General features: G+C 37.0%; 4 protein-coding genes across 4 annotated transcripts; 2 read left to right on the forward strand and 2 right to left on the reverse strand.

Annotated features, from left to right (window-relative positions):
- The first annotated feature begins 11,665 nt into the window (after positions 1-11,665).
- On the forward strand, positions 11,666-16,744 carry LOC117299133 (lactadherin-like). Its single transcript, XM_033782594.1, has 5 exons — positions 11,666-11,678; positions 12,566-12,721; positions 13,793-13,915; positions 15,847-16,031; positions 16,601-16,744. The coding sequence occupies exons 1-5, from the start codon at positions 11,666-11,668 to the stop codon at positions 16,742-16,744; spliced, it is 621 nt and encodes a 206-aa protein (XP_033638485.1).
- A 6,357-nt stretch (positions 16,745-23,101) lies between these two features.
- On the forward strand, positions 23,102-23,881 carry LOC117299134 (fibrinogen-like protein A). Its single transcript, XM_033782595.1, has 2 exons — positions 23,102-23,401; positions 23,531-23,881. Exons 1-2 carry the CDS (start codon positions 23,102-23,104, stop codon positions 23,879-23,881), a joined length of 651 nt encoding a protein of 216 aa, XP_033638486.1.
- A 5,004-nt stretch (positions 23,882-28,885) lies between these two features.
- On the reverse strand, positions 28,886-29,749 carry LOC117299135 (angiopoietin-2-like). Its single transcript, XM_033782598.1, has one exon. It carries the CDS (start codon positions 29,747-29,749, stop codon positions 28,886-28,888), a length of 864 nt encoding a protein of 287 aa, XP_033638489.1.
- A 3,229-nt stretch (positions 29,750-32,978) lies between these two features.
- LOC117299616 lies at positions 32,979-50,855 on the reverse strand. Its single transcript, XM_033783165.1, has 4 exons — positions 50,675-50,855; positions 40,449-40,814; positions 39,462-39,818; positions 32,979-34,922 (listed from the first exon to the last, which is right to left on the reverse strand). Exons 1-4 carry the CDS (start codon positions 50,742-50,744, stop codon positions 34,906-34,908), a joined length of 810 nt encoding a protein of 269 aa, XP_033639056.1. The 5' UTR covers positions 50,745-50,855; the 3' UTR covers positions 32,979-34,905.
- Positions 50,856-72,089: the final 21,234 nt, after the last annotated feature.

Below are 72,089 nucleotides of genomic sequence, written 5' to 3' on the forward strand. Positions count from 1 at the left end.
GTCCCAGTTTTGTTAAAGTTAAAAACTCAAATATGTTTTATTGGAAACGGGATACCAGAGATCGAAATGTCTCCTTCATGAAACGTGAAATGGACACAATCCAATGGGATGAAATTGTTAATACTGAAGATGTAAATGAATGTTACTCCCGGTTTGTTACAAAACTAAATGAAGTGTTTGATAGATATGTTCCATATAAACGATTCAAATGTAAGAAATCAGTGTGCAATCCCTGGATGACCAAGGGTCTGTTGAAATCAATCAGAAGAAAACACAAGTTGTATAAATGCTATCTCCGAAACCCAAATGAATCTAACAAAAGAAAGTATGATAAATACAGAAACAAGTTAACAACTGTAATTAGAGAAGCGAACAAGATTTATTTCACTGCTTCCTTTGATAAGGAAAAAGGTAATATTAAACAAACATGGAAAATGATCAATAATGTTTTGAACAAAAGAAGTAAAAAGCCGCCCGGTTCTGATTCATTCCTTGTCAATGGTACGACCGTAGACGACCCAAGACACATTGCTGGGCATTTTAACGACTTCTTTACTAATATTGGTCCTAACCTGGCATCAAAGATTCCGGATTCAAGACTAAACCCCACTGATTTTATCGAAGGTGATTATCCTAATTCTCTTTTTATTACCCCTATAACTAAAAGTGAACTTCTGAAGTGTATTGATGGTTTATCGTCTAACAAAAGTCCTGGCCATGATAAATTAGACATCTATCTTATTAAAAAGACTGGCACCATTATTGCTGGGCCGTTTCTGAAAATATTTAACCTATCGCTGGAGTCAGGAATTGTGCCACATGATTTTAAGAAGGCTAAAGTTATTCCTTTGTATAAAAATGGTGACCCTAAATTAATATGCAACTACCGCCCTATTTCTATATTACCATGTCTCTCCAAATTGCTTGAGCACATGGTTGCTAATCGTCTTAATACCTTTATAACTAAGTATACTATTCTGCATAACTCCCAGTATGGTTTCCGTGCTAACTTCTCAACCCAAACGGCACTTATAGACCTTGTTGACAAAATCAGTTCGTCTATTGATAAATGTAACCACACTATAGGATTGTTCTTGGACCTTTCAAAGGCATTCGACACTATTGATCATGTTATCTTACTTTCAAAGCTTGAGAGGTATGGAATTAGGGGAAAGGCCTTGGACTGGTTCAAAAGCTATCTCTCTGATAGGAAACAATTCGTTCATTGGAAAGATTATGACTCTACATCTAAAACTATTAAATGTGGCGTACCTCAAGGCTCAATTCTAGATCCAATACTCTTTCTCTTACATATAAATGATATCTGTAATTCTTCGAAATTGTTATCCTTTATTCTTTTTGCCGATGACACCAATGTTTTCTTTAGTCATAGTAACTTAAAGGAGGCAATTTCAGTAATAGACTCAGAACTGCATAAGGTTTCATTGTGGTTTAAATGTAACAAATTATCAATTAATGAAAAGAAAACTTGCTTTATGTTATTTTCAAATATATGTAAAGATGACAACATCAATATTTATATAAACAACTCTAAAATAAGCCAAGTTAATTCTTTTAGATTTCTAGGTGTTATAATTGACAGCAACCTTACATGGAAGTCTCACTGCCAAAAGATTCACACATCAGTTTCTCAAATTCTGGGTGTTCTACGTAAACTTAAACTTATTCTGCCAAGCAATGTGCTTTTCTCTATTTATAATACGCTGGCATTGCCCCACTTTCAATACGGGATTCTAGCCTGGGGAAATACTTATGCTTCTTTCCTGAACAAGCTATTAATCGTACAGAAGAAATCCTTGAGAGTTATAGCCAGTTCTAGCTTTAGAGAGCACACTGCACCCCTTTTCAAGCAATTTAAAACACTCGATATTTTAAACTGTATAAATATCATCTTGGGGTCCTTATGTTTAAGTTTGAATTTAACTTGTTACCAGGTAACATAAGACTCCTCTTTACACGAAATATTGACATCCATTCACATAACACTAGATCAGCTACTAAAATTCATATTGGAAAGGCTCGGACCACTTTATTTATGAAAACAGTCAGACATCAAGGCCCCCTACTCTGGAATCAGCTCACCCCAATACCTTCATTTAGAACTGTGCACAGCTTCAAAAAATACATGAAAAACCGACTTATAACCAGTATCGTCTAAAATGACACCACCTGTAACTACACGCGTACCATGATTATCCATTCCAATTTATCTAGTTTTGTAATTTCCTAAATAATGTTCTGGTAATTTTCCTTTTTGTTATCAACTCTCAATATGTATTTATGGCTGCATAGCAAACAATTTTTTTTCAAAACAGTTCAATTACAAACAATCTTTGTTTTGTGTCATTTTTGCTGTGTGCGCTATACCTTTCACCGTACCTTAATTTCAATAAATCAATATTGTTATTTTTATAAACTAAAACCTATTAATTTACATTATAAAGGGTCCAGGCTCTGTAAAAGCCCAGGCTTTTTCCCGGTGCCCTCCTCTTATCACTCGTTGTTCTTATTTCTTGTATGTTTAGTGATTATTTGTTGTGATATTTGGAAATAAAAAACAAACAAACAAACAAACAAACTTGTTTATCTGCAATCAGACACATTAAAACAGAAAAACAAGAAAATATGAATAATCGACAAACAACATTTTAAAATGTATGCAAAACCTATCACGAGTGAAAAACGATATCATTGTTTTACGTGTTCCTGTGTGCTTTCATATAATAGTCAGTAAACAGTGTAAAACACAAACTGGCTTTTAATTTATGTTCACATAGTTAAGTCGGGGGGGGGGGTTGTTTTCAAAATAAGACCATTCAGCTGTTGTAAACCCACAAACTGAAGTCAACAGTTATGTACATGTAATAGACATGCAGCCAATGTCATGGTTACAAACCAGTATAAGTTATTGTTTTGCCCTCGTGCTCTTATGAAGTACTCATCTTCGGCTTGTCTCCGCTAAATTCCATGAAGTCCTTATATCTGCTGGGCCCAAAACTCACGACTAATTAAGATCCAAGACCAAGACCAAGGTCTGCGGAAATTAAACCTGAATAACAAAACAAATTCACAAAAATAAAAATAATTAAGAGTTTTCTGTGTAAGTTTGTCATTTCACTTGAATTAAATATAAAGGTACACCCTTGTACAACCTACAGTTACGTATGTCCACAATTATTAAAGACTGGACACTAGTCCATTTTGGAATACAGGAGAAAACAAAAACATTTGTAAATTTAATGTGAAAAAAATCTTGACAGCATTAAATGGAATGAATAACTGACACTGCAATAAAAGTCATATTCATAACGAAGGTAAAGTAACGTCTTAAAACATTATTAACATACCTTTTGGGGGATGTAAAGTGAAGCCATTCCGTGTGTAGTATTACATATGTGCACTTTGCAGAACCTATACAAAAATAATTACAAAAAAAATTAAACTGTTATGCCCTACTAAATTAAATAAAAAAATGGAATTGAATCATCAAAGGTTTCCACAATGTATCAATGCAAATGAGTGATATTAATGACAAACCTAAGTACTACCAATTTTGTTTTTCTACTACTGTACACTTTACTACTGTAGGACGGTCCACACTAGAAACTAGTTATTGAAAGGGGGGTTAACCAATGTCATAATCATGGAGGTTCGAATCCCCCAACCAAGCCAACATTAAATTAATTAAACAGGGCAACATAGAGCTGTCAGTTTCATCAGACGTCATTTATCATACAAAATTATTGCCATGATTGGTGAGTCGGTGATTTTTTTTATATTAATTAACTATAATAAATATTACTCTATCTACTCTATTTAATAATGTATGGACACCATACTGTTACTACCACTACACTAGTGCATAAATATAGAGGAACATCGTGGAGGGAGGAAGTATGGAAACACATACAACAACACTGTCCTGCTGTAATAAACTAGTAACACAAACATTTTATTGTATGTTTGCTGCCTGCATACCGTATGCAGTAAGTTACATGTACATGAGTTATGTTACATGAGTTATGCGTACGAGTCTACGAGTTTTACGACTCACGAACGAAGGCATATTTCTAATTGCTGGTATTTCTATATTAGGCTGTTTTAATCTTACCACTGAATGAAGTACAATGGTCTATAAATTATAAAGGGTACTTTTACGTTTGTTTCAAGACTTATTTTCACTCGTTAATTTACAAAAAGTAAAAAAAAACATCGTTCAGTACTGACTAAAATCACCATACACAACACGTTACAGCCTGCAAGCCTTCCATATGATTTGTGTGTTGCCAAGCGGACAATGCACATGCGCGCAGCTCTTGTCCCCACGAAGACGAACAAAATGCGCATTTTGCAGCGTGAGGGTTCGATCAGATTTGGGGATGAGTTTAGTTTGTGTCACTTCGTGAAACCGCCGGGTGGGCGCGCGCCGTTTTAACGAAGTGACAGTTATCTTGGTGTCAGTTCGTGAAAACGCAAACAGCGGTTTTCGACATGTATGTTACAAAACGTTAAACCGTTAAATACCATGGCAACACTTTTTTTGACTTTTAAACTCAATGAGAATGAGGATTGAAAAAAATCCGAAAAGGGTTAATTTTTGACATTCGTGTCACTTAGTGGGACCGGTGACGAAATTTGAGTTTTCGAACATAACGAAAAGTTCAATGCACACAGCGCGCACTTAATTTTCCCGAACGCAGATTCGTTTTAGACCGTACCATTATATTCATGGGTAAGAACAGCGCGTACTTGCAATTTGTGCGTGGGTCGAGTCGAGTTGAGTTCCCCTGCATTTATGTACGATGAAACGTACATGAAAGTCTGCAAATCGCGTGAATAAGGGTGGATATATAAAGCTGAATATTCTTATAATTCTTATTTAATTAATCTGTTGACTTGTATGCTATTCATTTATATAATAAATTTCCATTACGTCTTTCAAAACAGTAGAAGGTAGTCATAAGTACATTTGGCAAAACGACAAATAAAATTAGTTCAAAAGTTCATTTCAAATTTATTCAACACATAACAGTCAATTCCAAAAGTTCAAAAATCTCATGTCCAAATTGTCAACACTTAACATTGTAAATAAACATCTTGAAAATGTGAAGTTTATTAAAAGTAACCCCGTCCTAAAAAAAATGGAAACTGCAGATTAATTTTGCTTAATAATCCAATATTACAATTATGGTAGTTTAGGGATTGGTATGCAGACCTAAACATTCCTTGTATTATTAAGTGTGCATCCAAGTTAATGTTTTTTAGGACACATATTATTAAAAACCTTTAAGCCCGCTTTTCAATTTGTTCGTACATAACTTCATATAACTTCACAAAAGTTGTGTTACAAATTTAAAACATCAACAACAATACCAAAACTTACATACATGAAAGTAGAAATCCACTGAGAAAACTCTGCATTGTATGTCACAAGCTTAGATTATCAGTAAATAATATACTGCTTTGTGTTTCTTATTTTTGGCACAATGTGTTTTCATGACTCACTTTGCATACAGGTTCGTTTGTTTGACCCATTTGTTTGCAGTTTGAACATCTTACAGTCAGTGGTTTTCTATTGCAGTCTGCATATAGCATCTTCATTCGATGTTGTTTAAACATGATCTGTTTGAGGGCATCTAAACCTCGGTGGTTTGTGGATCTGAAAAACCAACATGTGGTGTAGTCATTTAATTTTTCCAGAGCCTGTTGTGAAAACTGGCTGATACATCCATGCTTATGCAATGACTCTGGGAGATGGTTCATGATGAGACGCATATATGGGGTGACATCCTTACACTTCAGTATACAACTTTACCCAGTTCCGACAAAATGTCTCAAATTTGTTGATCTCATCTACACTTAGAGTCTTTTTTAGTTGGTCTATCATGTATACAAAATCCTTCCACAGTGTTTTGATGAGACTCAGTTTGGGATGTCCAGGAACGATTTCATCAAGGTCCATTTTGGAAAATATTTTTACGTGCTCTGGTCCTGTGAAATCCCTGCTTGTTATTTTCTGTTGCTCCTTATCTACATAAAAAATCCACTAAATTTTCAGACTGTGAACAAACTGTTCAAATTTTGCCATATGTTTACACTTTTCTGCTGAATATTGGGTACTCTTTCTTTCTATTTGGTCGAGTTGCTGGAGGTATGAAATGAGTTGTATCATTAATTGATCAGCCAGTCTCAGGAAAAGATGAAGTGTGTCAGGCACAACATGTGTAACTTCAATATTTTCAAACAAAGGAGGATGGCTACAATTATATGCATGTTTCTTAGGTCCAGATGCCATCTGTGTGATTTCTCCCTTGGTTCTCGCTCCTTCTTCAGAATTTGTCATAGACCACTTTTTTGAAGTGTCCCATCTCAGTTCAGATGGACATTTGCACCAAAGACAGGAATACTTACTCCCAAATGAATCAATTCCCATCACCTGGTTCAATAATTTTAGATCACCCCCTAAAAATAATTCAGGTGTGTATTCCGTATCTGCCACTACAACAGATTTTGTCTCACAGATCTCAGAAATCAGTTCTGAAAGTGCACTCTTCATACTTTCATACTTTCATGGTACCTTTAGAATGGCCAACAGATACTGCCCATCTGCCCCACTACAGCTTTCACCAATGATACAGAAAGTGATATTCACTATGTGTATCCGTTTGCCAAATTTGGTGCCATCACCACTTAGTTTGATCTGGATAGTGTTCTTAGACAGTGTATCTTGATTTGATTGGTCAGAATTACTCAACCTATTAACAAGACATTCCTTGAATGATTGCCTTGAACTCCTTGTCTATTACCAATTTCATTGATTGTACAACCACTGTACAGTTCACTCTTTCTCTTTTGAAGCACATGTCCTTTTGGTAGAGCTGCACGATGATGTGTCAACTCACGGTATGCTCTGGTACTGACATTGAATTTGTCTGTAACATAGATGATGTTGTCAACTTTCATTTCAGTAGTAATTTCCACATTATCACATTCATTGTTTGCTGAAGGACTACTGAATGAAATTTCAATCAATTTACCATTTGGGTCCTTCACCATAGCACTTACATGAACAAATGAATTCAGTGAAATTGCTTCTTTCAGATCAGATATGTTTTGGCTGAACTGTCGCCTGACATGTTACTTGCTGTAACTCAATTTGTTCTTATTTCTTCCTCTTTTTTGTTTATTTCTCACTAACCGGTCAATTATTCGCTGCAACTCCCTTGATTCTTTTTCAGCCTGAAACAGTTTCTTTTGAGTTTCATGTATTTCTTTTCGAGCCCTTTTACTGACTTGTTGTTCACTTTGGAGTTGTTCCTCAAGTTTTCTTTTAGTAGGGCTTCCAGTTTTGTGTTTGACTTTTAGTTCAAAGTTTGTCATTTTCCATTTGTCATAAGTCTTTTGGTATGCACGACCTCCCCTGCATGCTTTCAATTTGGCGAACATACCTCTGACTTTTATTTGCATCGACTTGATGAGTGGACTTATGTGAATCTTTTTCAATTTGATTGCATTTTCATTCATGATGTGCTCTATCATTCTTGCAATATTTTGTTCTTCACACGGTTTTGGAGACTGACTGGCCAGATCAAATAATACAAAATTATTCAGTGGAAGGTTCAGAACAAATGGGAAATCGTCAGAGGGCATGGCAAACACAGGGTTGACCAGTGGAAAAATTGCGATAACAATAAAAAACATGATAATAATGTTTGCCATGTTGTTCTTCAGAAGAAAAAAATACAAACTGAACAGTGTTTACAAAATGTACATGTTAGCTTGAGAAGCAATACCATAATACGTACCTTAATTCTGTGACAAAAATAAAGCTAGGTCAGTTTTGTTACCATTCCCGTGAACAAAACGTAATATAAATATGCAACCACGTTCAATGTTTTGCTGAAAACTATTTTCTGTAAATTCAACAAGAGGCCGCCTATCATGTATCAAAAATTCAACAGTCTTTCTGATTACATAACAGAAATCTCCATATGCATTGATAATTCGAAAATACCAGTTTTGTCCAAGGATCGGGTTTAAGTCTTTGTGGGATTTGATGGTCATATGTGTCCCTCTCTTCACTGTTCCAAGTTTGCTGATTGCAGTGTAGTCCTCCCTCTGGATTGGTATAGAAAGTTGTACCAACTTTTCAGTCCTGCGATTTGAATTGAGTTGTTCTTTGATTGCAACTTTCAACTGGTGTTGGAAATGATTGTCAAGTGTTTTCTGAACAATATCAGCAGCCTGTCGCCATTCGTCATATACAGTTGGCCAACCAATATAGTGTACCTTGTAATACAAAGAAAAATCCACTTGTTTTTGGTCAATGATTTTGAGATCATAGAGTTTTGTAGTTGACCAGCGATGACTTGGACATCGGGACACTCTAGGGAGCCTGGTACCATAACTTAGTGCTTTGTAGTCTACTCTTCTGTTGCGTAGAACTCTGTCCATTACTAAAGAAATAATATAGAAGAAAAAAAAATAAATAAACATAAAGCCTAAAGGACTAAAATTAAAAACGGCAACAAACAAGGAGCTTCAATGCCATGGAATAGTTTACCTTCATCACAATGCCAAAATGTCACAGGCCATAATTAACTATAGTTAACTTTATATAATATAGGGCATATTTCTGTAATTAGGCATAGGGCCTAACTGTATTAATTGATGTATTTTAATTTTATTGCCCCTGTCAAAACTTTGACACGTTACATGGCGTGTAGACGTACCTATATAGGCTTACATACATGTACATGATGACATGCATACACGCCCGCATATGTAACTTTTATTTTGCCCTCGCACTCTTCAACCCCCCCATGATCAACAATGGTACGTTCATGTGACAGAGGTCAACATAAACTTTTTCATCGAATGCCAAATCAAAAGATTTAAGCCTTCCAAACGACACTTTTCTTTATATTATGTTAAGCATAAACTCAGCACTATAGTCTACACATACCAAACTTTCATATTTTTGAAATATTTTCATGTATGTTACCCGAAAATATAAATTACTTACCAAAATGGTTTCGGGTGAAGTTTTACGACGACGTGACTTGTGATGAGAGGTCACCGTGCGTAATGCTATGGAACACAGCTCGGGCGGGGGAAAAAGTTGGTCGCCTTTCAACAAAAAAGGCGCTATGAAGCACTCAACCAATCATAATGAGTTCTACATGAGTCGAAAGGTGAAACTTTAAGCTATATTTAGATACTAGCTACAAAGACGAGCGACCTCTGGGCATTTTAAGCCCTTACAAATAACACATATCAGAAAGAGAAAGGTGGTGATTTGTTTTACATCGCCACTCTGCATTTAGTTCGCCCGCCAATTGTCAGTATTTTCTTCTTTCTAAAATGTTGCGCGGAAACCCTTACAAATAATACATATCAGAAAGAAAAAGGTGGTGATTTGTTTTTCATCGCCACTCTGCATTTAGTTCGCCCGCCAATTGTCAGTATTTTCTTCTTTCTAAAATGCTGCGCGCGCAGTTTGTTTACGTGCTTAGACTATGCAACCGCGTGTGAAATAGGTTTACGCTTAAGCAAATTGTTCTGCTGCTGCAGTAAACACCAAAAACCAAACTGCTTACCATTAAGCAGCTCCATGAAACTGGGCCCTGATCCCTATAGAACCAAGCCCAACCCGGCCTAAACCCTTCCCGTTCAGGAAACAAGCGCTCCCTCGTCATACGTATTAGAGTCACCTTGGCAATTAAAGGCAGTGGACACTATTGGTTATTACTCAAAACAATTATTATCATAAAACCTTACTTGGTGATGAATAATGGGGAGAAGTTGATAAACGGCTCCCTCTGAAACGGCTCCCTCTGAAGTGACAATTTTTTTTCCACGAATTTGATTTCGATACCTCAGATTTAGAATTTGAGATCTCGAAATCAACCATCTAAAAACACTAACGTTTTTTCTTTCATTATTATCTCGCAACTTCGACGACCAATTGAGCTCAAATTTTCACAGGTTTGTCATTTTATGCATATGTTGAGATACACCAAGTGAGAAGACTAGTCTTTGACAAATACCAATAGTGTCTACTGCCTTTAAGGAAATTTAATTTGCTACCAGGTCTATGTAAAACAAAGAGGTTTAAGAATAACAAATGGACTTTTAGATGTAACAGTTATTTGAAGTCACCTTGGCATATAATAATAATAATAATAATAATAATAATAATAATAATAATGCAACAGGTCTCCGTTGTAAACTGTGTTTTAGAGTAACGTTCGAGATCTTGCCTTGGTAGTCAATTAAAACCTAGAGGCGTGATACAGCATGTATATTCTACTTGTAGGCCTACTCCAACCAGCCCATAACAATTAATTATTTCCAGTTCCTTACACTCCGAGATATACTGACTACCAATGAAGCACGCTGCGTACACTAAGTAGAACTGTTTTTAAATTAATTATCAAGTATTTTTGACCCAAAAATCTCACAGGTTTCACCTTGACATTTACGTAACTTAATAATACAACGGGTCTCTGTTGTAAACTGTTTTGAGATTCACGTTACAGGTATTGCTGATTGTAGTCAATTAAAACCCAGAGGCGTGACACAACTTGTTTCTTCACGTTTAGTTAGGCCTACTCCAACAGCTCATAATTAACGTTCGCCGTCAGTGACCAGATACAATTAACAATTCACTGTTTCCATTGCCTTACCCTCCAAGATGTATTAAATACCAATACGTGGTGTACTCCATTTTAAAGTTCAAGTAAATTAATATCGGAAAAGGTCTTTCTTGTTAACTGTTTTGGTTGGAACTTCGAGATCTGGCCCCGGTAGTCAAATAAGTCACATAGGCGTGACACAGCGTGTTTCTTCTACGCGTATAACTCCTCCACCAGCCAATAATTAACGTTTGTCGTCAGTCATCGGTTGGAAATATCAACTCATTGTTTCCATTCAAGGTGTTTTTACTTCCACTGACGAAAACTCCCTACAAGAAGTTTACTCCGTTTTCAAATTCAGGTCAATTTAATATTATGAGAAGTGTAACGTCGTTAATGATTCACTCGATATGAATAAGTTTATATTCAGCAATAATTGTATTTGTCTGCATCACTGAGACAAAATTATGTTGGACCCAACTCTGCATTTCATGATCGCAGACAAAAACATTTTGCAGTGGGCGGGCCATGAAAAAAACATGGCACATTAATACACATTTACTTTATGTCATACTAATACACCCAACACACAGGGAATGTATTGCTGAATTATTGGGGCATGGATTGAGGTGGGGGTGGGGTGGAAAGAGGATGGCAAGAAAAACAATCGTGTTACTCATGGCATCCCATTGCTCTACTAAATACATTTATGCTTGACTGATAATAAAAAAGGATAAACACATCTCTTCAGACGCTCCATTCAAAAAGACAACCAAAATCATCGCCCCCCGATGCACAGAGTACCCTGCACCCGTAAGCGCCATGAAATTGCGGCATGAAATTGCGGCATGAAATTGCGCCCTGTTTACAGACAAGCTTGCCTGGTATTTTCTTTAAATTACCCAGCAATACATGTGTGCATATAATTTTCTTTCAACGCAAGTCTATGGGGAAATCCACGGGAAAACCCCGGGAAATCCCCGAACTTTGAACCAGTGCCACTTGATATGGATGTAGCAGGTAAACCTGAAATGCTAGGCCACTCAAATTATTCATTATGTTTCTCAAACGTATTGTGGAGGAGCTCAAGAAAGGAAGGCTTTTATGCTTTATTCATAAGAGGAGTATTTAAAGGGAAGGTAATTACGTTGGGTATTTACTCAAAACAAAAATTAACATAATAGCTGACTTGGTAACGAGCATTTGAGGGCTGTTGATAGTATTAAACATTGTGAGAAACGGCCCACACTGAAGTAGCACTATTTTGTGAAAGAGGTAATTTATCACTTGAATAATAAGTATTTTATTCCTATCTGAAAGCAAACAAATTTGTCCAATAAGCGTGTTTTTATCTCATCTTTTTCTCGCAACTTCGATGACCAACTTAGCCAACATTTTCACAGGCTTGTAATTGTATGCTTATGTTGGGACACACCAAGTGAGAACACTGGTCTTGACAATTACCGAACGTGTGCCTTCCCTTTAACAGAAACATCTACTTGTGCCGTGAAAACCATGGCTGGCTCTCTTAATGCAGGGTTTCAAAGTGTAGCCACCTTTGCATTTACGTAACGTACTACTGCAGATCTGTTGTAATTATAAACTGTATTTTAGAGTCACGTTCGAGATATTGCCGATGGTAGTCAATTAACTCCAAGAGGCTTGATACAAGGTGTAACTTTTACACGTAGGCCAACACCATCAATCGATAATTAACGTTTCGTCAGGGACCGTCAAAATTATTAACAGTTAATTGTTTTCACTCTTTTAACTATAGGCTTTCTCACAAACAATGATATGACGCACTCCCCGTAAAAGATTTTGTTTCTGTCATACTGGAATACTCAATTTATTTTAAGGTAACGTCGTGTCACTCAGCTGTTTCCGTTATGATTATTGATTTTCAGCGAGCAATTCCTTCGTTGGGAGCCGTAAGATGTCGTCTTATTACGGTCCAGTACCCGAGCCGGATCCCGGTCAGCCTTATAACAAATACCACTGGGTGAAATCAGCCATGCAGAAACTTCAAAGCGGATGCCTGAAAGGAACCCCTTCGAATGAAGGTTCTGTAAATAACAACATTTGTCTTACTCCTGTCCGACAACTAATACCCGGAACGCTTTTGTGTTTGTCTTCCACGGAAACTTGTTTGTTTCCCAGTAAATGATTTATACGTTCTCTCGTAGTATTAATTAAACTATTAAAGGCAGTGGACACTATTGGTAATTGTCAAAGACTAGCCTCAACAGTTGGTGTACCTCAACATATGCATAAATTAACAAACCTGTGAACATTTGAGCCCAATCGTTCATCGAACTTCAAACGAAGTTGTTCGCGTTGAGATGGTTGATTTCGAGACCTCAAGTTCTAAATCTGAGGTATCGAAATCAAATTCATAGACAATTACGTCACTTTATAGAGGGAGCCGTTTCTCACAATATGTTATACTATCAACCCCTCTCCCCATTAATCGTACCAAGGAAGGTTTTATGCTTACAGTTATTTTTGAGTAATTACCAATAGTGTCCAAGGCAGTGGACACTATTGGTAATTACTCAAAATAGTTATTAGCATAAAACCTTTCTTGGTGACGAGTAATGGGGAGAGATTGATGATATAAAACATTGTGAGAAGCGGCTCCCTCTGAAGTGCCACGGTTTTCGAGAAAGAAGTAATTTTCCACGAATGTGATTTCGAGACCTCAGGTTTAGAACTTGAGGTCTCGAAATCAACCATCTAAACGCACACAACTTCGTGTGACAAGGGTGTTTTTTCTTTCATTATTATCTCGCAAGTTCGATGACCGAATGAGCTCAAATTTTCACAGGTTTGTTAATTGTTGCATATGTTGAGATACACCAACTGTGACGGCTTGTCTTTGACAATTGCCAATAGTGTATATACTGCCTGTAAGAGGGAATGGTCAACTATTCTGTACCAATGATATGTATTTTTTTTTATTTTTTTTTTTAACATAATTTATTTCGTGGGAGCAAATTATTCAGCCAACTATTATGCATGCATTGATTTTGTCAAGAGAATTACCATAATAATATTATATGGTAAATCTCTTGACATAATACTATTATGTTTGTATTGTTTTAATTTATATTCGTGTTTTCTTAATCTTATAGTTTGTTCCTTGGACCTCGGTCAGCCTCTCGGTATGGAGAATGGAGACATTCTCGATGCCGATCTCTCTGCGTCGACGGCCATCGATGGTTATCCAGCTAGCATGGGAAGGCTCAACAGTTATGGTACCGTTAACAACAACAACACAATAAGAGGATTGGCGGGGGGGGGGGGCAGACGAAACATTAGTCAACACGACTTGTTTTGGGTATCAACATTGTCATAGGGCCTTGTTTTTTAGTAAAATTACTGATATTACAAACTCCGTACAATCATGTGAAGTGAAAACCAGGTCAAGTGGTATACTTTACAATGAGCACTAAGACGTAATCATTTCTATGAACACGAAACACTTCAATAAACTGTTTACCGAGACCAGGTCGAGGTAAGTTTTCAAGAACCAGGCTTCGGCGGGTTAAAAGAACTATTTCAAAACCGATTCAACACACTCTGATTACCATTCATAAACAGCTTTACCTTCGTAATGTCAAATACAAAACTGTAAATTTACGAACTAAATGTTGCCCCCCCCCCCTCCCACGTAGCTCGTCACTCGTACGCGAGTTATGCGTTATTTTCTATCCATGTCAATTGGTCAATGGAATAAACACTGCCGGTCATTTCAAAACCGATTCAACACACTTTGATTACCATTCATAAACAGCTTTTGTTGTGCAAGTCGCCTGACACACAAGGCCTGAAGACCACTCAAGGTGTGGGCTACAATATTTTTTTTCCAGAGGCCGTTGCCACCTACTCCTTGGGGCTGAAACAGGGTTACCCCTTTCACAGTCCATACGAGTGTAGGCTTTAGTATCATCAATTCGAAGTATGGCCGGTAGAGTAGAAAGCACTACCTTCCCCAATCTTATGTAGCAAGTGTCACGACCCTACTGATCAAACACCAGTGTTTGAATCCGGTGCTGTTAACCACTCGGCCATGACACTGCCACACTGCTTTACCTTCATAATGTTAAAACAAAACTGTAAATTTAACAACTAAATTCTGCCACCCCCCCCCCCCCACGTAGCTCGTCACTCGTACGCGATTTATGCGTTATTTTCTATCCATGTCAAATGGTCAATGGAATGAAATATCGTGTCATTCGTGTATACTAACGTATTGTTTCTGCCTCTCGTAACATTTATCGCGCGCGACTATGCGCGCGACGACATTTACTTCAGTGCATCAACTAAACTTGTTGGGCTATTTCACTTTGAGTATTATTATTGTTTTGTTATTTTCGAGAACATATTTTACTATAAAAACATGTTTTAAATGTATCAAATATAATCACAACACACAACATCATGTTTACCAATCTTCGGAACTCTGAAAACTGACGGGGGCAAGTCAGCTTGATAAGTTAAAGTATAAAGTGATGAACAAGTTCATAACGTCAGAAATCCAAGTTGTATACTCCCCATGTGATGTCCTCCCAATCAATCAAAATAGGGAAACTGTGTCTGGGTATTTGTAAAACATGTCATTTAATTTAATGACGGAGCTCAGTTTTTATTTAAACTCTGAAGTACAGATTAAATGCCAAAAGGCTCAGGTTATTTTCATTGTCTTAGGTCCACTACTGTATTAAGTTCTAGCACGCGTTTTTACGGTTTCCCAGAAATCAGTTCTTATCCGCGTTTAAGGCTGGTTCGAGGGGGCGGTCGGGGTACGGTAAGCTACGCTAAGCTGCGATCTGCAATTGTGAACTTGCCGCCAATCATCGTGTGTTGCCCTCAATTGTCGCTGACGAATCAGCACAGGGCCTTCTCCTGTCATTTGATGAAGAAGACCACCGTCAAATCAATTAATAAGATTATTATGGCCGAAAGATTATTCCACAGACTTCTCGAACTCTAAAATTACCAATGCGCGCTAACGACATTAAACATTCCATCCCAAAAGCTACAACATTTGAAGAAGAACAAGCTACCAAAATGTATCGGTTGTGTTTATCTTTAAACAAAAAATTGTTTAGATAAATGCACAGGCAAAACACAATAACTAATAATGGTACCTTTTCGTATCGTTTTATTCACCTCTTTATTTTAGGTGCGTGGTGCGCATATGATGGCCTGCCATGGATACAAGTCAACTTCAAAGTTAGAGTGTACATTACTGGTCTGATTACACAGATTATCAGCGAAAGCTACTACGTTTCTACATTCAGCGTTAAACACGGTGATTCTTCATCCGTATTGACATACGTCACAACCTCCACTGGAAGTGTCCAAATCGTAAGTAAATAGACGAGGCAATACTTATATTCAATTATTCTTGAGGCCTTTTATTTGTTGTTTTGTCTACATGTCTTATCAATATCAGCCGTGCACACAATGGTGTGTTTTAAACGAGGTTCACCTGACACAGAGCATTGTATTGACTGAGTTGCGACGTTGAGGCACCATTTTAGCTGGTCATGTAGCTTCTGAACGTCATAATTTAGCTCAACCGAATGTGTTGTCAAGAATGGCATAGTGTGTATAGAATTAAGCGTGTGTTGACCCTAAAATCAACTACAATCAAACGATAATTTCACCCTCCGTAAGAGGGCTTTCCTGACAACCATTCATGCGCCGTCACTTGACGACGAGTACAATATCGCAATAACATCATGGTAACAGTACACATTTGTTTTATTATGTTATAATTCAACACGATTGTCCACACGATTGTCGGTATCCCATAATACTCGACAATTGCTCACAAAAGCGAGTTGTGTCAGCTCCGAATACATCGCTCTGCAGTTGACAAAATGTCATGTCCATTTATGTTTATTGATGGCTTGATATCGTTTTGTTAACAGTTCACTGGTAAACGTGATGGAGCTTATCAAGTGACCAACCGGTTCTCGCCAGTGTTGCACGCCCAGTATTTGCGCATCGTTCCGGTTTCATGGAAACCGGAAGGAAACTGTTGTATGCGCTTTGAGGTGTTAGGATGCCGGTGAGGTAGAAAAAATTAAAACACTGTAAATGTTGGACAATTATTTATCACAACCTGAGTGAGGGCGCTGTTTCATCAAAGGTACTTGATGAATTTAGGCTAAAAACAGTTCCAATTAAATTTGGAGCTGGTTGCTAAGTTTATGAAAACCGGTAGAAATTTTGTTAGGGAAAACCAATCAAGATGGGGGGTTTAGGGGTGCACAACAATCTAAATATAACGGGAGTTTAGATGTCTAGAATTGTTTGATTGGTTTTCTAGAGGCTTCAGGAAGTTCTGCTAAATATTAATTTATTATCTAAAAGCGATGGCTTGGTGGTAAATTAGTAGGGTGCGGCTCCTAAATCGGTTACTTTGTTTTCACAACCCTGAAGACAGACAATGGAACGCAACATGAAACACAAAAGTTATATAGTCTACGGGATGTTCTGCCAGAACGAACAAAATATGTCTCCACAGGGATGTCAGAAAGAAAATGGAATATGTTTTTGTAGTGAGAAAGTTGCGACTTCTCAGTACCAGTTTTCTTTAACCACGCTGTTTTCGGTAGCGCGCCGCCAGCGTCGTAAGAATAGTTTTAGGCAATTCAAGCAATCGTGCCTGACTGGGTTATACTTGATTTTTAGGGTTGAACAAAGAATTGACTAAAGTGGGATTCGAACCAACGACCTCCGGATTAACGTGCCTGCGCTACCAACTGAGCTATCTAACTCTATTTTGGCGGTGTCCCTATATTTTGTCAATATCTTTGTTCGTGGGTGCCGGTCAGAAGCCATACAACCGTTAACTGCCGTGTAGGAACATACAAAAAAAGTTCACAGATTTACAAATAATTTACAGGGTTTACAGAAGGTAATGGTAAAAGACTTCTCCTGAAATTTTATTAAAAAACATTAAAACAATATCAATTCTCGACAACGAGAATTGCGGATTTATAGTAAACATATGTCATGACACGGCGAAACGTGCGGAAATAAGGGAGGGTTTTCCCGTTATTTTCTCCCGACTCCGATGACCGATTGAGCCTAAATTGTCGCAGGTTTGTTATTTTATATATAAGTTGTGATACATGAAGTGTGGGTCTTGGACAACACTGTTTACCGAAAGTGTTCACTGGCTTTAAGGGGATGCGACATGTTGAATCAGATATCAATATAAACCATGAGGGAAACTGACTTGGATTATTACTTACACAACATAATGTTTATGCGATGTAAGTGATAAACAGTCAATATGAATTGATAATTTGTTTAACCACTTACGTATGATCGTTTCTGTTCAATACTTTTTAATGCAACATAATGGCTCATCAAGTCAGTAGATGAATTGAATTGATTTTGATCCACTAGTTAAGTGCACTTGTATAGTTGAAGTTGTTAAAAGTAATGTTTGTTTAAGTCACTTCAATTCTATATAATTGCATAAAGTCGTTACAGTAGCACAATACAGAACATTAACTGGAAAAGACAAAAACAATTATAAAAGCAAGAAATAGGGAAAAATAAATACACAATTATATAAATAAATAAATAAGAAAAAAAAATAATAAATAAATAAATGAGTAAATAAATAATTAGATAAATAAATAAATAAATAAATAAATAAATAAATAAATAATTAGATAATTAGATGAATAAACGGAGTCTTAGAGCTCCACTCAAAAGAAACAAAATAAGTAAAATAAAATAAAACAAAGTAGATTGTTTATTTCTTATCGTAGCCAATGTAGCTAAAATTATGCAGTATTTGCTTTAACTATTACAAATATTCGTGTTGTATGACGTCTCATTTGAAGAGGATATCAATATAACTATCAATCAATAAGTGACATGTCAATTGGGTATTGGGACTTTTTGACTGCCGACGTACCAGGTAAAATCCATTGTTCTTGGTAATGTGCGCATGCTCAGAACTACGTAAACAATGACAATTTACCTGACAAGTCTGCTGCCACCTTGTGTTCGAAAGTCTCACATTGAAAATGATTTAAATCAAACTATCAATCACTTGTGACCAGTGTAGTGTTATTTGCGTTAAATTCAGAGGGTAAAAATCCGTTGCAATATCACCTCAAAACTAGGAAATTTTACAACTGTGTAGGCCTACTGCTAAAAAAAAATACGATAACAACTACCTTTTGAGCTTATATCATCGGTCCTAATTGGTTGATAAAGCTAATCCTGTTTTCTCAAGATTCAACAAAGTTAAACAATTTGAAATTATCTTGGATTTTTGAACTTCGGTTGATTTTGAAGCAATTGCAACAATAAACTTGTAAGTCATTTCATCAAATTTGACGAAGCATACACAAATGAATACTAATTTAAAGAAATGGACGTGTTAACAGATAGCTTTAACAGATAGCATATTTTCTCACATTTGAAAATCGAATTTGAACTGTCTTTAAGCGATTTTTTTTGGGGGGGGGAAACCATTTGGCTAATAAAACACTTGCATGCCCTGGTTGATAGAATATGGGTGTCATTTTGTTTTTTAACTTTTTGAATGTCCTTGTAGCTCATATCTGTATATTAACCATTCCTAAATTATCCGTGTGTAGTTTTGTTCTTAATTGAATATGGATAGGCAAATACGAATTCAAATGAACAAAAACTGCAAAATGTGTCTAACCTATTATGATGTGTTGAAAAGAGGAACTTGTTGGTACAACTGGTTTACTGGTTATCATTAATAAAAAGAGGACACGAAAATGATGGATCAACGGTGCTTGGGATTGAATAAATTGACAGCTTAAACTTTAAGTCGCCACAACAAAGGTATTACATTTTCGTAGATTTTTCCTCAAAAGTTTCTTCCTGGATGCCAGTAGAACACAATGAGAGAAACCTGTGGCAACTTATGAATTGAATCAAAATAAACCTATTATTATTGTTTTAAGGAACTTGCCTAAACAGGTATTAGTTTTTTAGTTACATCATGAAAGAATACATCATTGGCCCAACTTCGTGGCTCTGCCAAACGTATAGTATATTGAATCTGCGCAATATGTAAACAGTGCAATCCGTGTGCTATGACAAGCATGATTCACTGGTAAGCACGTTGGCAGGCATTACTTGCTTACACGACTAGCCCATATATTCCGAAGAATGGTGATCGTAGGCTCATAATTCGACAGCGAGCAAAACCATAAAACCGGTGTCAGGTGTGTTGACTTATGAACAAAGGCATGTCTTCGTTTACATCGAAGACCGCAACAGGGTAAGGACTCTCGTTATTTTAATCAAAGACGAACAACTCGTGTTCTTACACAATCAAGACCGAAGCAGGGTAAAGACTCTCGTTAATTTTAGAAGAAAAAGGTCGACAACTCGTATTTTTTTTCCAACTGTACATTTATCACAAAAAAAAGCTGCGTTTAAAAGGCAGTGAACACTATTGGTAACTACTCAAAATAATTAATAGCCTAAAACCTTTCATGGTGATGAGTAATCGGGAGAGGTTGATAGTATGAAACGTTGTGAGAAACGGCTCCCTCTGAAGTGCCATAGTTTGCGAGAAAGAAGTAATTTTCCACGAATTTGATTTCGAGACCTCAAGTTTAGAAATTGAGGTCTCGAAATCATCTATCTAAACGCACACAACATTGTGTGACAATGGTGTTTTTCCGTTCTTTATTATATCGCAAGTTCGATGACCGATTGAGCTCAAACTTGCACAGGTTTGTTATTTTATGATGATCTTGAGGTACATCAACTGTGAAGGCTAGTCTTTGACAATTACCAATAGTGTCCACTGCCTTTAAGGAACATACGAGAGACCAGTACAATCCAAAAGTTACAAATCTCAGAATAAAGACTTTTGGTATTCATAAGTATGTCTTGGTAGTTCACTAACTCGATGTAGCATAAGTATAATATTATTAGTAAATTATATTGTATTTAAATATATTTTGAGCAAACACTTTAATTGTAAAAGCACAACACGCACCAACAAGTAAATATTTATTGATAAATATAAAAATATATGTAAAAGTACAAGTACTTTATTCGTTAGTGCACATCTTGCACCACACTTTCGTGAAAATAAATAAAAACCACATGCACCCCCAAAAAGTCGCCTAAATTTGTGTTTTTTGTTTGTCTCTCGACATAATGTATAACCGATCTTTGTTTATTTTGTTAGATAATGTTGGGAAATGCAACAATATTGTAGAATGGAAAGAGATTATCTAATAAACAATAATAAACACTAGATCCTCATACAAGGAACAAAGGAGGAGCATATCCCGAAAGTGAGATCACACATGTTTGTGCCGCGTTCACACTTGAGTGTGATCTCGCATCGATCTCGCAAAGTCAAACGGTAGTTCAGTGCAGCTGACGGCAAAGGTCATTGAATGTGGCCGGCCACGGACGATGGTAGGCAACAAATTGTTTACATATTCTTGTTTCGCGGGTTTTTGTTTTAATCATAATAATAATAATAATGAACCATTTTCGTAAAGCGCATATCTAAATCACTAAGAAGAGTAATATGGTGCTCCACTTAACATAACACGTTGCCTTGAATCGGGCGAGTTGGTCTTTAAAAGCGTTTGAAAACGTTTGTTATGAACAAAAGGTTAGATAGATAATTTAAAAGTAAGAATACTTTCAATATTATTTGTTATTTATAGTATTTCTTATTTATTTCCCCACACGTTTTTCTGTGTTTGTGTCCTTTAAGGCATCCCTCTCCATGCTATGATTGTCTGGGCTGTGCCGTATAATCACTTCATCTTTAAGTTTGTGTTTATAATATGCTCATTACGTATGCATATTGTTTTTGTTAGTTTACTTAACTAATTTTCTATTTTCTGCATGCACTTTTGCATTTTTGTCTTTGTGTGATGATGATCCACACACACACATGCCTCGAAATTGCAACATTTTCCTTTTATTTCGCGGACAAACACGATCAAAATGTTCACTCAATACGGTGATAAAAACTCCAACCAATCCAAATTTGAAGGTATGGTCATTATGATTGCTATAACTCTGCCTAAATAGGAATAATGAGTACCGACCCCTAATTACCGAGAGCCCTAATTACAAGATCGCTACTGCCAATGTGTTTAAAGGATTTGGGTACCTTTTCAAAATGTCCATAGATTTAACTTAAATATTACTTACTGAGGTGCTGTAGTTTTTGAGAAATTAGTAAAACAATGTCATGAAATTACGTTTGTAAATGATTAAAATAATTTTCGTCTCATGAGACGACAATTATTCCATGACATTGTTTTACTCATTTCCCAAAAACTACAGCACCTCAGCACGTAATATTTTCAGGGAAGCTTTCTACTATCATTATCTTCAAACTGTGTAAGTTAGAGTAAATCTGTGGACATTGTGTTTTTGTCCTACAAAAGTTACATAGACCCTTTAATAAGAGAGGGTAATTTTGGTGCTCCAGTTTACTGATCAAAAGTATAAAACTACACTATGATGGCGAATACTCTGCCTTTATAGGGATTTTTGGTACCAATTAAAATACCTTAAATACAGAATCCTTACTGCCAAGGTGTTTTATAGGCGAGAGTAATTATAGTGTTCCAGTTAACTGATCAAACGTATTTAACTCAAAGCCTTTCCAACTTGAAGGTCTGACCATTTTCATGGCAATACAAAGTATAAATAATAAGTATCGATCAAGAGCAATAATTACAGACTCGCAACTGCCAAGGTGTTTAATAGGCGAGAGTAATTTTGGTGATCCATTTAAACTGATCAAACGTATATAAAAAGCTAAGCTACCCCAACTTGAAGGTCTTACAATTATGATTGCGATATTAACTCACTAAGTAGGGATAAAGAGTTCCGACCAAGAGCCGTAATTACAAAATCGCTACTGCCTAGGTGTTTAATGGGGAGAGTATTATTAGTCTAACTAAACGAACTTGACCGGGAAGGGAACAACCAATCAGGACCCGACGCAGTGGTTTTGTGCGTTTTTATCGGAGCTGATAATACGGTTTGGTCGTTCGTTTTTATATCAGTGCTGAGAACAGGTTAAAGGGTGAAGTCCATGAGTGGAGCTTACTGCATTAAACTTCCCAGATAGTATCACAGAGTAATTTCCTTTTATTGGTTACATTAAATCAGAAAGTAACAAACTGTGACTTTAACTACTGCAAGTCAAACGTTTTTATAATTAGTATAGGTCTAGAAAGACGTTCGTTTGCTACTCTTCAACTACATGTACTCTGGACAAGGTGATGTCAAGGTGGAGCGTACTGCAATGAACTTGTATGCACCAACATATTTTGTCCATTTGAATGCTTACTTTGAATTAATATAGGACTAACTGGGTCAATTCTAATACAAGTTATCACAGTTTAAAATATCTACAAATGATCATCATGGAAGCCATTATCTCAGCTTTGGTTCTCATTTTAATGATGCAAATCTGCCGGAGTGCAAACCAACAGCGGTTCATCGAAACATTCTACTTGGCTGAAAACCGTGCCTTACTGAATCACGTTTTTTACAAGAAGACATCTTCTCCTGTGATATGTGGGCGAGACTGCTCTATGGATCCACAGTGTGCATCGTTCAACTATCAAATATTCAACAAAGTGTGTGAATTCAACAATATCACCCGATCAAACAGCCGTGATGACTTCATCGAATCGCAAGGAAGTGTATACTACGATGAAAAGGTGAAAACATTGTCCTTTGTCGTTCCGAATATAAAGAAGTATAGCAGTTGTATGGAGTTCTAGCAAGCTGGTTACCTCGACAATGGCATTTACACAATATACCCTACAACTCTGCATGATGGGTTAAAGGTTTACTGTGATATGGAGACAGATGGCGGAGGCTGGATCGTGGTCCAGAGGAGACTCGATGGTACTGTTGATTTTTACCGTAACTGGACTGAATATCAATCTGGGTTCGGTGATCTTTATAGTGAGTTCTGGTTGGGGAATGATATCATTCGTGACCTTACTGGATCGGGTAAATGGCAACTCAGAGTAAATATGGAAGATTGGCAGTTCAACACAGCTTGGTCTTCTTACGGTGAGTTTGCTGTTAAATATGACAACTATACTCTCCGTGTTGGTTCTTATGATGGTAAGAGTACAGCAGGTGATTCAATGTCATATCATAATGGTTACTCATTCACAACGAAGGATTAGGACAATGGTATACTTGGTGCCAATTGTGCCGACAATTGGGAAGGAGCCTGGTGGTTTAAAAACTGCTTTCATGCTCATCTTAACGGTAAATACTATAAACAGGGAGATGAGCCAGTTTGGAACGGAATACAATGGTACAGATGGAAGGGACATTACTCCCTGAAGAAGTGCAGCATGGAAATACGGCAAGTTCTGTAAATATCAACTCATCAGACAAACACGCTTTACTTGATAAAGATAGTTTAGCAAGAACAATAATGTCCTTCTGAACATTAAAAACGTATTTTTGTCAAATAGTTTGAAGGTATGTTTGCTTTCTGATCGGATAATTTATATAAAAAAAAGGGACAAAGAGCGCGTTCAAAGAAGATGAGATGAAACAACATAAATAATCATAAATCAATAAATGAAACAATTCTTCGATGATAACAGTTTCTACAATTTGTACGTGGGACTGCTCTTTTTAGGCGCGGTCCATTTAAGGCTGGTTCGGCAACCACCACACGATTGCCACAAACGATTAATTTACAAATGGTCAACGGGACAGTTTCGGAAAAGAAAAAAATAATATGTGGTTTAAGGATGATGTGGGAACTACTGATTCATTTAAGAAAGCACATTTTGAAGAAAGTTGATATATTTCACTTGTCTTTATCTTATTTTGAAATGTTTGAGACTATAAACATGAAATATTCAAAATAAACAAAAATATTGACCGGAATATACGTTGCCCAGAACATACCAACAGCAACATTCCCTTTGTGGAAATTTGATGTGTGGTTTAAATTTGCGGAAGCCGACATCATACTTACTGTGAACTGCTGATTCCAAGAGTTGTTATTGTCGGAGCGTTTAAGAAAGTACATTTTGAAGAAGGCTGTTCTCCTTTAATATACTCCAATCTCTTCATCTAATTTTGGTTGTATGTGTGGACTTCAGAATATAAACAAAAATCAACACAAATTATTGCAAAGTTCAGTACAGCATAACAAATGTGGTATCGGTAGATGTTTCGTGAACTGCTAATTTAAACATTTGTTGTTGTCAAAGCGTTTAAGAAAGTACATTTTGAATGGCGTTCTTTTGTAATCTTATTTATATGTGTGTGAATATTGGATTAGAACAAATACATTCTTGAACATTTCAAAAATGGTAAATAAATGATGGCGCTGTCCAATTCAGTGACATTTGGAGACTGTTGGCTTGATACCATAGATTTGCAAAGCATAATGTTTGCGAGGTGCATGGGTGGGGCCCATGTGCTCATCCAATGAAACAAAAAAGATGAATCCGAATAAATTATTGCAGCATTAGTTTGCCTACCACAGCAACACTCCTCTCTGGAACACTTAAAGTATGGTTTAATTTTAACGAAGCGGAAATATCATTAAAGGAACACGTTGCCTTGGATCGGACGAGTTGGTCTATAAAAAGCATTTGTAACCTTTTTATAAATTAATTCTTATTGTTGGAAATATGTTTTACAAGTATAATTTAATGATCCACACACACTTGCCTCGAAATTGCAAAATACTTTTCATTTTACTGTGCGAACTAACACGGTCGGCCATTTGTGGGAGTCAACATGTTGACTCCCATAAATGGCCGAAACGGTTACACACGCTTTTCAAAGACCAACTCGACCGATCCTCTGCGAATCATAACGGTTGTTGTTGTCAGAGTGTTTAAGAAAGTACATTTTGAAGAAGGCTGTTCTCCGTTAGTATCCCTTTTTTTATGTGAGGACTTTAGACTAGAACGATTTTTGTTCGATGTACTCATCCAAGAAAACACAAATATGGATCATCGGAAATGATAAGTTCAGTACAACGCAACAATCCCATTGTGCAAACGTGATGTGTTGTTTAAATTGCCGATGCGGAAATCATATACTATAAGTTGACAACTAATTGTTTTATTTTAATCAATTGAATTGTGTAAATACAACGTTGATCATTTAAATATAGATATATGAATGTAATGCAAGTGAAAGTGCAACATAAATTAAATAGCTTGTAATATCTAAATAAACTTGCAAGTGTCCATCGTTTCGAAAGGGTTGTTGTTAGTAATATGTTTCTGTTTTTAGTGATGTTAAACATTAACAAAACTGAAGAGCGACACCATAAATATATTGTCTAGAATACTTTATTATTAAATATTAGAGGTAAATTGCTACTGAAATTATTAAACCACGAGGGCCGATAGATGTTGACGGCACCACGCCCAAGACCCGACTGCCCCGAATAATGGCAAGCTGATCTCATAAGTTGGGAAGCAAACCTGATGGGGCGCAGTAAAATAACTTAAGGAATTTAAAACGTTTCGCACCATGCACCACACAATAAGTATTATTACTGAACTTGAATGTATTTATGTGTTTGCGCAAACAAAGAGCAGTCATATATGGAGCATTCTTGAACTAATTCCATATAGCTGCTAAGCACACAAATTTCCTCAGCATGACATTTTTGTCTTGATAAAAAAAAAAATAAAAAATTTCCACGTGATTTTCAGGGTAAGCAAACAACAGCTTAATACATGTAACAAGCAATACATTAAATGTAAATGACTATTTGTTGTGGTTGGTAATCATGTTAATATCAAGAATAAAAACAATTTCATGCTGAGCCATAGAGTTATTTATAAGAACTAGAGGGCGCACGAATGATGCTTCGTGCACAAACGCCACGGGACCGCAAGATGACAAGCGCGTCATTATGTACGCGCGTTGAATATGAAATACACGTTTGAGTTTTGTTTTATTGAACGCTCACGCGATGCTGTTTGTTCAACTTACAAAATGCCGGAGCGCGTATATAGGCCAGTGCGCCCTCTAGTCCTAATATATAACTCTATTTGCTGAGCAGATGTTTGGCCCTGGTCATGGACAGTTTGAAATGTTTGACTCTGCCCTTTATTGGCACGGTCTCTATATCTACCTGAGCATACTGAATTTGACAATTCTGTTTTGTGTTTAGACATTAAACTGATGCAATCACAGTGAACTGAATGAGCTTTGATTGAATCAATGTGGGACTAAATGTTAAAGACACCGAACACATTTGGAAGTTGTCAAATGCCGATCTTCCCGCTTGATTTATCTCAACAAATTAAAAAAATCAAAACCTCAGAAAATTATAACTAAATAGGTCAATGACAACACACCGGTTACCATAGAAACTGTGATTTGATTTAAAGTCGTCGCTGGCTGATAATTTAATAATGGAAATAATATTCCCCGCGAACGTTTAAGCTACGTAAAAAAAAATTAGGGAATTCTTTGGTCCGCGAACAAAATCGCTGATCCATGCACGCCATAAATCACGCCATAGAGCTTTCCATTCCGCACTAGTTATACTCAAACGAGTAATACCTATTTAAGTTAGGCCAATCTTGCTACGCTAATTAATCACGCAAAAAAGCAATTAGTTCATAAATTACTCAGCCATTGAGGCACTGTATCGACCTAATTGTACACTTTAATTACGAGGTCAATAGGCGAATTATTTATGGAACACTGAGCAGACTATACTCACGTGTACACACATATTCCTTATTAAAAACAAATCAGTTTAACTGCGGTTCTCTGAATAAATATAGTGTTTTTGTTTGTTATTGAACGTTCCGGAAGTTTAGGCATGCATTCCATCCATGGAAACTTCATCTTTGTTCTCTTACAAACAGGCAATTCGTACCAATACTGAGGCTTTATCTCTCTCTCTTTAGTCGACCGGGGTCAGAATCTTGCAAAGTTTTGCCCATTTGTCGATCTCTCATTAAGTTTGGAAGATCAGCTGGAAGCACCCCGATGTCCCTGGCAACTACATCTGTATAATTGAGCCTTTGTCTTCCCCTGTTTCTCCTTCCATGTTTCGGTGACCAGGTGATAAGCTGAGAGACAGGTTCTTTGGTGCTTCTGTATGAATGCCCTGCTAGTCTCAGACGATGATGTTGTATTTTGGTGGATGGTTTTGGTTCTTTACCATACAGTTTTGTATTTGTCATGTGTTGACTCCAGTGCACGTTAAAGCATGTCCGCAGAAGTTTTCTGTAGCACCCATCCAGTTTCTCTTCAAGTTCCCGGGTGACTGTCCATGTATTCGAGCCACACAATATAATTGATTCTACAGTTGATTTGAAGATGGTTAGTTTGGTCTTTTGTTGAGGCCTGATTTCCTTACAGCATTCATTTTGTTGCACGCCGACCATGCCATGCCTATTCTTTTGGTAATTTCCCCTTTGCAAGGCTTTATACTGCGTCTTTATATGTATTAGTGTTACATGTGTTGTTTTTTTTTAACATCATTTATCATTCTGTGACGATAACGTGAAAAGCAAACACGTTGTATACCTATTTTCTGTATATTCTGTCCCAAGATTAAATTAAAGCAATGGCACGGACGGTAATGAGCGTGAAGGCTATACTTGTCACATGAGTTGTAGGACTCGGGTCCATAACGCGGTATCGAGTCCGGTCCTAGTCACAATTTAGGTGAACTGGACTTGACTCGAGTTACGTCGAATTGTTGCAGTAAAACAATAATAACTATAAGCGCAACTTTTAATTACAGCGTTGACGTATAAAATAAATTTATCACTTAGAATGAGAATTACAGTATTTTAGCAAAACCCCTACAAATGTTGGATACACGCCATAAGGCACAAGCTGCTATGTTCAGCACGATTTGTTTTTTGTTAATTATTTATGGATCTTGTGGACATAATAAGTATTCCAGAGAGACTACAGACCGTAAGACTTGTGATTTAATGTGCTGTTTTTGGTAAAAGATAGGATGAATGGATTGTAATAGGAAAGATTGATCTGGATATTTGAGGGCAAAATTTTACATCAACCGCTGACCAGTGACGCTACCAGTGAGTGTGTGTGGTACGCATCATTTTCCAAGTTCTGACTTGGTGAATATTGAGTTCATACAACTTGCCGTAATTTCATGCTGTATTTCTTGAGGGAGTAATATTGGCCGCTCCAGTTTTTCCATGTTATGCCTTCTCCAAATGGCACGTCTGCTTGTTGGTAATATTCATCATTTGGATTTGTATAATGACATCCACTGTACCACCATGCACCGGTATAGAACTCAGCACAGTTGTAATATGAAACTGCATCATTGTCCCTGTCCTTGGTTGTGCATGGATGCCCATTACTAAATGCCATTGAATCACCTGCTGTACTCTGAGCATCATATGAATCAACATGTAGTGTGTACCTTTAACTGCAAACTCACCATAAGAAGCCCAAGATGTGTTGGACTGCCAATCTTCCATATCTACCCTGAGCTCCCATTGTCCTGACCCAGTAAGGTCACGCAGGATATCATTCCCCAACCAGAACTCGTTATGTAGATCACCAAACCCAGATTGGTATTCCGTCCAGTTACGGTAAAAGTCAACAGAGCCATCTTGTCTCCTCTGGAACACGATCCAGCCTCCTCCTTCTGTCTCCATATCACAGTAGACATGTAACCCATCAGTCAGACTTATAGGAAAGATTGTGTATAAACCACTGATTTGGTAATCAGCTTGATACAACTTCTGGCAACTACTGGTACTTGTAGTACTGGGTTGTGAAAATGACAGAGTATCCACGTTGTCATCATAGAATACGCTCTCTTGAATCTCAACAAAGTCGTCGGGGCTGTGAGCTCTGCTGGCATTATTTAGAACACAAATACCTTTTCTGGCATGACAGTTGAATGATGCACAGTGTGGATCCATAAAGCAGTCTCGCCCAGTCTTCCACTGAAACACATGATTAAGTAAGGCACGGTTTTCAGCCAAGTATAACGTTTCGACGAACCGTTGGTTTTCAGCCTGGCAGGTTTTTACCGTCAAACTCAGAACCATGATTATGATTATAACATCCATGATGAATGTTCAATGATTCTATTTTCAAAAAAGAGATAAAATAGTGCGTTTATGCTCCTTATTAACTGACAGATCAAATGAGCCCAATTTGTGGTTGCAATTAATTTTAACGCAGTAACACCACCCATTGACGTCACTGTTTTGACAGGTTTTGACAGCAATAGATGAGAGAGATCAAGAGAGACATAAAAACCCTCATTCGTGGCAACAAACGCCTGCATCACCTGCCGTTGGTTTCGATTGGTTTTACTGTTATCGGCCGAGATAAGTTGTACTAATTGCCTGTATACGTCCAACCCTTCCCAATTGTTGATCTATAAATACCGAATGGCTTCATAATAAAATCAGCTGCCACTCCAACAACCTTTAATCAAGACTAGCATACCTGTTTCATATTGAGCCTTGGCAGTAACATTTCTATAATTTTGGCTCGTTAGTTTGTTTCCATTTAATACACTGGACACTATTATTAAAGGAACACGTTGCCTTGGATCTGTCGAGTTGGTCTTTGAAAATCGTTCTGTAACCGTTTGTTGTAAATTGTATATGGTTGTCCATTACCCATGGCGTGTAGCACATCATTTTGTACTTTCAGAAGGGCGGTTTCTGTGCTATGAAAAGCACTCTAGGCTGACTTGTAGTCCTCACATAGGTTATGCTGATGTAAAAAGGGTACCAGCCGTGCCAGAACTACACGTTCTAGCATTTTCCCATTTCTTAAAAACTACAGCACCTTGGCAAGGAATATTTTTAGTGAGGCTTTCTACTACTATGATTTGGAAAAAAATATACCAAAAAATACCAGAACCTTTAAAGGCAGTGGACACTTTTGGTAATTACTCAAAATAATGATTAGCATAAAACCTTTATAGGTAACAAGTAATGGGAAGAAGTTGATAAACGGCTCCCTCTGAAGTGATGTGGAATTCAAAAAAGAAGTAATTTTCCACGAATTCGATTTCGAGACCTCATAATTTAGAATTTGGGGTCTCGAAATCAGGCATCTGAAAGCACACAACTTCGTGTGACAAGAGTGTTTTTTATTTCATTAATATCTCGCAACCTTCAAGACCGATTGAGATAAAATTTTCACAGGTTTGTTATTTTATGCATATGTTGAGATACAGCAAAGAGGAAGACTAGTCTTTGACAAATACCAATAGTGTCCGAAACGCGCCCCCCCTTCATTATTAATTGTTTCAAGTTTGTACCCAATTGCAAAAGAGTGCGAATACAAATAAAAAGGCCCTCCCCGAATCTCTCTCCCAAAAAAAAACAGAAAAACCATCTCTCCAACCAAAAACAAGACGCCCCTTGTGACTACTTATGACTACTTATAAATTATGTACTTTGTTTGGTGAAAGCTTGTTCCTTGTATGTTAAAAAAAACCTTCAAAAAACAAACAAACAAACAAACAAACAAACAAACAAACAAACAAACAAACAAACAAACAAACAAACAAACAAACAAACAAACAAACAAACAAACAAACAAACAAACTTAAAAATGTTCAGTCAACAAAATTGTGTTCACTTTTTATCAATGAATTTGTTTTGATGATTCCAATCATCCGCATTTCAACAGCTATTCAAACAATTAGGTAGACCGTGCTAGTTACAAGCGTATTCGATGACATATTGGTTGTCTGTTACTACTTAGGCTCAATCAATTTAAAACAATAACAAATAATAACAGTTGTTATACAATTAATAATCAATAATACCAACCCGCATGTTATGGTTACCTAATCGAAAACGAGCGAAACTTGCACGGTCCATTATAGTTTATTGTAGTTTATTGTATTTGACTGTTTAGATCAAGTTCAATTCCATCGGCACCTTATAATTGCTCAATGAACTGCAAACAATGAAGTTATCATCCAAAACAATTACAGCTAGCTTAAATCTCACTATATACAATGCCATGTATAACGGAACAGACCATTGTAATGCTACGATTATGTTTAGTGTTCGGAGTGAAAGCCATGTCACACTGCAACGATAATGAACACGATTGCGATCATGACGCAAATAAAACGCATTCTAGATTGAAATTCTTCACGCATAAAACGCCCACGCTCATTTAACCTATAGAGGGCGTGCATTTGTAACATTCTCGTGTTTGTTCTCGTTCTCGAGGCCTGTGTTTGAACGTGCCTTAAAGAGGCTTTTATGAGCGGATTTAAAGTTGCCTTTCAAAATGCCTCTATGTTGTTGCTACTCTTTAAACGCATCACAGGCATTTTGGGGCCACAGTTTGCCTCATCACAGCAACAATGTATGATCATTCAATAATGAATGCATCTAGATTTGTTATCATAGATTTAGGTTCAAAGCTCTAAACTGCTCGGCAATGACAGTTCGTATTGCCTTAGTTCCGATCGTTCTGAACAAGGCCGTAAATGAGTATTCAGTAAACGATTGTATTCATTCAAAAAAGAGATTTTTGTTTTCTAATGCTAACAACAAAATATTGAAGAGTAAAATAATGAATTGAACAAAATAAGACACCTTCGTCACAGTTTCCTTTCTGAAACTTTCCGACAACAATGAAATGTTGAAAGTAGCAGTTTGCAAATTTGATTTATCCCATCAATTTTAAATCGCCGGCTGATTAGTCCAGAAACAAGTCTTTCTGCTGTACTGATCTTTGCAATCATTTATTCTGATCATTTTGTTTCATTGAATGAGTACATGCTTAAAGTCACCCAATGTGTTTTTTTTTTTTTTTTTATCTAAGAGTCCCACACACAAATTTATAACATTAATACAGTAAACTATTTGAAAAGTGTGAAATAATTAAATGAAATAAATAAGAAAGGAACCTCCTTCAAAGTGTACTTTTTCCAATTACACTCGGACAACAACCACAGTCTAAAGGAGCAGTTTGCAATGTTACAATATCTGATACATCACATTCAAACCACATATTTGAGTAGAGTTCCATAAGTAACGTCTGCTGTTGTACTGATCTTTTCATTATTTATTCTTATTTGTGTTTGTTTCCTTGATGAGTAAATGTTTATAGTCATACATTTGAAGTCCCTTCTTAAACATTTATAAATCACTTAGTGTGTTTCTGCCAAGCGATATTGTTGCTGTACTAATTTTTTTTTTGCAATAATTTCTTCTGATTCATTTTATTTTTCTTATTTTTTAATTTGATGAATATGTGCTTATCTTTACCAACTAGACTACCGAGTTTGCCCGGTATCTAGAGGCAGTTCGATTCATAATGTTTTGACAGCGGGTACCGCAACGATAGGTCTAGTTGGTAAGAAACTTCTCTAGATTTGCAAGGGTAGTGCGTTCGAATCCCACCCGAGTAATATGCCTGTGATATATATGTTTTTTTATTCACAGGACTCGAGGGAGTATAGTTTACAGTGCTTACACACATCGGTGTATTGGTAAAAACCAAAATTAATAATGATAATAGTCATCCGAGCATCTGTTCTAACATAAGGTCCACACAGAAAACAAAATATATATCAACTACTGATTACTACCAAAACACTAGGTAATACCATTTAATTTTGAACAATAGTGAAACCTATCGTCAAATAGGTTTTCCTCTTGAAGCAATTGTCAACAATTCAAGTCAATTAAATGTATTGACTACTAATTTATGTTGAAGTTGCATTGCATCGGAATTGAATTCGAGTTACGGGGAACTAACAATAAACAGTGAAGTTTCGGGTGCAACCATGTACATATCTCTTCCGTGGGAGTGTTGGCTTTGGAATATGCTCAAATATGGTCGAATATGCTCAGTTGTAAATCGCCAAAGCGCGCCCTCTTACGGTACGATTTAGCCAACTTGAAGGGCTCGCTTGCACTATTGCGAATCTAGCCTGACGCCTGACGTCACAATTTTGAGGCTCATGAATCACACCAGAGACAGGCCTTCAAGCCGGCGTATGTCTTCCGATATGACCTATATTAATTTCATTCCGATTTGAATACACACGTCCGACCGTGAACACAGCATGTCAGCTTTCCAAAAAAAGTATGTGTTTTGAACCGTCGTCAGAGGTGAACTTAGACCAATCAAAACAAACCAAACTACGTAGCCTTTAGTCTCTGCATGTATACAGTGATATCATTGTATCATATGGAATCACTGGATCTGAGTAGCATATATCTGTCTGTAACCTTGCGGATAAAGACACGGCGACAGTCTATCGCAAATCAGTCAAGTTGGGTGTATCGTTAAGGGGCGCGCTTAAACGATTTACAACTGAGCGTAGCAAGATTATCCACTAATAATCCAGGTTCGTATTGGGCCATTTTCTAAATCTTAGGCCAACCCAATTATTGGATAGCTTAACAACAAAAAGTGTTTTAGACAATTGTTGCAGAATTTGAGAGTGGAATATGAGATAAAAAAAAATATATAAACATCGAACATAAAATGCATGCAGACAAAATTCCAGAAAATATGGATAATAATAAGGGTGCAAAACAACACAAATTGTTTAGTTTGTTCCCCTCAATTAGGTCCGAATAATAATCTATGAATAAATCACAGCATCAATCTGTCCACACACATGCACGATGTACATATACCACTACTTCAAACTTACCGACTCAAAACAAAAAACAGTACAGTTTCTAGCAGCTTAGTCTACTTACCATAAAACCGATATAAGTGTGAGAAAAAAAGCGAAGTGTAACCACAATTTGATGGCTCACTAGTTTGCCATATTGAATGTTTTTTAGTACACACAGGAAAACCAATTTAAAACTGAACTTGTAAAGTGTGATGAAATGAATAATTCGAAGTGAATTTAATTGAATTGTTAAATAAAGTGTTAATCGTAGTCGTTTTCGGTTTGTAATCAATGTAACATTACTTGACGGCCTACTTGTTTTCAAGCAAGGCAATGTTATTCCTGATGACAATACGCCTTTTTGAAACATGGCGGACATACAGCACTATAAGTTTGGGTAAACTTGTGTGTTTATACACCCAAACCAAACAGTTCACTCATATCACGTCCGCCATACCTCAACATGGCTTATTGCACACCACCAATAGCACAGTAGGATGTTGCCTTGAATTGATGCATGCAACCTTGCACTGGAATTTGGGACTTGCTGAAGTGTAGGCCTTCTTCATCGCATGTTGACGGTTAATTGTGTCTGTCGGCTATAAACATACAACATACGAAAGGTGATGCAATTATGTGACTACATGTATTAACAAAGCACTTCATTCATATAAGAGACACTGGACACTTTTGGTAATAACTCAAAATAATTGCTATAATAAAAACTTACTTGGTAACAAGAAATTGGGAGCTGTTTATAGTAGAACATATCGTGAGAAACGGCTCCCCTCTGAAGTAACGTAGTTTTCGAGACTGAGGTAATTTTCCACTAAAATTGTTGAATTAAATTTTCGAGACATCGAGCATCTAATGGCACACAACTTCGTGTGACAATGTTTGTTTTTTTTCTTTGTTATCTCATAACGACCATTTGAGTTCAAATTTTCACAGGTTTTACAGGTTTGTTAATATTTGAGATACACCAAGTGACAAGACTTTTCTTCACAATTACAAAAGGTGTCCATTGTCTTTAAACAGCCGCATTGCTTTATGGGTAAAACAAAACATCAGCATGACATAGTAATAACTAGACATGAAGTGTGTGTTTGTTTACAAACAGTATTTGTTCGGTGTAGACAGCTCCGAGGTTAGCAGATTATGATGTTTGACACACAATGAATGGTGGCTTTTAAATAGTTTGCAGGTTGAAAAACGAGACATTGGGGAATATGGAACTACAAGACATTCTTATGATTTCATAACGTTTCGTTTTTGTTCAAGAGTTTAACAACCCATGTTGCGCTAAACCAAAGTGACGTAAAGACACTTGACACTGTTGGTAAGTGTAAAAGACAAGACTTCTCACTTGGTGTATCTCAACGTGTGCATAACATAACAAACCTGTGAAAATTTGAGCTCAATTGGTCGTCGAAGTTGAGAGATAATAATGAAAGAAAGAACACCCTTGTAACGCGAAGTTGTGTGCTTTCAGATGCTTGATTTCGATTCATTGTATTCTAAATGTTGAGGTCTCGAAATCAAATTCGCGGAAAATTATGTGTTTTGATTCGTCTTCTTTCTCGAAAACTACATCACTTCAGAGGGAGACGTTTCTCACAATAATGTAACTATCAACCTCTCCCTCTTACTAGTTACCAAGTAATATTTGTTGCTGATGATTATTTTGAGTAATTACCAATAGTGTACACTGCCTACTGTAGGCTATACTGAGCACTTATATAGGTTCCCGTAAATAAAAGGAACATTACCTGGGTGGGGTTAGTAGCACCAAAACGTTTGCATTGTGCAAAAATGTTGTAACCCATTTAACCCTAACTTTTATTTTTATTTTTACTCATCATTCATTCGATCAGGTTTAATTTTTAAATTGTAATAAATTAAATGAAGAGTTCCAATTGACAAGGGTTGAGAGAGAAAAAAAAAAGAAAAAACAACTGTTCGAGCCAAACAACCGTTAAGTGCCTGTGAAGAAAGCTACGTTTCTTAATGGGCTTTATATTTTTTGGAAAATGCAAACAACTTATTGAGAGCTTAACTTGTTTGTTAGTTAAAAAGGTAACACTAGGCCTACAGCTGCAAGCCCATAACTGGGAAAAAAAAAAAAAAAAAAAAAAAAAAAAAAAAGCTGTTGAATTATTTCATTACTTAAATGGCCGAGAATATAGCCACGTCTCTTATTGTGTTTTATGATTATGAAAACAGATGTAAACATAGAGGGAAAGCTTATTTATGTGCAGTTTCAAAGGTAACACCAATGGTTAGTAGTTCATAACTGAAAATTAGATAAAGAAAAAAAAAAAAAAAAAAAACAGCTGTTGGAACTGTGTGGAAAACAACATCTTTGTAGTTTTGTTTGTTCTAATTGAGAAAACAGATGTAACAAATTAAATGTCGAGTTAAAGGCACTGGACACTGTTGGTAATTGTCAAAGACTAGCCTACACAGTTGGTGTTTCTCAACATATTCATAAAATAACAAACCTATGAAAATTTGAGCTCAATCGGTCATCGAAGTTGCGAGAATATGAACGAAAAAATAACCCTTGTCACACGAAGTTGTGTGCGTTTAGTTGGTTAATTTCGACCTCAAGTTGACCTCAAGTTTTAAATATGAGGTATTTAAATAAAATTCGTGGAAAATTACCTCTTTCTCGAAAACTATGGCACTTCAGAGGGAGCCGTTTCTTACAATGTTTTATAATATCAACCTATCTCCATAACTCATCACCAAGAAAGGTTTTATGCCAAAAATTATTTTGAGTAATTACCAATGTAGTCCACTGCCTTTAATATTGTTTGTAATATCAACATATACACTTATGGTTGCTAGGCCGTTAATGGCAAAACAACAACCCAGACAGGCTGTTGGAATCATTTGATATGCCAAACATGAATAATTCACCAGTAGGCTAACAAACTAAAGTGAACAATTTACCATTTCGATTTTGGACCCCAGTTAAAATCAAGAGACGAAGCCTTGCGTCGTGCGAATTGGTTGTTCAGACTGTCCGTGAGTGTTTGTGGTTTCCATATTGTTTGCTTACTGCCGAGCCACACCCCCTGCCTTCAGCAGTTATATTGGCTCCCGATCAAAGAGAGAATAACTTGCAAAGTTGTAGTTACTGTGTTTAAGTGTCTTTTTAGGAACAGCACCAGGCTACCGCCACACTCAAGCTTGCGATCAGCTTCCGACACCACACGCCTAACCGAACATTTAACCATCAGAACACCTTTATTGCTCCGCGAATATGGAACAACTTCCAGTGTAAATCTTTGCCATTGTTCAAAAAATATCCCAAAACTCAATTGTATCAGATGTATTTGTTGTATTTATAGCTCCATTGGTCTTGCTCTTTTCAGTGCTTTGAGCTTTATGTAAAAGCGCTTTATAAATATGTTAGTTGTCTGTATGTATTTATGTATGAATGAATCTAAACCCGACATACAGGAGCATCTTCCGCTTAAAGGCAGTGGATACTTATTGTCAAAGACTAGCCTTCACAGTTAGTGTATCTCAACATATGCACATAATAACAACCCTGTGAAAATTTGAGCTCCATCGGCCATCAGAGTTGCGAGATAATGATGGGAACAAAACCTTCTCACACAAAGTTTTGTGCGTTTATAGGGTTGATTTCGAGACCACAAGTTCTAAATATTAGGTCTCGAAATCAAATTCGTAGAAACTCACTTCTTTCTCGAAAACTATGCAGTTCAGAGGGAGCCGTTTCTCACAATGTTTTATACTATCAAACTATCCCTAGTACTCGTCACCAATAAAGGTTTTATGCTATTAATTATTTCGAGTAATTACCAACAGTGTTCACTGCCTTTAACGGTTCTTTCAAAGGAAACACAATATTATCTTTAGACATCTCTGAGGTAGCATTTCCATTTGAGTAAAGTTTGTAAAGCCCTTTCATATGATTACATTGTCAAATTAATAGCTGATGTGGTTGAGGACTGTTATTATTTTTTGTTTTGTTTTTAATATTGACGAATGTGGAACAGACCATTTAACGATGGTGAAGTGTATGCTGTTTTACGCCTTTTTGTGTTTAACATTGACGAATGTGGAAGAGACTATTTAACGATGGTGAAGTGTATGTTGCATTACGCCTTTTAGTTTTTAATTAAATACTTACGAATGTGGTAGAGACTATCTACCCGAAGGAGAATGTATGTTGCATTACGCCTTTTAGGTTTAAATATTGACGAATGTGGAAGAGACTATCTAACCGAATGAGAAGTGTAAGTTGCATTACGCCTTGAACACAGGCTATACACGAAGTTTCATAACGCACTGAATTGTGACTCTGTACTGCAACACGTTTCCTTGGTTCGGCCGAGTTGGTCTTTAAAAAGTGTTTGAAACCGTTTGTATAAAGATAAATATCAAGAGCAACATGTAATGATCCACAAAAAGTATCACTCGAACTTGGGTGGTTTTCATTTTACCGCGTCGACTCGGTCGGCCATTTATGAGAATCAAATTCCCATAAATGGCCGACCGTGTTAGTTCGAAAAGTAAAAGGCAAACCACGCAATTTCGAGGCACATGTGGATCATTGTTTTGTACTTTTAGAATAATATATGCATTTTATAACAAACGGTTACGAACGCATTTTTAAGACCAACTCGACCGATCCAAGGCAATTGATATTCCGTCATTTTAAAAGGGTCTACGTACTTGTTCCGTAAAAAAAAAAAATGTCTACAGATTTTTGTTAAACTTACACAGTTTGAAGATAATGACAGTAGAAAGCTTCACTGTAAATATTACTTGCTGAGGTGCTGTGTTTTTTGAGAAATGAGTAATATGTAAGGAACATAATTTTGGTCTCAGTGATCATGAGACGAACATTATTGTAGCTTGTACAAACGTATTTTCATGATATGGTTTACCTCATTTCTTACAAACTACAGCACCTCAGCGTGTAAAATTTTCAGGGAAGCTTTCTACTATGAATGTCCTCAAACGGTGTAAGTTTAATGTAAATCTGTGGACATTGTCATTTGTGTTACAAAAAGTACCCAAATCCTTCCAGTAAAATGTCCAGTGATGTACAATACATGTTGACATCATGTACACATTATGTTGAATGTTAATTGACTCACCAGTCACTATCAAGGTAGTAGTGTCATCACCACTCTTCCTTTGGGCACCTTTATCAAAAACCACTTCGCAGCTGAACACTGCGTTGTTTTGAGACCTATCCAGAGAAGCAATGGTGAAATAACTCTCGCTGCAGGTCCTCGTTATGGTACAGTCACCTGACGATGCACAGAAGTCTGCGTAGTCTGGAGTTGCTGCACCATTAGAGTAGTCTGCTACTAGGACCCCATCTTTTTTCCACTCCAGGTTAAAAAAGTCGAACGTTGCATCGTTTACACAAAAATTGCACCTCAGTGTTGCTGTATGTATTACAGGATCATCGTGATACGACGGCTCCATGCTTACCGTCACTGGTGGACCTAACGAAACATTTAACAATAATCAAGGATATTAAGACAAAGATTAAGAATTAAAAGACCAACAAAGAGTATTACGGTCAAAACATGACATTTGTCTGCCCCGTGTATAAGAAGAAGACATACTGGTAAAGGCAAAGACAGCAAAAGACAACACACATAACAGAACGAATATACAGATATAAACGAGTAAGGGCTTGCAACTTAAACATATAGAAAGCAACCTTATTTATCTCGACCATGTACTATAGGTTTGTGTCTGTGTAACAAATGTTACTACTACGACGGTGCGTCTAAAGAGGTACAGTTTGAACGAGGTGTTATTGGGGATTGGGGTGAGTAAAATGAAATGAATAAGAACTAGAAAACAAATAAACAGATAAAGCCCGTTCATATGAACAAGTTGTCAAAATAGCGAACATTTTACGATTATGTACATCCCTCCAGCCAAAGATAAGCATTATCATGAAGACGAGCAGATTATACTGCTCGAAACGTCGAGACCAAACCGGCTCTTTTCAGAGCTAGCACTCTCTAGATTATACACTTGGTTGTACCCGCAAGTTTATTGTTCATACCCATGTAGAGTTACTCTCACAAACTGTAAACAATGTAGAACGTAAACTTACTCACCATTGACTACCAACGTTGTGGTGGCTTTAGCACCATTCCTGGTATAACCGTTAGCAAAGCTCACGTGGCAGCTGTACGATGCGTTGTTTTCAGTCATACCCACAGTTGAAATGGTGAAATAACTCTCACTGTCGGTTCTCGTTATAGTACAGTTACCCGACGATTGGCAGTAGTTTGCGTAATCTGGATCTACTGCACGATTATAGAAGTTTGCTAATAGGACGCCATCTTGCCTCCACTGGAGGCTGAAAAAGTAGTACGTTGAATCAGAATAGCTGAAACTACACATCAGTGTTGCTGAGTTTGTTGCAGCATCACTGCAGTGCAAAGGCTTCATGCTCACCGTAACAAGATTCTTGAACTCAACTAAAAAGACAAAAGAATTATGTCCACTCTGTAACATAAGGATAGTACAAAAATCGAGATAGAAAAATATAAACAAGAGTGGGCTTGTAAAAAAAAAAAAAATGAAAGGTATCAAAATTTTCTCAACCATCTTTTGTAGGTGTTTCCATTCATGTTCAAACGAGCAGCCAATTTAACCTCTTTGTTAGTTTACTTATCTCAGGAAATTGAATACTACGGAAAAGGACAACTCTCTTTCGTTGTTTGGCTGGCAGGGTGCGCGTGCGCAGTTAACGATCTGGGACCGCATGTGTAGAGGCATGGCACCCGGGGCTAGCGTGTAGAGGGCAGTAACGAGTCAGGTGTGTGTAGCGGAAGACCTCCAAACAGGAGGTGCTGTGTAAATAATTCGTGGATGGAGCGGGAGAGATCGTAAGTTAAGTTATCTGTACAAAGTGTATGTATTTGTTTGTTCATTATTGCATATTGTGTTTATCTTTGCATTTTGTGTGATAGGCCAGGGGTCTTATATCCGAGTTCATTCTTGCATTTTATGTGAAAGGCCAGGGGTCTTATGCCAGTTTATCTTTGTATTTTGATGTGATAGGCCAGGGGTCTACGGAATTGTTATTGTATAAGTTGTTGAGTATTTATGGGTGTATTTTCATGTAATTGTCTTTATGTGACACGCTAGTTGAGTGTAACGTTTCCGGTCGCAAATGCTTTGGCTTTTGACCAGGTAAAGAACACCTTCTAGTAGTGTAAGAATTAAGTTAGGCTGTGATTGTGTATATGTGACACGCTAGTGGAGTGTATAGTTTCCAGCCACAAACGTTTTGGCTTGTGACAAGGTAAAGAACACCTTCTAGTAGTCGAAGAATTAAGTTAGGCTGTGATTGTGTTTATGTGACACGCTAGTGGAGTGTATAGTTTCCGGCCACAGACGTTTTGGCTTGTGACAAGGTAAAGAACACCTTCTAGTTTATGGGCGGCCAAAAGGGCCAACAGCTAAATAAAATAAAAACTAACTATATTTTTGAAAATTAACATAAAACAAAAATTTCCAAGAACAATTACAAATATTAAAGATACAAAATAAAACAAATGATATATTAACAAAATGTATGTGTTGATCGTAAACACAGAGCATCAAAGGTTTAAAATGAATAACATAACAAAAAAACAGTATACTGTAAATTTAAACTAAAGAAAAAGGGAAAAAGTAAAGAATTAGTCAAAACTGGAAATATTGATCCATTAGAAAAAATTACACTAAATGAAAACAAAAGTTAACAATAAAAAACATGTTTATCCCTTAAAATAATCCATTGGAAAGAAAATTACACCAAATTTAAAACAAGGTAATAATTTAAAAAAAATGTTGTCCCTTAAAAATACATACACGAAATGTTTTTAAACTAACAATAAAAAAAAAACCAATAAAAATAGAATCCAATAAAATATTCCATTAGAAAAAAAAAAAAAACACTAAATAAAAAAAAAATGTTTTTCCCTTAAAATTATATACACGAAATGTTTTTAAATTGAACAATTAAAAAAAAACCTATCCAATAAAATAATCCATTAGAAACAAAAACCACTAACTAAAAAACATTAAAAAAAATAAAAAGGTTTGTCCCTTAAAAGTAATTACACGAAATGTTTTAAAATTAACATTAAAAAAAAAATATCCTTAAAAAAATTACAATAATTTTTTTAAATTAATTCCACCTGAAAACCAACAACGTCAACTAAAATGCACAAGCTACGTTACAAAATTTAAATAAACATTGAGGGCGTCACACTAAAGACAAATTTTGTAAAGGACAAATTTTGTAAAGGACAAATTGTGTATAGGACAAATTTCAGAATCAACGAACAACAGTTTTTTTACGAACTGACCATAAATGAACATAGAGGGCGCGTATAATGGCGAGTCGCGAATTTATTTCTCAGTGGTAAGGCCAAGATTTCCCATTGGCTGCAAGACAGCATCTTCATCGTACATCACTTCTCGCCGGGCCAGTGTTCCCCTATTATTAAAGCTATTATCATATAATTAGAATAGCTGTATGGGTTGAAACATGTGATTTCATGAAGCCATAATAATAAAAAACAATTTTATTTCACAGTTGACCGCCCCGCCTGTGCTTGCAGTGCATGGGTCCATGCATGATGGGTTCATGTACATGTACATGTACAGTCCATGCATGGTGGCGATCATTGATAAAAACCTGTGCTTTCATGGCTGATCATGTGTGTGATATGGACCTGCAAAAAAAAAAAAATGTCCCATGATGTATATTTATTGACCAATAAATGGGGGTTTTCATGTACACATCAGAGCATTGGAGCCCGCCCCTAATTCCATGGCTCTGTGTACAGTGCGTATCGACGCTTGCGGAAGCAGGGAATTCTGCGATATGTCAAGCGTGTATTCACAAGATAGCGGGGAATTTCGGCTCTTGCGCATTCGTACTCTACGCTAGCAGCTCCTCACCGTAAGCAAATAATCAACACTTTGGAAAGCAGGAAATTCTTTGCTTACGTCAACATTTTCACAGGTTAGCGGGGGATTTTGTTGTGCCCGTGCGCACTTCACGAATTCGATCGCGACTACTTTCATAGTACGTAGTATTAGTCGCACGACTAACCATGTGGGTTGAATACCAATAGTCGCGACTCGACTAAGCAATCAAAATCCGCAATTTCCCATGAGTTGTTCCAAAAGATATGGTTAAGACTACGTTCCAAAAGATATTATGTATTATGGTGTTGTGATAATACTTACGAAGGACTTGTACAAGTCTACACTCATGCTTTTAATCTTATGCTAGTAAGCCCATTGTATGTCACACAACCAGATCTACAGTTGTTCAATAAACCATTGTGTTTCAAATTATAACAGAAAAGTCTCCAACCTTATAACCATGGTTGTTCCTTGGCTACGCAGCTACTCAGATACGCTTACGTTCCAAGATACGCTTACTTTCCTTCAAGTTACGCTATACTATCAAAACGTTATACATTTTCAAGCCCGAGTCAAGCTACGCTTACGTTCCAAAATACGCAGCTACGTTTCTGTTCCAAGATACCCAGCTATGCTTACGTTCCAAAATATGCTTACATTCCAAAAGATATGGTTACGTTCCAAGCTACGCAGCTACGCTTTACAAGCTACGCAGCTACACTTTAAATTTCAAGACACGTTTAGGTTCCAAGTCTCTTTCAATCCCTAGTCGATAGGCTCACGTTTCAAGATCTGTAGCATCACTTACGTTTAAAAAACCAAGGATGCTTTCGAATCCCTCAAGATTCCCTTCCCCCAAGATTAAAAAATGTTTCACTGTGAATGCTAAAAGGGCCCACCAGTTTCATTTGTTTAGCAAATCATACTGCTAACAACATTTCTTCACTATCACAACATTTAGTCGGGCACCAGCCAAAAGTCCAAAATTTTAACTGGTTTTCAGAGCAGACTGTATCACTGATTTTATTTTATGTTCATGTCATCCCTGATCGTAAGCCACCAGAGTAGGCCAGCTTTCATATGAATCCTACCTCCATGGATACACACGTACAATAGTTTTTAACTTTTAAGTCGTCTTGCAATTGCATGGCCAGCATCTGAGACCATAGAGCAAATTATAGCTTTAATAATAGGGGAACACTGGACCGGCGAGAACTGATGTACGATTAAGATGCTGTCTTTCAGCCAATTGGAACATATTGGCCTTAACCTTAAAAACAACCGGGAAAATAAATTCGCGAGTCGCCATTATACGCGCCCTCTATGTTCATTTATGGTCAGTTCGTAAAAACTTGTGTTCGTTGATTCTGAAATTTTTCCTTAACACAGTTTGTCCTTTACAAAATTTGTCCTTTACAAAATATTTGTCTTTAGTTTGACGCCCTCAATGTTTGTTTAAATTTGTCAACGTAGCTTGTGCATTTTAGTTTACGTTGTTGGTTTTTAGGTAAGAATTAATTTTAATAAATTAAGTATTTTTTGTTTAACGGATAGTTTTGTTATTGTTAATTTTAAAAACATTTCGTGTACTTATTTTTAAGGGACAAACATTTTGTTATTATAATTTGTTTTTGTTTTTTTAGTGTATTTTTTCTCTAATGAATTATTTTATTGGATAGTTTTGTTTTTATTGTTAATTTATACACATTTCGTGTATGTATTTTTTGGGACAAACATTTTTTAATTAGTGTGTTTTTTTTTCTAATGGATTATGTTAAGGGATAAACATTTTGTATTGTTAATTTTGTTTTCATTTAGTGTAAATTTTTCTAATGGATTAATATTTCCAGTTTTGATTAATTCTTCAGCTTTTCCCTTTAGTCTAAATGTACAGTATACTGTGTGTTTTTTTTTAAATGATATTCATTATAACTTTTTGGTGCTCTGTGTTTACGATCAACACATATATTTCGTTAATGTATTATTCGTTTTATTTGTTGTCTTTAATTATTTGTAATTGTTCTTTGATTTTCGTTTTTTACGTTAGTTTTCAAAAATATAGTTAGTTTTTATTTTATTTAGCTTTGGCCCTTTTGGCGGCCCATACTAGTAGTGTAAGAATTAAGTTAGGCTGTGATTGTGTTTATATGACACGCTTGTGGAGTGTATAGTTTCCGGTCGCAAATGCTTTGGCTTGTGACCAGGTAAAGAACACCTTCTGGTAGTGTAAGAATTAAGTTAGGCTGTGATTGTGTTTATGTGACACGCTAGTGGAGTGTATAGTTTCCGATAGCAAATGCTTTGGCTTGTGACCAGGTAAAGAACACCTTCTGGTAGTGTAAGAATTAAGTTGGGTTTTCGTGGTTATGGTATTGCACTAGGAACGTGTAGAGGCACACTGTAAAAGCTTTTGGCTTGCAGTAAGTGTGAACACAGTTCGGGAAGTGTGATTTGGTGTGGTTATTTTCTGGTATTTGTTGTTTTCTTGTATTGGTTATTGTACCCGATATTTAGTGTTCCGTGGGCATTGGATACCTATCTGGAGGACAAACTGTGAGCAGTTGCACAAATATAAGTGTTACAGATATATAAAGTAAAAGTAAAGGGAGAATTACAGGATTACAAATACATGCAATAAAAGTAAAGAGAGGGTTACATGATTACAAAGCAAGTGTCATCAGGTTACAAAGTAAGTGTCATCAGGTTACAAAGTAACCGTCATCTGGTTACACGGTTACACAAAAGGGGACGAGTATAGTTTTGCAAAGCAAGGGGGTTACTCTGAATATAGCAGAAGGTTACTTGGGGTTACTTTGGATGTTGCAAAGTTGCTGTAATGTGAGGAACTGTTGACTACAATCCAGTCAATTATTCACTAAGACCCCTGCTTTGAGTAGTCAACAACGTGGTTGAAAGCCATTGGACACTTTCGGAACACAACAAAAAATAAAAATAATAAAATAAAATAAAAATCTAAAATTTACAAATAACTTACAGGGTTTACAGAAGGTAATGGGAAAGACTTCTCTTGAAAAATTATTAATTCATGAAATGTTTTACTTTTTGATACAAAATTGAAACAATAATTTTTCTTGATATCGAGAATTACGGATTTATTGTAAATACATGTCATGACACAGCGAAACAAAGGTGTGTTTTCCCGTTTTTTTCTCCCGGCTCCGATGACCGGTTGAGCCTAAGTTTTCACAGGTTTGTTATTTTATATAGAAGTTGTGATACACGAAGTGTGGGCCTTGGACAATACTGTTTACCGAAAGTGCCCAATAGCTTTACTGACACTGGACACCTTTGGACATTTTCAAAGACCAGTCTTCCCACTTTGATGTATCTATATAACGAGCAATGGAGAGTTGTATCATAAACCATTGTAAGAAATGGATCCATTTTTAGTAACGTTGTTTTTGAGAAGAAGTAAATTCTCACAATTGTTTTGAATTTAATTATAGGCCTAGTTCGTACACCAATTCAGGTCAAGCTTTCACAGGTTTGTAATTTTATGCATATCTTGAGATACACAGTGGAAAGACTGGTCCTTAAAGCCATTGGACACTTTCGGTAAACAGTATTGTCCAAAGTATCACAACTTATATATGAAATAACAAATCTGTGAAAATGTAGGCCCAATCGGTCATCGGAGTCGGGAGAAATCAACGGGAAAACCCACACTTGTTTCCGCACGTTTCGCTTTGTCATGACATGTGTTTACTGTAATCCGTAATTCTCGTTGTCACCATTGATAATTGTTTTAATGTTTTTGTAAAAAGTAAAGCATTTCATGGAATAATATTTCAAGAGAAGTCTTTTCAATTACCTTATGTAAACCATGTAAATTGTTTGTAAATCTGTGAACTTTTTTGTGTTTCTGTACCGAAAGTGTGTAATGGTTTTAAGACATATAAATGGATAACTTTTTTTGATTATCTATGCCAATATGACTGGTGCGCAAAAAAAAAAAATGGATGGTTTTGGAATAGACAACACAAACAACATCAACAGTAACAAACTAGACACGCCCCATTCAAATACACTACAATATAATTACAGAACAATCTACTCCGCGGTAGTAGAATTAAGCAAGACTGTACAGTTCTCTAAGAACAAAATCTACCTGGCATGTAGATACACACACATGGTGTTACCTCAAACCAAATATATATTGATACCTTACCATGCAATGCCTCAAATCCCATATAAATATAAATATCGTCCACGAGTTTTGTTTAGGGGAAATGAAGTCAAATCAGAAGCATCGGGGAGAAGGGAAAAACGTGTGCCCTCTGCTGTTAAATACACTGGACACTGTTGGTAATTGTCAAAGACCCGTTTTCTCACTTGTTGTATTTCAACCTATGAATAACACAACAAATTTACAAAAAAAGTGTGCTCAATTGGTTGTCCAAGTTACGAGAGAACTACGGAACAAAACATCATTGTCACACGAAGTTGTGTGCTTTCGGATGCTTGATCGAAACCAAATTCATGGAAAATAACTTCATTCTCGAAAACCTCTCGAAAACTACATAATATATTCAGAAGGAGCCGTTTTGCACACTGTTTTATAAAAAATACCTCATATAGAGAATCCTCTAATCTGATTGGCTAAAAATTGAGTCATGGAAATAGCTTTGCCCCCTTTTTTTACCAAGATGACGTCATATTGACTACTCCCGCTCTCAAAAATAACGCAACTTTGATATGCAGTATGTACGACTAGCGTCCCGTGTCACGGCGCGACCTTTCTTCGCAGACGACATTTCAGAGTCAGAGTGTTGTTGATTAGAAGAAATATTGACTGCTTGGCTATGGTTTTGACATCACCTTGGGCCTATAATTTTAACTGTTCCCCTCATAGCAGTCAATATTTCCATTATATGAGCCTCTCCCTTACTCGTTACCAGTTAAGGTGTTATGCTCACAATAATGTTGAGTATTTACCAATAGTGTCCACTGCTTTTAAATCAAGTGAAGGCAATAAACAGTTGCCTAGGTCTAAAGTGTATGTTTATTCGTATTTCATTAGTCCTTTTTTTTTATGTGATAGATCAAACAGCTGGCATATGCTGGTTGATTGTTTTGTACCATGACGATCCGCAATAATGAAACGAAATGAATGCCGAAATTCAGAATTTGGAACGCAATAACGACAGAAGAGGCAAAACAAAGGGAAACTAAATTAAAACAATATCGGCTGCTCATTTGCCGAAATTGACAGAGATAACCTAGATAACCTAGACAGAGATAAGTTTATAAAGCAGGTTCACAATTAACCACGATGTTCAATATTGTGCCCTCTTGGGTTATGTATAGCAACTTTTCTTGAAGATGTTTTCAAAATGTTGAAACAATGTTTATTTGTTTCACTAACATATTTTGGGGAGAACAAAGTCAATATCGGATGCACAAACTTAGCCAAACAGGGGAAGGGATAGATTTGTTTATCTTTTGGTGCTAAAATCAGTTGGAAAAGTTTAAGTGTGATAGATTTATTTATCCGTTGCTGCTTAAAGGCAGTGGATACTATTGGTATTTGTCAAAGACTATACTTCACAATGTGATGTATCTCAACATATGCATAACATAACAAACCTCTGACAATTTGAGCTCAATCGTTTAGATGGTTGATTTCGAGACCTCAAGTTCTAAATTTGAGGTCTCGAAATCAAATTCGTGGAAAATAACTTCTTTCTCAAAAACTATGGCACTTCAGAGAGTGCCGTTTCTCACCATGTTTTATACCATCACCTCTCCCTATTACTCGTCACCAAGAAAGGTTTTATGCTAATAATTATTTTGAGTAATTACCAATAGTGTCCACTGCCTTTAAAACCAACCGAAAAGGAGGACGGGTAGATTTGTTTATCCCTTGAAACTCAAATACGACAACACGTTGTTGCTTCAAAATTTTAAGCTGTTACAAATTAAAAATAACCAATTGAAAAACAATGCAAATTTAACCCGCTTTTGTATGTGAGCCGTTGGTACAATAATAGAAACAAATATTGTACAACATTGCACTGTAAATATGACTAGCGGGGAACCCGCGCTACGCGCGGGTCCCGCTAGAGTTCCGTTCTTTTCCGATTTCACAAAGCACTAAGATCGATCTTAACTTTAAATAAGTAATTGCTAAGCAAAGAGTGACGTCACAATACCAATTACCATGTCGCTGTTTGTACTTAAATTGTTCCCGTTCAGGTATTTTTTTTTTCTGTCGCGTATCATTTGTTAGTCCTTTTTTATTTTTTGTCATGTCCTATATTGTTTCCCAGCCCGTTATTTGTTTCCGTCCTGATCATTATTTGTTCATCCTTTTTTTCCCATTTTGTATTATTTGTCAGTCAAATTAATTTGTTATATTTTAAGTATCGCAACAGTTAAGTAAAAGGTGCCGTTCCCCAGTCCCCCTGCCCCTTCCCTATCCCCGCCCCATGTGCTCTAATGCATGCCACTGTTATCCATGATCCCGTGCCGTAGCAACAGTTAAGTAAAATGCCGTTCCCCCCTCCCCTGCCTCTCCCCGTCCCACGTGCTATAATGCCTGCCTCCGTTGTCCATGATCCCGTGCCATAGCAACAGTCAAGTAAAAGGTGCCAATCCCTCGTCCCCCTGCCCCTTCCTTATCACCGTCCCACGTGCTCTAATGCCCGCCTCCGTTCTCCATGATCCCGTGCCAAAGCAAAAGTTAAGTAAAAGGTACCGTTCCCCGTCCCTGCCCCTTCATCTTTCCGTCCCATGTGCTCTTAAGTGCATGCTACAAGAGCACTTTGGTAGCACGCGAGTAATTTTTTTTGATTTGTCTTTTGCCATCAACAAAAATAATATTAGAACGGTTAAATATTACTGCCTTTTCTTCACACACACACACACACAGACACGATTCGGATATTTAAAAAAAGATAGTTGTTGTATTTTCCGAAACACTTAAATAAATAAATGCAATAAATGAAATTACACTATGTTACTATTAAAAACACTATTCGTAAGTTTCGCGCGATACTTTTCTAAAATATTCTCAACTAAGAATCAAACTGTTTAGAAAATATCATTTTCAACTACAACTTGTTCTTACTTTATTCGTAACAGCTAACGGGGTATATTTTGCAGACACCCAACATGCACATTGGCAGTTTTACGATGAAACAGATAGTCATTAACAAATAAAATAAACACGATTCACTGACACTTAATCGAGATAAATTTTTTTGGAACCGAAAACTTACCTTTTAGTACTGTATAAAAAAAGTGCAGTATAAACTTAGAAAGGTTAATTAAAATAATTTCATCTTCATTCAACATTTAATAAATAAAACTATCTACAAAAAATATTACAATAATTCATTCACACTCACTGGATAATGATTTTGTTAAAACAATGGAAACCCCAACTTACACGTCATTACGGGCACAAACAATGCAGTATACAGGTACAACATCGTCGTTTTTCGGTACAGTGGTGCCATTGCCTTGAAGTCGTTGCAAAGAGGTACCAGGATAGTTATAATAATTAATTGGACACTATACTTTTCAAAGTTTTCAAAAGTGTGTAGCTGAGTCACAATGAAGAGAAATGCGTGTAGCTAGTATTTATACGGTGAGCCTGTTTGTTTTTTTTTTCCAAGGGAAGATGGGGCCACTTAGCATACAATGGGCATGTTTACGAACTTTTGAACGAGCCGGACGCAACCTAGACTTGGCCCCTGGATTTACCCGCATAAAAGACAGGTACTTACTATTTCATTGGATACATACGATTTCATTGGATACATCACAGTGACTTAAATGCAGTGACATCACGGACCAATCAAAACACAGATATGAACAGCTTACTTTCGATCATCTGCATGCTGTGACAACGTGTGCATTTTGACTGCAGCGTATCAATGTGGTGTCATCTGACACATGTGCAGGACTACCAAGGGACAGCTGTTCATTGGCTCTAACGTGTTCGACCGGCTGCGTAAGTCAACGTCAACAACTTGACTACTTTTTAGACGTACGCGATTTTAGCCTGGTTCATTGGGCCAATGCTTGCATGTACCGGCGTAAACCCAGCAGCATCGATACGATAACGTAAAGTTTGATGATGATAATGAGCCAGTACTGGTTTTGTAGCGGTGCACCATTTCGGCAAAACGGCATCTCAGAAAACCTGTTCTGGGCCAATCATGCCAATACTGGTTTTGGTAAAATGCTAAAGAAAATACTGTCTAATTAGTAAACCGACTTAATAATCAAATAGGAATTACATGCAAATTAATGAATCTGGTAGTACAGACATTTTGGAGAAACCGAATACTATTAGGTTTTCCCGGCCAATTTCATCAAATATCCATTCATTTTGACTCATGGCTCATTCAATTTATTTTGAAAACGATTGCTGCTTTGAATCAGCATTTAACAGTCACAAAGAGGTATTCAATTTCACTAGTTTAGCATTGTTTGGTCAATTCAGATCATTCAATTTCACTAGGCCGCAAGAATCATTCAACTTCGCAAAAGCCAGCAGCAACACGTGGTCAATCACTCAATTTCATTTAAGAGCAAACATTTTTCAAAAGTTTGCATTCCAATTCAAATTATACGATAAGTGTGCTTTCTGATTCAATTAGCTGCCTTTAAATAGCAGATACTTGAAATGAAACTTATTTGGCATTATCTCCAACTAAATGCCCAAGCATTTGTGGCTAAAAAGATGGCTGCTCGAGGTTGGTCCAGAGCAGTGAATAACGTAGATATAAAAGGCGAGACTGATTAAAATATTCAATAATTACATAAATTTATTTATAACGACCTCTTATTGTAAGAATTTAATTTCATTTTAAACATTTGCTAAAGTCTAACTTGAAATGGTCCTGACATTAACATAAAAATAAAGACAAAATAACCAGGAAAATAAAATAATATGGCTAAAACAAAATATTAGTTTTGCATGTCAAAGTTATCGGCTGCATATTTAAGCTAAAGGAAGAGTAACAACACAAAATGAACCTCTTTTGAGCCAATACTAGTTTTGTATTGCTTTTTCAGAAAAAAAAAAGAGTGTAAATAATGGTGTAAAATAAAAGAAAAATCCTCTAACAAAAGAAACTTATGTGCCAGTAAAGGACTTATAATTCCCATTTTAAGCATAAAGCCAAAACTCATATTTAAGTGGAATGCAAAGAAGCTGAAATTCGTTGCACAGAAAGGAAATAGAAAACGCAAACTAGCAGAAAAATTATGTTGGCTTCGGTGAGTCTTAATTTTAATGCATCAACTGCAAATTGGTAAAACTTCAACTTGAGAATGGTAAAAGTGTACCCATGAATGCCCTTAAAGTCAGTGGACAATATTGGTATTTTTATACTCAAAATAAATATTAGCATAAAACCTTTAATGGTAACGAGTAATGGGGAATGGTTGATGGTATAAAACATTGTGAGAAATGGCTCACTCTAAAGTGCCATAGTTTTCAAGCAAGAAGGAATTTGAATTTGATTTCGAGATCTCAGATTTAGAACTTGACGTCTCAAAATCAACCATCTAAACGCACACAACGTCGTGTGACAATGGCGTTTTTCTTGCATTGCTATCTCGCAAGTTCGATGACCGATTGAGCTTTTATTTTCACAGGTTTGTTATTTTATGAATATGTTGAGATACACCAGCTGTGAAGGCTAGTCTTTTACAATTACCAATAGTGTCCATTCCTTTTAAATGAAATTGAATGCATTAAGAGCTTACAATAAACCCTAGTTCGAGGGGATTATAAGAAAATGCATGAATTTGAATGCAAGTTAATTATATTTAATTATTTTGTTTTGCTGAAATTGGCCAGGAAAACCAATGTTTAAGTTATTGTTTTATTTGGTGCTAAAAGGTCTACCTTCATTATTGTTGTATTGGTTTTTTACAAAGCATTATTAAGTTAATGCATTCATTACTGTTGTATTCTTTAATGTCTTGTCCCGTTTTTATATACATCAGGAACAGCTAAACTTTATTGTAATGAATGTTTTTTTATTGCGAAGTAATTTCATTCAAATTTAATGTTTTTGTTGTTTGCATTTTTCAAGTCAAAATGCTGGTTGATTTTTCGTCTGACAATGAACGTTTTATCTTATGACATCTGTCTACTGCTTTTTTTGGCAGCAAACCTATTTTGCAAAATGGTGGAAAACTCAATTGAGACAACATGGTTTTGTAGCTGCACTATATCAAATATTTTCTTTGCCAATACTGTATTGTTTTAGCGCCACGCCATTCTGACAAAATGGTATATAAAACTGCTTGGGGCCAATACTGGTTTCGAAGCGGCACACCATTTTGGCAAATAATGGCAAGACATAGTACCTTCTCTGGGCCAATACTGATTTTGTAACGGGGCACCATTGGGCCGGCATTGAACCGATGTCGGTTGTGAACTTAAAAAAGAAAACCAAAACTGAAAAGGAGCAAAAAAGGGATAATTTGTATTTAATTATTGTTTTGTTTTTATGCCCAAAACCAAAAAAAATAACCCCAAAATGGTAATTATTATTTGACGAGCCTTTGTTATAAATATTATAATTTTGGGGGCTAATCGTCCTTACTCGCTCGCAGCTAAGAGCTGAATTGCGAAGGACGCGGCTACAACGTGTTCGAGAAAAAGGCATGCAAGGGCGCATTCAGCTGCCAGCCACATCAACCCATTATGACCACGGAGCACAGCCAAGATCGAAAGTGTTTGATGTTTTCCTGAGGGAGGAAAACCGGATAGTCTGGAAAACCCTCGTGGCACAGCAGAGAACCAACGCACAACTCAACTAACATATGGCCCCGACCGGGAATCGAACCGGGGTCACCTTGGTGAGAGGCGAGCGCTTTACGCACAAGCCAACCGTGCCACCCAAAATATTGATTGTACTGTTGTAACAATTAGGAGTAACTGATAATCAATATCAGAGCCATGCGTACAAATTCAACGGAAGTTGAACTACATATTATTATATTACTCGGTGCTTGTTATACAACATATTAGGCTGTATGCTGTTTGTATTGTGTGTTTTACTAAGTAGTAAACTGCGCCAATAAAGTATCTAAACACTTACAAATGGTCAGATTCATTGGAACCTGAAATAGTATACAAACAATTAATTGTTCAGTTCTATTCACCGTTAATTTCTGCACATTTTGACACATCTTGTGTTGCGCTACGATGTTGTTTGGTGGATTTATGGACACTTGAGTGGCTTAAGGTCAAATTTCAAAAGTTGCAAAAGCCCCTATTCACCCCAATTCCAGAAGGGAACTCACATAAGCATCACACTCGGACAAAATCAAGACAAAAGACACAAACTCGTTTCGTTTATATGACCATGAAATTAATTGCCGTATATTGAACTTTAAAACTGCTGATATCCTGTCCCCCATTCTTGGTGTGTCCTCCATCACACTGTCCTGAACGCCAAGGAGTCGTCTTCTCATACTCTCAATGAGACCTCTGATCTTTCCCTGGTCAATCCCCTGCCATTTACCGATCAGGATGCGTCGCAATCCCTCAAGAGTGGTGTCAGGCTTGATGGACTTGTTCACTTTCTTCTGCTGCAGAAGTCACCCTCGGACGGCCACTCCTTGGCAGGTTGCCACATTTCCCTGAGCTTGGTAGCGATTCCACCATTTACTGACCGTCTCTGGTGACGTTGTTACCTGATGAGCTGCAGCTTGCATCAACGTAACGTCTTCTGTCAAACCAACGATCCGTCCTCTTTCATGTTTGGTCATTTGAGCCATCTTATCTTGAAACACCTTTCCTTGCTTACCATTGTTGAATGCCTCCCATCTTTTACCCCTTTGCTTGGTTACTGACAACTATTGCTGATGTTCATCGCAACTGATTTATCCAACACGCGACCAAAAAAAATCATTTATAAAAGGCGGGCAAAAGAAACGCCGATCTTACTCGTCACAATAACGATTTAGCTCGAATAGGGGCTTTTGCAACTTTTGAAATTCGACCTTAAGCCACTCAAGTGCCCGTAAATCCACCAAACAACATCGTAGCGCAACACAAGATGTGTCAAAATGTGCAGAAATTAACGGTGACTCGAAATGAATAATTATTTTGTGGCATACTATTTCAGGTTCCGATATATCTGACCATTTGTAAGTGTTTAGATACTTTATTGGCGCAGTTTATAATCACATGCTTAAGGGTGCATTTTTTAGTTAAATATTTAATTTATTAAACGTAGTGTTAACACACTGAACAATCTGGCCAGTAAATCCAGAAGTGCCAGCATCACCATGAACGTTATTGGGCCTGTGCTGGGTGAGTTATGGCAACTAATACTGTGCAAAAACATCTTTTGGCAAGCCTTCAACAGCTGTGACATTATCTGGTCAGTAGCTGACTAATTCTAAGGTTATTAGTGCCATGCTATAGATGCCCAAAACAGAAGTGCCAACATCGGCGCGAGCGTTGTTTTGCCTGTGCAAAGAGCACTTGGCCAACCTTCTGCCAGCAGTGGGCCATATCTAGCCAGATAACGGGCCAATAGCGACATACTGAAATAAAAAAAGCGTCACCATCGGCATGAACGTTATTGGGCCTGTACGTGGTGAGTTTACGGCAACTGTACTGGGCCGATTAATTGTTTTATTTGGTGCTAAAAGGTCTACCTTCATTATTGTTGTATTGGTTTTTTACAAAGCATTATTAAGTTAATGCATTCATTACTGTTGTATTCTTTAATGTCTTGTCCCGTTTTTATATACATCAGGAACAGCTAAACTTTATTGTAATGAATGTTTTTTTATTGCGAAGTAATTTCATTCAAATTTAATGTTTTTGTTGTTTGCATTTTTCAAGTCAAAATGCTGGTTGATTTTTCGTCTGACAATGAACGTTTTATCTTATGACATCTGTCTACTGCTTTTTTTGGCAGCAAACCTATGTTGCAAAATGGTGGAAAACTCAATTGAGACAACATGGTTTTGTAGCTGCACTATATCAAATATTTTCTTTGCCAATACTGTATTGTTTTAGCGCCACGCCATTCTGACAAAATGGTATATAAAACTGCTTGGGGCCAATACTGGTTTCGAAGCGGCACACCATTTTGGCAAATAATGGCAAGACATAGTACCTTCTCTGGGCCAATACTGATTTTGTAACGGGGCACCATTGGGCCGGCATTGAACCGATGTCGGTTGTGAACTTAAAAAAGAAAACCAAAACTGAAAAGGACCAAAAAGGGGATAATTTGTATTTAATTATTGTTTTGTTTTTATGCCCAAAACCAAAAAAAATAACCCCAAAATGGTAATTATTATTTGACGAGCCTTTGTTATAAATATTATAATTTTGGGGGCTAATCGTCCTTACTCGCTCGCAGCTAAGAGCTGAATTGCGAAGGACGCGGCTACAACGTGTTCGAGAAAAAGGCATGCAAGGGCGCATTCAGCTGCCAGCCACATCAACCCATTATGACCACGGAGCACAGCCAAGATCGAAAGTGTTTGATGTTTTCCTGAGGGAGGAAAACCGGATAGTCTGGAAAACCCTCGTGGCACAGCAGAGAACCAACGCACAACTCAACTAACATATGGCCCCGACCGGGAATCGAACCGGGGTCACCTTGGTGAGAGGCGAGCGCTTTACGCACAAGCCAACCGTGCCACCCAAAATATTGATTGTACTGTTGTAACAATTAGGAGTAACTGATAATCAATATCAGAGCCATGCGTACAAATTCAACGGAAGTTGAACTACATATTATTATATTACTCGGTGCTTGTTATACAACATATTAGGCTGTATGCTGTTTGTATTGTGTGTTTTACTAAGTAGTAAACTGCGCCAATAAAGTATCTAAACACTTACAAATGGTCAGATTCATTGGAACCTGAAATAGTATACAAACAATTAATTGTTCAGTTCTATTCACCGTTAATTTCTGCACATTTTGACACATCTTGTGTTGCGCTACGATGTTGTTTGGTGGATTTATGGACACTTGAGTGGCTTAAGGTCAAATTTCAAAAGTTGCAAAAGCCCCTATTCACCCCAATTCCAGAAGGGAACTCACATAAGCATCACACTCGGACAAAATCAAAACAAAAGACACAAACTCGTTTCGTTTATATGACCATGAAATTAATTGCCGTATATTGAACTTTAAAACTGCTGATATCCTGTCCCCCATTCTTGGTGTGTCCTCCATCACACTGTCCTGAACGCCAAGGAGTCGTCTTCTCATACTCTCAATGAGACCTCTGATCTTTCCCTGGTCAATCCCCTGCCATTTACCGATCAGGATGCGTCGCAATCCCTCAAGAGTGGTGTCAGGCTTGATGGACTTGTTCACTTTCTTCTGCTGCAGAAGTCACCCTCGGACGGCCACTCCTTGGCAGGTTGCCACATTTCCCTGAGCTTGGTAGCGATTCCACCATTTACTGACCGTCTCTGGTGACGTTGTTACCTGATGAGCTGCAGCTTGCATCAACGTAACGTCTTCTGTCAAACCAACGATCCGTCCTCTTTCATGTTTGGTCATTTGAGCCATCTTATCTTGAAACACCTTTCCTTGCTTACCATTGTTGAATGCCTCCCATCTTTGACCCCTTTGCTTGGTTACTGACAACTATTGCTGATGTTCATCGCAACTGATTTATCCAACACGCGACCAAAAAAAATCATTTATAAAAGGCGGGCAAAAGAAACGCCGATCTTACTCGTCACAATAACGATTTAGCTCGAATAGGGGCTTTTGCAACTTTTGAAATTCGACCTTAAGCCACTCAAGTGCCCGTAAATCCACCAAACAACATCGTAGCGCAACACAAGATGTGTCAAAATGTGCAGAAATTAACGGTGACTCGAAATGAATAATTATTTTGTGGCATACTATTTCAGGTTCCGATATATCTGACCATTTGTAAGTGTTTAGATACTTTATTGGCGCAGTTTATAATCACATGCTTAAGGGTGCATTTTTTAGTTAAATATTTAATTTATTAAACGTAGTGTTAACACACTGAACAATCTGGCCAGTAAATCCAGAAGTGCCAGCATCACCATGAACGTTATTGGGCCTGTGCTGGGTGAGTTATGGCAACTAATACTGTGCAAAAACATCTTTTGGCAAGCCTTCAACAGCTGTGACATTATCTGGTCAGTAGCTGACTAATTCTAAGGTTATTAGTGCCATGCTATAGATGCCCAAAACAGAAGTGCCAACATCGGCGCGAGCGTTGTTTTGCCTGTGCAAAGAGCACTTGGCCAACCTTCTGCCAGCAGTGGGCCATATCTAGCCAGATAACGGGCCAATAGCGACATACTGAAATAAAAAAAGTGTCACCATCGGCATGAACGTTATTGGGCCTGTACGTGGTGAGTTTACGGCAACTGTACTGGGCCGATTAATTGTCAATGTGCAAATGCAAATGGCAGTATTTGTCCTAAACATATGTTTGCTGGACGACTCTTTGGGGATGGAGATTAGCTTTGGATAATCGTGACCCCATGGGGTGTCGTGGCCGAGCGGTTAAGAGCACCAAATTCAAGCTCTATTCAAACTACTATTGCTTCTCTCCACCCAGGGGTAAATGGGGACCTGTGAGGGCAGAGATGGTTCTTGTGATTGATTTAGCCGAGTAGCGCATTTATTGCACGAGGCTGTATACTCCCCATGGAGCTGAGATGGTTTAAGAAGTGAATTAAGGCCCAGTGACCAGGGGTAATAATTTGAAGCGCTTTGAGACACCTGTAGGAAGTGAAAAAGCGCTATATAAACTCAAATAGTATAATTATTATTAACTCCCCGGTCAACTGGAAGTGGGTCATAACTCAAGAAATACACAACCGAATAAAACAACAAAATCAGTTATAGGCTATTTGGGCAAAGATCAAAACTGTTATAAATATGTTATATGTTTACATGTGCACAAACACCTCTAGTTTGTTTTTTTCGGTGCGCCAAATACTGTATTTAGAATAGATATCCATCCCCCAAGTTTTTCCGCTTTGAGTAATGTTTCAAATTGTAAGTTATTTGTTTTGATTACATCAAATACTTCATGTTTGTCCCCGAGTAAATTTATTCACCACATAAACTCCATCCCCACTAAAGTAGCTAACAGTCATTAACCATAATACAAACAAGATTCACTGACACTTACTTTAAGTTTCATTTGTTGAAACCGAAAACTGACCTTGTATTACTGCACAAAACATTGCACTTTAAACTTATAAAGGTAAATTAAAACAAATGGATCTTCTTTCAACATTTTAACAAATAAAACCATTTAAACAAATGACATTACACAAATTCATTCACACTCACTGGATAGTTGTTTTGAAAAAAAAAAAAAGGAAAAACCCAAGCTTACCCAAAAACAATGACGTATACAGGCACAGCATCGTCGCTTTTCGGTACAATGCTGACATTGCCTTGAAGTCGTTGCAAAGAAGACCACGAATAGTTATAATAACAATTTAAACACTTGACTATTAAAACATGTCAAATTTGTATAATGGGAGACCTTTGAACGCTAGGTGGCAGCAGACTTACCAGGTAAACTCCCATTGTTTACGTAGTTCTGAGCATGCGCACTTTGCGGAGAACAATTGATTTACCTGGTAAGTCTGCTGCCACCAGGCGTCCAGAATCCCCCATTGTAACTACGGAATCCGAATCCCAATGAAGGAAATGATAAAGTCTAGCTAATGTTTATACGGCGAGTGTGTTTGATTTCCAAGGGAAGATGAGACAACTTAGCATAAATGGGCGTGTTTTACCAGATTGTGCACGGGCCGGGCGCAACCTACACTTGGCCCCTGGATTTATCCGCACGAGAGACAGGTACTTGCTAATCAAATCCAGCGATTCCGTTGGATACATTGGAATGACTATAAAATGCAGTGACATCACGGACCAATAAAAACACAGATATATTAAAAGCTTACTGGGTATCCTTTATGTGATCTCAACTGGCACTTGTGCAGGACTACCCAGTGAGAGCTGTTCATTGGCTCTGACGTTTTCGACCGGCCGGTGTACGTTCAAAACATGTGGATACTTTCTGGACGTACGTGATTTTGACATGGTTTTATCAAAATGGTGGTATTCACATTATAATGGTAACTGGCCGTTACCACATGGTTATTGGGATCTGTGCTAATAATGGGAAACTTTAGACTATCTGCCAATCACCAAGAGAGGGCGCTCTGCACCAGATAATGTCAACAACTTAGGAATAGGAGAAGCATGAGTGACGGTCACTGACAGCAAATACCTTGTGTTGTGCGTGTTTTTGATTTTGTATTTTAGATTCAGCCAAACTGTATTTTGTTTTTCATAACACATTGCCAGCATAAACCAAACTGTTCTGGAACAGGACGTACTGGACACGAGTTCCCCAAGGATAACAAGCGGTGTGCATGAGTTTTGGGAGTGTTTTTTCTAAGGTAATTAGCAAAAATTCCAAAATGCTGACCTACCAAAAATTGAGAAGAATCTGAAGTTTAGTTGTATGACAATGTATCTGATTTAATTTTCAAGAGGCTGATTAAATATTGTTTGAGTATTTTTGAATGTTTAGCATTTACCATTGTTTGCTATAGGAGTTGTGCACCCTTACCTGGTAGGTCTGCTGCCCTCTAGTGGCAGAGCTTTCAAAAAGTCTCCCATTGGTGTGCATCAGTTGCCCATAAGGACCTGCGCGCACAGCATTTTCTGGGGGCAAAATTGCAAAGCATAAAGGCCGGTTTGTAGTCGGTCGCGCGATGGTCGTGCGATGGAAATCTTGCGCGCAATCCTAAGATTGAAGCAAAAAAAACGGTGTATTTTTATGATTGCGAGGCAAGATTTATATCGCGCGACCATCGCGCGACTGGCTATAAACCAGCCTTAAGGTAAAAAGGTGTTTTGGCCTGACATAAAAATACATATAATGTTCCCTGAGTTATCATTGACTAGATCCAGTAATGTCACGCAGTATATCATTCCCGAACTCGTTATGTAGATCACCAAACTCAGATTGATAGTCAGCCAAGGTACGGGACAAGTCAACAGAGGCTGGAGCACGATCCAGCCTCACCCATCTGTACCCATGTCACACTAGGCAGGCAACCCATTAGTCAGACTGGGCGGGGGGTAGAGTAGAATATGTATAAGCAGTTGTCTGGGAACCAGCTTGATACAACTCATTACAACTGTTGTATCTCTTTTTATCTCCAAAGATAAGTAGCAAAGGTAAACTATTCGTCCAAAATACCGTCAGTTTGCAGCACAAATGGAAATAGGTCTTACTTCTGGTCACTCAAAGGAGAAATAGACGTACACTTTAGTTAGATAATGTGTAATGTTTATATTAAGTTTGTACATAATATTAACAAAGGAATCTTTAGTGATCCAAAAGAACAAGAAATCAACAACACTAAATGATATGTGCTCTTAAAGGACGACAAAACATAGATAACAATTAGTGTTGGCCCTTATGGCAAACAATAGAATCCCCCCCAAAAAAAAAAATAAATAAATAAATAAAAATAAAAAAATGGAAACGCAATCCAGTAAATAATTTATTATTTCCGTTCGGTTCAAAAGGGAAGTTGAAATGCAACGATTCAAACTGCATCGTTTTTACGCCCCTAATAGTTTAACTGTAAAACTTGATTGTGCGGTTCACACGACCGTCTCATTTTGAATGTCTGACCATGGAGGAAGGAAGAGAAGGAGCTCGAATAAAGGGACTTCAAAAGTCGAACCCGTGGTACCGCGGTCGTTTAACGACACCTCGTAATCACCCACATACCTTATACAGACAATGGGCAACCTGGCATATGTGAGTTTGCGCGTGCGCACTCAACTATGGTATCGTATGTCGTACACATGTGGCCACCAAATCGAAAAACACAATTTAATACCAACCACCCTCGTGTGCTAATACTCAAATTTTGAACCACCGCTAGTGACCGGAAAGTCATAAAAAATTGTAAAAATATGCCATGATGTTTCCGTGAAACACTACAGACGGTAAATAAAAACGTGTATGTTCACAATTCTTGTCTCCAACGATTCAACTTTACACGAATGCAACGGCGCAGTCTGGCGGTGTCACACATTCTATACCAAGAGATATAATCCTGCTCGTAATCGGCCATCCAGCTGGAGGTATCCTATCTTTGTCCACTGGTCAGGCAGGGGCATTGCCAGGGTATTCTTTTGTTACTATGCGGTTTTGTGAGTTGTTCGAGCTTCTTCTCTTCATTCCTCCATGGTCTGACCATCTGATGGCGTTATTTGTTTTCTTCTTAATTAGGGCTGCTTGTCAACTCAAAGTTGTTTTTCTTACTCGTTTTGGGGAGTTTGTTAATTACCACAACGTACCCATACACTGACATCAAGCAGTGTGTTTACTTACTCGTTAAGTACTGTATTGTTTTAGTACTAAGTCGTCCAATCGACGATCTCGATTTACAGGTGTGGCCATTAGGGTGGTGACTACTCTGCATAATAGCAACACAAACAGGGGACACTCGTCATAGAAATTTAACTTAAAAATTTCCAAAAAGTTTGTTAAAGCCATTATACACTTTCGGTAAACAGAATTGTCCAAGTCCCGCACTTCGTGTATCATAAAAAACAACAAACCTGTGAAAATTGAGGCTCAATCGGTCATCGGAGTCGGGAGAAATTAACGGGAAAACCCACTCTTGTTTCCGCGCGTTTCGCCGTGTCATGACATGTGTTTAAAATAAATCCGTAATTGTCGATATCGGGATTTGATATTGTTTTAATGTTTTTTTTCAGAAAGTGATGCATTTCACGGAATAATATTTCAAGAGAAGTATTTCACCATTACCTTCTTTAAAGCCAGTGGACACTATTGGTAAATGTCAAAGACCAGTCTTCTCACTTACTGTATCTCAACATACGCATAAAATAACAAACCTGTGAAAATTTTAGCTCGATTGTTCGTCGGAGTTGCGAGAACTATGAAATAAAAAAATACCTTAGTCACACGAAGTTGTGTGGTTTCAGATGCTTGATTTCGAGACCTCAAAATCTAAACTTGAGGTCTCGAAAAATAAATTCGTTGAAAATTACTTCTTTCTCAAAAACTACTCCACTTCAGAGGGAGCCGTTTCTCACAATGTATTCTACTATCAACCTCTCCCCATTACTCGTTACTAAGTGAGGTTGTATACTGATAATTATATTGAGTCATTACCAATAGTGTCCACTGCCTTTAAGTATACGAATAATACAATTAAGTATACAAAATTATAAATAAAATAAAACTTTCTTCAAAATGTACTTTCTTAAACACTCCGACAACAACAGATGCTTGAATTACAGTTTAACTTATGGGGTACTCGCGTCGTAAAATTTAAACTGTACTCAGTAATCAAGAATTAATCTTTGTAATACTTTATTTATATCAATCCTGTTTGTTTGCTTTGATATGTACATGCTTTTATTTTAAACATCCTTTTACACAGATAAATACGAGATTATTACAATTACATAAAATAAAAGAGAACAACCTTCTTTAAAACTTCGACAACACAAATTTTTACAAAATCAGTTCACTTTCACTAAGAGTAATTATTATAAAACAAAATAAGTCATTAGAAAGGATTTGCTACTGCGTTGATTTTTGCATTCATTTTTTTCTGATTCATGTTTTTTCAGTGGTTGAGTACACAATACTAGTCATCAAATAAGCTTCAGCAAATTTAAACAACACGTTTGAAACTTGTTGTACAATATCATAATGTTCAAACAGTTGCATTTAAAGGGTCGATGTACTTTTTCCCAACAAAAAACACAATGTCCACAGATTTACATTAAACTTAACAAGTTTAAAGATTATGATAGCAGAAAGCTTCCCTTGAAATTTTACCAACTGAGATGCTGTATTTTTTTTTTTAAATGAGTAAAAGTAATAATTTTCGTCTCAGTTTTAGCATGCAAAAACGTATTAAAGGGAAGGTACACGTTTGGTAATTGTCAAAGACCAATCTTCTCATTCGGTGTATCCCATCATATGCATAAAATAACAAACCTGTGAAAATTTGGGCTCAATCTGTCATCATAGTTGCGATGAAATGATGAAAGAAAAAAAACACCCTTGTTGAACGGATTTGTGTGCTTTAAGATAGAAATAAAAGACTTCTAGCTAGAAGTCTTTTGTTATTTAGGTTAGAAATTAACTCTTTCTCAAAAACTACATTACTTCACAGGGTGTCGTTTACCACAGTGTTTTATACTAACAACAGCTCTCCAATGCTCGTTACAAAGTCAGAGTTTTGAGGTAATATTTCTTTTGAGTAATTACCAAACGTGTACCTTCCCTTTTAAAACCAGTTATGCTATGGTTTGGGTATAATCTCATAACTGGTTAAGGGGATTTTATTTTACATGCTAAAATTATTTCGTTCTCATGATACCAAAATTATTTTGTGACCTGTTTTACTCATTTCTCAAAAACTATCATTATCTACAAACCCTATAAATTTAATGTAAATCTGTGGACATTTAAAAAAAAAAGTACCCGAATCCTTTAAGGAGAACAACTTTCTTCAAAACGTACTTTCTTAAACACTCCACATAACAACAAATTATGTATTTAGCAGTTCACAACTAATGCGATATCCGCTTCATGAAATGTAAACCACACTTTGAATGTTGTTATAATGGTTTGTTGCTGTTTTATTTCTTCTGACATGTTGGTTTTCCATGGTTAAGTTAATATTTTAAATGATTCAAGATAATGTGATTAACATTTGCAGTATAACTGTAAGAAAATGTTTGTTGGGTCATTTATCTCATTTTTGTTTTTTAAGTTGGAGCCTGACTTTTTTAAAGGCACTCTGTACCAAACATAAATGGAACTTATATTTTTTTCACAGGACTCGGGAAAGTACTGAGTATACCGTGCTAAAACAACATCGTTATTCTTTATCCCCGATGCAAATTTAACATCTCTGATGAATTAAACTGTTATCTTGTCGCTGTTGAATTTGTGTAAACTTTGCCAAGGTTTTAATTCCTGCACATAATTTGGCTTAGTCAAGAAATGTTCGTTTGTGGTTTTCCTTTTCGTAAAACCTTTGACAACAATATTATTATTATTGTTTTATCTAAGCAACTTTACAAATCAATGTTTATGTTACATGATTCACACGGGAAACCAACATGCAAACTGCAGTATCGAATCAACCAAAACATAATTATATCAGTAGGACTTGAAACTTTGCATGGTGGAAAGAAGATATAGAAGGGTTTGCGGTAATACCTTGTAATGACTATCCCTAAATGAGTTGGGGTGGTTCTGAAAAGAACCATTGGTTAACTCGACGTTTCGACATATATCGACAAAAAATGTTCATCTTAAAATTTAACCATCTCATAGCTACGGAATTGTTTATGTATATTTGTTTAATGAACTTGATTACGATTATTAACTTTTGAAAAGTGTTTGACAATGGTTTTTGTCACATCGTGCAATATTTTGTTATTAATTACAAGCGAGCATTCATAGAGGCTACTTTAATGCGGGTTTTCTTTAATTTAAATGGAAATTCAATATTCAAATAAGGAAAGGCAAATAGCTTCTGTTTGTGTTTGTTAAAGATATAAAAAAAAAAGATATATTTTCATGCTGCATTTCTTCTGGGGAGTATCGTCGACCTGCCAAATCAATACATTTTAAATCGGAAATGTATTACTGTGGATAGTGTCTACCGTTCAAATAAGCAAAATGGCAGAAACCGAACCACTATGCACCTTCATTAGATTGGGCACAGTCGTTATGTTGTTATCATCATTATCTTTCGTTGAAAATGTTTTGCCATTACGATATGACGTTGCTGCACCTGCTGTGCTCTTATCATCATACGAACCAACATAGTTAGTGTACATGTCTCCTGTAATAGCAAACTCACCAAAAGAAGCCCAAGCTGTGTTGGACTGCCAATCTTCTATTTTCTACTCTGAGCTCCCTTTTACCCGATCCAGTAAGTTCACGCAGAATGTCTTTCCCCAAACAGAACTCATTCTGCAGATCACCAAACCCGGTTTGGTATTCGGCCCAGGTACGGTAAAAGTCAACAAAGCCATATTGTCTCCTCTGGATCACGGTCCAGTCTCCTTAATTTGTCACCATATATGACAGTAAACATGTAACACATCAGTCAGATTTATGGCACAGGTATTACACACAGCAAATTGCCATACACGCGTTTCGAAAATGGCGTATGCGCGTCCATAAAAATAGTCTCACAACGAAACCGCACGCACAATGAGACACTCGGCGTTCTCCGGGTTCTATTTCTATGGTTAGTTCGCAACATATAAATAAGTTTTAATGTATCTTAATAACCATTATGCAATTCATAACAAACAGTTTCACACGCTTTTTAAAGACCAACTCGTCCGATCCAAGGCAACGTGTCAATTTAAGTGAAGACTAATGAGGGAGGTAAAGTGTTAAGCATGATCGTTTTTACTAGTAATTTGATAAAAACAAAAACTTTTCATAATACAAGCTTGTTCTCTTTAACAAAAAAAGTGCACCAACATTTTTCTTTCAGTGTTCCTCCTTAATGAATAGATAGAAGAGAAATCAATCTGACCCGCTGCTCACTCGAATGGTTCATTGAGTAAAAGTTGCCACTGTGTCTCTAATGAAACTTGATTTAACAAAATGTATTTTGAGGTTAGTGTTGGCATCCCAAATACAAAAAGCCACACAAAACTGTGTGAGCTCTTATGTCATATATTCATGTTATGCTTTACTCGTTTTCCTTTTTTTTCCTATCGACACATTCCCCCAAAAATATATTTGTAAACACAACCAAATTGTCACGTTTATGTTAGATCGAGTGAGATGTGTTTGACACGGTGTGATAAATTTGAAATCTAAACACAACAATTGATATCGCGTTTTAAATAATTATATGCGTTTTGTAGATTTCCATTCTGAAGCAATTTAATTAACCTACAAAACGTTACAATATCCATTCAAAGGCACAATCATTGGCACCTCGTCGTTATTGACTTCACTGGTGTCATGGTTTTAATTAGGCTTTTAAAGTGTACTGATTAAAAAAAATATACTGACAAATGTTAACAACAAAACTGAACTTAAATTCAGGTGGAATAGAGCATGATACAAGTCATATGGTGCACGTCATTTTATTGTTTAGTTATAGCCCTAAATATTAACGCATGTTTGTGTTACTTGTGGGTATAGAATTTGTCCTTGATCAGTCCATTAACCACGGTAATGTGTACCTGTTTAAGTCTTAGCTGAATAGATAACGAAATGAAGAACATAGCGCGCCAACATACTTGTTTGCGTTTGCTAATAATTTGACTGTCAAGGGACATTGCACATTTCATTCTAAAACCTTGTCTTAGCCACGACGTGGAGATTGGCGGCGTATTTTGATTTCAGTCTTTGCAATACGAGACCCATTCCATTCACTAGCTCTAATAACTCGTTTGTATGAACCCATAGTATCACCAGGTCGGATATATTCAGCATTAAGGGTACTGGGCCGAATAAATAAAAACTAGCAGTTACTTATCCTAATGGCAAAAAGATGTTACGTTTTCGAGACTCTTGCAGTAAATTACAAGAAACGTGGTTTAAATTCAGTTCAAAAGATACATAAGCTTGATATTATAATGAAGAGTTATCGTATTCTTGTTGAATGATGCAATAAGATAACAAACTAATTCAGGTCCGGAAGTGGTGAGTCATTAAGGAACAATGGGTGCCACTCGTTAACTGGTACTGGCAATTTTCATGGTGATTGCATTTGTATAGGATTGACCGAAATTAGTTTATGATGGCTTTTTACCTGGAATTAAATGAACGAAGCGATTAATTCCAAAGTCATTAGTCTTGACAGTATCACGCTATGGCACAATTTTATACTGAAGTTCACTCCAGTGAACCCTAGAGTAAACCTTACACACGATAGCTGGCATGGTACCGTTTGGTCTTATTTCGCACATTGGCTTCTCACATAATATTAACTCCTTTTTTTATATATATTCGCCGCTTGCTGCTTTTTTTCAAACGTTCTCACTGTGGTTTCGGGGAGGGTACACACATCATCGTTCCCAATATGTGAGTCACTCCCAATTACCGTCTTGGAAAATTGTACCGAGATGTGCACACATGAATTGGACCTGCCAGGGAGTGGGGGGGGGGGGGGGGGGCACGGAAAAAGGCGCCATCAACGTTGATACTCGTCTCATTTACGAGCATGCATTACATGCACGCAGTCATTCATGCAGGTCGCATCACACGTACGTTTGGAGGTGAAGTTTAGTTTGTGCGCGTGCTCGATCTGTACAGACACGGTTTGTCACCCTGACTGCTAGGTGTACCATACCAACACGCACAAACTCCGGACGCCGACTGATCCACACGAGAAACCGATAACTGAAGTTAGCTTTTAATTCGAACGGTACATTTTGAAAATCATAAAAATCGATTGGGTAGAATGTTTTTTTTTTTTCACATTGTTAGAAAACTATATGTTTAAACAAGAATTTGAAAAATCTAAAGCGTAGAATGGTTAAATTTCTCACCTTCGTCGCGTTTGTGACACTGTTTTAAGGACGTCGTACCAAGCAATACTTTACCATGCCTGGCCATGCGCCTGATGTCGGAGGGACGAATGCATTTTCAAAATAGTCTTGTCTAAATATTTGTCCACTCCAAACACCTGACAAATACACTATACATATAGAATTGGTAAAATGCTGCCTTACTTTTTTGTAATGGTACGTTCACACAGCAACTGGGAAATAATTGCGCTACCTACGACCGTTGCATGATTGTATCGCACTGCGACTGTTGCATGCACGGCAGGATGTGGGTATTGGAGATGCGTGGCACTTGTAATAGCAGACAATACCATAAGCGACTTGTCATCAAGTCCTCTCGTCCTTGAATATAACCACTATAGTCTACATATTGGTAGGGGGCCAGTCTAGTTCACACTTAAACTGATCCTATGTCTTTACCTGCGAGGATGAAGACATGTACTGGTTTTACAGAACCAGTGATATCATTGGATACCATGTATGGCTGTACGTACATACACATCATTTCAATGTTGTTTTATATGCATACCTGTACGTATAATTTAAATTCGAAATGAATGCCAGATCCACAGTACATATATACCATGTGACTGTCAGGATTTTAACGCAGGCTCATTGGCAAACTCTGGCGTAATTGACGAGCCTGGAAGTATGACGTGTTGCTGGCTACTATAGTGCTTACTCCATCATGCTCCGAATACCTTCATGGTTTGATTCTACTTCTGACCCCCCACCCCTACATAGTTTGGCGAAAAGATCAACACTTTTCGTGACTCTTGCAGTAAATTATGAAACCTAAGGCTGGATATTCACGTACCTGTGCCCCACATTGTTCTACGCGCAAGCGCCCCAAACGGCCACAAATGGCCACAACTTATTTTTTTTTTCGTTTTCACGAACAGCCACTTTGTGTATTGCTCTAAAACGCATGGAAATTTCCCTTGCACAGCAACAAAAAGTAGGACGTCCGGCTTTTGCGTGTTCACGAACAGCAACACGACGCGCTGCACACAGACCACGTTTTGTACAGTTTTCATGAAGAGGCACTTTTGTTTATTGAATAATTACTAATTAATTAAACCATTACGGACAAAATTGGAAACAGATTTGTACGATTTAGGATCTCTACTTTCCTGATATGTAAAAATGTCAAAGATTAAACATCGAAAAGTCTACGAACCAGTGATTTCAAAATTAGCTTAACTTCAAACGCGATTTTCTCCAAACACATTTTTGGCTGCATGGGACATTATGTTTGTCCCTTCGTGAAGACGGTAACGATTTGGTAGATGACAAATGAACACTTAAAAGTGTGGTCCAATGAACAATTTAAGGCAATAAAGAAGTGCTACTTGTAAGACTAGCATTTTTGTGTCTTTTTTTTTTATTGATGTCCTCTTTCTACAACAATACATAACAATAGTTCGACATTTTACCAGTAGAGCTGAAAGTAATTTATTTAATCCCCTTTTAAAGGAACACGTTACCTTGGATCAGTCGAGTTGGTCTTTATAAAAGCGTTTGTAACCGTTTGTTATAAAATGCGTATGGTCAGAAAGATGTTTTAAAAGTAGGATACAATGATCCACACAACAAATTTTCGTCGAAATTGCATGGTTTTCCTTTTACTTTGCGAACTAACACGGTCGGTCATTTAAGGGAGTCAAAAATTTGACTCCCATAAATGGCCGGCCGTGTTTGTCGACGAGGTAAAAGGAAAACCATGCAATGTCGAGTGATACCTGTATGGCTCATTATATTCTAGTTTTAAAACATCTTTCTAATCATATGCATTTTTATAACAAATGAATACAAACGCTTTTCAAAGACCAACTCGAGCGATCAACTGCAACGTGTTCCTTTAATGTTAATACATATCCATGAATAGTACTGGGTTTTTCTTATTCTAGTGACCCATCGAATAAAGCAAACATTGGGTACCAAATCCTGTTCAAAGTTGTCCTGTTCAACACGACTGTTTAGTTTTAAACAACCCAGAACTTTAACTGCATATTTACATAATTTGGGTCCTTAATACAACCAACCAGTTTATGTAAGATATTGTATAGTCAAATAATAAACTACAAGGGAAACTGACTGGGTACATTTTTAAATGATTTAGGATTGAACAAAGAAAAATTGACTAGAGCGGAATTTGAACCAACGACCTCCGATTTAACGTGCCGGCGCTCTACCAACTGAGCTATCTAGCCCTATATTGGTGGTCTCCCAATTTTGTCAACATCTTTGTTCGGGGGGTGCCTGTCAGAAGCAATTAAACAGCAAACTGCCGTGTAGCCAGGGATCCGGAGGTCGTTGGTTCAAATCCCGCTCTAGTCAATTTTTCTTTGTTCAATCCTAAATCATATTGTATAGTCAGTGACAGCTTGTTCTTAACAAACCGACGTTCAGAACAAAATCTCAGCGAAAAGCACGAGCAAAATATATCTGAAGGTACGATTTATTTGGGCTTCTTAACTAGTACGTGGCACCTGATACCAAACTAACAAACCCGTTTTTGTAGGTCTATTGGATGGATTTGCAAACCTCAAAATGGTAAAGGTTGATTTAACAAAGTTCTATTACTCTTATTGTGTCCTACTTAGAAGCACGAGTGTTTTCATATCACTTTTTAAACACTACGCACACGCCTTTGATTTTGACAAAATGCGTATCCTACATAGATTGAATTGGTAATTGTGTGGGATCTTAACGAACAGTTTGTATAATGGGAATGGACCCCAGCAATGCACAAGACCAAAGGCTGAATCTTAATTTGAACATGATAATACATACTGTACATACATTACAACTAAACATCAAAGTCTGTGTAAATCGACCTCGAGAGTTTTTGGACTTTTTTAAGCTAAAAAAAAAAAACAGCTACAGTGAGAAGCCTATCCAATTCAAAATTATTCTATAAGTTTTTAAATGTTTGAATGACATTGCTACACCTTATCTGTCTAATATGTTTCTTCTTCGCCAAACTCACCGTCCAGGACTCCGTTTTTCTTCCGAGTGTCAATTAAAAATGTTGTTGATATTAAATTTACCATACACCAAAGTAGCAATTGTAACCCCTTTTGATTGATAAGTGGTATCATTTTCATCCTTTACTCGTTTTTTTACGTCAGACTTTACAGCCCCACTCCCCGGTTCATTATCTGGTGGCCTAATACATCTGTGTCATGACCAGGATTCGAACCTACA

The sequence above is a fragment of the Asterias rubens genome, chromosome 14 (genome assembly GCF_902459465.1).
Source record: "Asterias rubens chromosome 14, eAstRub1.3, whole genome shotgun sequence".
Classification (NCBI taxonomy): Eukaryota; Metazoa; Echinodermata; class Asteroidea; order Forcipulatida; family Asteriidae; genus Asterias; species Asterias rubens.

Bases quoted from the DNA above. Each gene is read 5' to 3' on its own strand.
- LOC117299133 (XM_033782594.1), top strand. The intron at 12,722-13,792 runs GTTCTGTAAATA...TTAATCTTATAG, and splicing joins AGGAACCCCTTCGAATGAAG to TTTGTTCCTTGGACCTCGGT. The intron at 16,032-16,600 runs GTAAGTAAATAG...TTTTGTTAACAG, and splicing joins CCACTGGAAGTGTCCAAATC to TTCACTGGTAAACGTGATGG.
- LOC117299134 (XM_033782595.1), top strand. From the start codon at position 23,102: ATGGAAGCCATTATCTCAGCTTTGGTTCTCATTTTAATGATGCAAATC. The intron at 23,402-23,530 runs GTGAAAACATTG...GATGGGTTAAAG, and splicing joins GTGTATACTACGATGAAAAG to GTTTACTGTGATATGGAGAC.
- LOC117299135 (XM_033782598.1), bottom strand. From the start codon at position 29,749: ATGGTTCTGAGTTTGACGGTAAAAACCTGCCAGGCTGAAAACCAACGG.
- LOC117299616 (XM_033783165.1), bottom strand. From the start codon at position 50,744: ATGGCACCACTGTACCGAAAAACGACGATGTTGTACCTGTATACTGCA. The intron at 40,815-50,674 runs GTAAGTTGGGGT...TTGTCTTTTTAG, and splicing joins GTTTGTGCCCGTAATGACGT to TTGAGTTCAAGAATCTTGTT. The intron at 39,819-40,448 runs GTGAGTAAGTTT...ATGTTTCGTTAG, and splicing joins CACAACGTTGGTAGTCAATG to GTCCACCAGTGACGGTAAGC.